A 68243-nucleotide genomic window follows, 5' to 3' on the forward strand; every position below is an offset into this window, starting at 1 on the left:
AATCAAATATTATCGGGTTCATCAAATATTATTGGGTTCATCAAATGTTATTGGGTTCTATATAAATCAAATATTAGTGGGTTTTATATAAATCAAATATTATCGGGTTCATCAAATATTATTGGGTTCTATATAAATCAGATATTATTGGGTTCCTCACATATTATTGGGTTCGTCAAATATTATTGGGTTCTATATAAATCAATTATCGGGTTCATCACCTCTCACTGGGTTCTGTGCCCCAGCTCATATACACAACCACAGCCCATTTCAGAAGGAGTCCAGATTTTCGGAAATCGCGTAAAATCGATTCCAGGGCCGGATCCCTTTATGCTCCGTGAAGCCAACCCCCGGGTTTCGCAGAGCCAGCCCATGTTATCCCCACCTAACAGACGCTCTTAGGACTGCCGAGACACCCCGTGCTGCCGGGGCGGCGTGCCAAGCCCCGCCGCTCTCCCCGTCCCGGTTCTTCCCCAGTCCCCCCGGTCCGTGCCGGTGCCCCGCAGCGCGTCCCCGCCCCGCCGCGCCCCCGTTCCGTTGCCGTTGGCGGAGATGGCGGCGGGGCTGCCGGTGCTCGTCCTGCTGCCGGCTCTCCTCGCCGGTACCGACATGGGGCGGCGGCGAGCTCTCGGTTGCGGGGACGTGGGAGCGGGGAGGGTCCCGCACGATGAACGGAGGCGGGGAAGGGGAAAGCCCGAGCTGGTACCGGGCACCGGCCAGGAGCCGTTGCTGGCGGGATGCCGCGGGTGGAACCGGGCGGTACCGGGCTGGGTGTGGGGAGCGGGACCGGGGGCAGACAGCGGCTGGTCCAGGGGCGTGGGGACCAGACCGGGTTGTCCGAGCCTCTGGGGGGAGGTTCCGGGACGAAGGGAATCTCGGCGGGACCCGGGCGCCGTTCACAGCGGCTTCTCTCTCCGCAGGGCTCCTGTCGCGTCCCGGCGCCGCTGCGAGTGTGCCGGTGGGTGCAGCCTGCGCCGCGCTGGGGACCGCGGGCAAGGACCCGGAGACCCCCCCGGTCCCTAACCCTAACCCCTAAACCCTAACCCCAACCCTAATCCTAACCCCTGAGAAGGGAGATCCCGCAGACCTCCGTGTGCCTCCCGGGGCACTGCAGCCACTACCCCCTAAATCCCAGGCACTGAGGGGGAAGCCTCAGCACCCTGCCAAGCCAGGCCACGCCTCCGGGACCCCCACCCAGGACCTCCTTGCAGAGGGGCTGTGCCTGTCAGGGGCTGTGACCCCAGGAGATGCTCTGCAGAGCACCCCAAGGCACATGCGCCAGCCAGTCTGCCTGTTACAGGGCTGCAGCATGCCTGCCATGGGGAGATCACTTCTTAATTCCCATCTCCTATCAGCTAGTTCTGTAGACATCCTTCCTGGGATGTCCACTGCCCACTTCTGACACGAGACATCGGAAGGAGCTGCATTTTTAGCATGCCACCGACTTGTCAATGTGCCCTGACACAGCCACACACTTGCAGATCAGTCTGTGCTAGGCAGCAGAAGCCAAGTGATAATTTCCCATACAAGCATGACAGATAACGTGGCACTTTATATTGCTGTCCCACCCCTTGCTGAGCTCTCATTTCTGTGCATGAATACGCCAGTATCCTTTGGAAGCTCTCAGAAATTATCCTGCTAAACTGGGGAGGACCAGAGAAACCCATTTCAGCTAGTGTATGACTTGCTGTGTCTCTGTATTCTCCAGCCTGCATGCGACATGTATGGTGTGCCTGGATGTCCAAGGGACTACAATCCGGTTTGTGGGACCGATGGAGAGACCTACTCAAATGAGTGTGTGCTCTGCCTTTCAAACAGGTAATTCTAACCTTTCTTTCACATTGGCTTCCTTTACAAGTAAAACATGCACCCTCACATCCCAATTAACTGAACAATTAGTGGCTTTGAGTCATTCACAGTCTGTTAATTGTAATTTTAGCATTTTCTCAAATGTCAATAACCATGAAATGCTTGGATTGCATCATCTGGGAGTACTGAATATTATTTTTTGCAATTCTTAAGGAGGGGCATCATGGGAGAGGGGGAGATGGGGAGGGGTGTTGCCTGTAGCATTCACCCAGTGCCACATTGCCATTAAATATCATGTTTATGTCGGTAACATTTTCTCTAGAGTACTTCACAAACTCCCAAGCAAATAACAAAATTGAAAGAAAATTGGCAAATCAATTGTTAAACCTACAGTTTGGGAATAGTTTGGAAACCCCAGCAAATCAAAGGGCAGACGTAGTGCTACCTGTGAAAAGGGGAGAAAAGAGGTGCTGTCATGTTACATTGTTAAGAACCTATTACTTTACTACCTAAAAATGATAACGGAGTAAGTTAATAAGTGATTGACATGTAGATAGTCAGAGGGAAGAAAAAGTATAAGCAAATCTGATACAGATTTGTCAGAAATAATCCAATTAAACCCATAAGATTTAGGGCTTTTGGCAAGATAACTGGCCTAGCAGAGTAAAGAAACCAGAAGTTCTACTCCTTGACATTCACAAGGCATTTTAGATAGCTCCACTTGACATTCACATAAGAAGACTAATAGTTTTTCAACCAAAATTAAAGGATGAAGAGAGAGCAGTTTGAAATGCTGGAGTTTAATAGCAGTAATCAAACTGGAGAATGCTATTAAATGGGATTTCCTTTAGCTGCAGTACATAATTTAATATTTGTGTAATTAATTGGATACTGAAATAAAGACAATCAAAAATTGCAAAATTACATGTGATACAATGATCTATGCAGGGCAGTATCAGAATTCCCAGGGGTCAGGAGGAAAGCATCAGAAATGCTAAAAGTTCAAGACATAAGGAAGAGCTGCATGCCGTGGACAAATGAAAACAGAGCCTCCAAGGCTGGCAAAGAGACCGATAGCAGCTGACCACTGTGTGGTGGTCACCACGTGCTGGGATGGGTTGTTACTGATTTAATTTGCAAAACAGCTAAGTAGGTGGAAAGGAAGTCTAGACATAAGGAAAAGTTAAGTTGTCGAGCATATTTATTAATAAACTTTGCAGTCCTTTGCAGAATATTTTTAAGAGCATGTCAGAAAAGCAGCTCTCTGAGCTGATAAAGGATATTCAATCATTTTTCGGAATAGAATGATGGGTTTTGAGATCTAGTCTTTTTTTATCCATTTGTAGGATACTGTTTTTTTAGGCATGATCCCTCAGCTCCAGGGGGGTGCATGCTGAATTCCTGAATACAGCACTGTGCACAGGGATCTCTTGGCAAATTAGCTACTTGTTTCCACTCCATTCCTTAAGCAGTAGTTGATGGGGCTTATGTCTTATAATAAATGCACGTTTTGTGTGAAATATGCAACATAGGATTTCAAACACTTACACAACCTGGGTTTTGTGTTAGCCATCTCTTTTGCTGGCTTATACATGATCAGAAAAGTATTTTCATCTAAAGGGACACAAGGTGGTCAGATACTATCTTGATTTTTTTTTTTCTTTAATAATTCAGTAGTTGGCCTCCTCATTGTCTTTCTAGTGCAGCCTGGAGAGCTCTGTTTTGAAGTGTTTTACTTGGCATGAGCACAAGGAGAGAACACTTTGTCTTACTGGAATTATTTCAGCTTTGAAAAATGGTTCTTGGTCGTAAGCAATGGTCATTTCACTTCAAGAAGTGTAGAGTACAGTCCGTAACTCAAGAGGGAAGAACAAAGAGGTCTTTCTGCTCTTCTTAGCAAGCGGCATGACCAGTAGCTGCCAAGATAAATAGAATAATCTGGTGATGTAGAAATAGATACATGGGCATATCCCATAGTGAATTACAAACCAGTCAGCTCTAAATTAACTTAGGCGATTCTTAGCAGTCACCTGGCAGGTCATTTCCAGCCCCTGTTTAAGTCCATTGAAGGACTTACTTCCCTGATGACCAAGGCAGTACCGCCCATGGGCTTTTTTAGCAAGTCTGTGGGAGCACCTGGAGAGCCCCAGGTACTGAAAAACATTATGGTACTGCAGGAGAGGTTTTGCATCTCCTGGGCTTGATTTTTTTTTAATATATATATATATTCCCAAGTTGCTCCTCTACCTTCTGGTTAAAAGATCCCTAATTAGTACAGATTTTCCTGATCTTTGGGTAATCATAAACCACTTGAATTTCATGAGGAGTAAAATAGCTTGATTCTATTAGGACAGAGAGACAAACTGAAGATCTAGGGCAGTCTGCATTATATCACTTTTTTCTTGCATCCACACTTACTTGGTAAACTGAGATTTGCAATTGGAGTACTGCAAACTACCATTTATTGGACTTGTTAAAAAAAAAAAAAAGAAAAACGAAAAAAAAAAAAAATGTTCCCAAACTAACAGAGACTTTGCTAAAATTTCCTTTAAGAAGATTCCATCATTCCAAGAACCAGACATGCAAAATTTAGTGAGTCTGGGCTGCAGAAATGTACCAGGATATGCAGCGAACTCCGAAATGAAAGGGAGACATTCTGTCAGTATTAGACCTGGTTCCCACTTCGAACACTGTGAATTTGACTTGCATTACTGCTTTTTAATGGACACTTCAGACCTCGTGGCAAGCTTTGTCGGGTGGTTTGATACATCTCAGACTTGCAGTTGGATTTACTGTGTTCTTATAGGCCTTCCTATTAGCCTGAAGTGAGGCTGTCTCTGGTAAGTTATTTGTTCTGTGTCTGATTCATAATTTTTTTCATCAGTTACTCTGCAGTAAGGTTTGCTATAAGTGATTCAATTAAATCCATCACTACATTTAACTGGGCACATAGGAGAGTCCATTTCATAAAATGTCTCTGTTACGGTGCTTCTCCTCTAAAATAATTTTGTTTTGCTTGCAGTGAAAATAAAAAGAATGTCCAAATTTATAAGAGGGGAACATGCTGATATGTCAGATGGCACCTTATGAAGAAAATGGGAGGAACAAAGCCAGTTCAAATAGAAACAATACTTTGAATTGTACCTTTTATGTAGTCTGTCTTAATAAATAACTTTGCCTGTTTAAACAAGGTACTGTTAGTGTATTTAAACCTCATAGCCAGAGTATGTTTATAACCTGAGCTGGAGTCGCTTCCTGCAGTAGAAGTGACAGCGAATATTAGAGGGGAACATGAAGACTGGTGCAAAAGCGTGCAGCATGAAGCGGGTCTGGCAGGCCTCCCACTGCCTGCAGGACCAACGCTGGGGTTCAGTTCTGCCACAGACCCCTCCCTTGTCATGCAAACGAGCACATGGAGCTCCCTGCCTCTCTGCTAAGCACCTCTGAAGCTGAACGGATGGCATTTGGGTTGTTTGGCAGTCCCTCTACCTCTGGTCAAGGCCTGCTCTCGTCCTGCCTCCAGCCAAGGCCTTTGTCAGGCCTCGCTGGGCTGAGGTGCACGGCATGCCTCGTGCCTGGTGAGGGGCCACAGCCTGGTGACTTGTGCTTTGAAAACAGCAATGCTATTGTCCTGCATTCCTTTCAAAGGGCCAGACTCAGCCTTACATTACAGCACATGCCTGTCTCCATTCTGTCAGAGTGATCTCTGACGGAATGAGCCGCTGACAGAGTGATCTCACTCATGGCATGACGGTTATTTGATAAATAACTGTGCTTGCAAAGGAACTTTAACAACTCCAATCTTCTTAGCTGTAGAAATGTCCCTTCAGTATTTGAAGAAAGTGTGTATAGCATTGCCTTTTTTGTTTTGCAAAACTCAGACAAAAACAAACACCACTAAACAAAACAAATCCAAACAAAAAATAGCATGTTAGGCTGACAGTTATAATTACATTAGAGCACTGCTTCCAGCATAGGAATGCTTAAAGATAAAACCTTAGGGGTATTTTTAAATCTTCCTATTTCTCTGCATTAAAAGAGATAATTCAGCATTGCAAGAGTATGTGAACTCACCAAATCTGCCCCTGACACCTGTTTTTCATATTCTGCATGTTAAAATAAAATATTTCAATCAAATATTTCAGTTTCTTGATTTTCTTCCTTAGATCAGAGATCTGATTCAAAGCCTGGTGGAAGTAGACCATGAAGAAACATGCCTGACTCCAGAGAAATGTCAGATAGATATGAATGGTATTGTTCCTCAGTGATCTAAAACAAGGCCTTTCTTTACCAATTAAATTCCTGAGTCTTCCTCCTGTGGAAATACCCTTGACCCCTCTCCAACTCCCTCCCCCCTTAAAAAAAAAAATGTTCAGGAAATCTGTAACCAAAATGTTCACTAGGCTTCATGCACTGTTACCCAGCACAAAATGTGGGTGTATTTTCACTAAGAGCTAGATTGCAGCTCCCAACTTAGTTGTGGTGGGTTTGGAAACATTCAGACACTTTTCTTCAGGCACTAGTTTGTGGTTTGCAGGTTTTCTCAGCCAGAAGCAGTACAACACTGATTTGAACAAGATGGAAAGCATCTCTCCTTGAATTCCTAGCAGATTCTTTCAGGACTGATGTCCTGAAGTTTGCTTGGGTGTGATAAAAATGCATCAGACCAACGATGCTTTCAATGAAACATTTAAGGTTCAAAAAAATACTGCTAGCAGTTGAAAATTTGTCTACTGGAAAACACCTATCCAAATGTGCTGGCCATTAGCGGTCACCCAACAAGGACTTATCTTTTCCCTTTCATTACCAGTATTTTGTTAGCCTGTACTGCTAAATAGTCATTGTGTTTGTCCTGGGTTGCACTGGACGATGAGCCAGAGCTGAAGGGAGAGAACCACAGTCTGAATGCCGTGGGAGACTAGTCAGAACTAAAGACATGAGCTTGTGGGTTTTAATATTGCTCACTAGGTGGCAGCATTTTTTTTCTTTCAAATCGTTTTATTTTACGTTCTTGGTAGAGGTGTATGTAGCAGAAGTCTATTAGTAACTTTCGTTTGTACACATAAATATTCTGTTAGGAGCTGTTTATTTTCATCTGTATTATTAGTGTCATTACAGTCCTGGTATGTAGTCAAACACATTTTACTTGGCAGAATAGAATAAACTTTTTTTTTTTTTTTTTTTTTTTTTTTTTTTTTTTTTCAAAAGATGTTTGCTGAAAAAGACTACAGTGTAGTATTTTGTAATAACTCTTTTTGGTGGGCAGATACCTGTGGAACTCACTGACATGGTTATGATTGCATTGAGTTCTGTCTTAGCTTCATGACTTTTGTTGCTGTTCACAGCAATTTTTGAAAGTTGCATTTTCAAAACATTTATGGAAGCAGCAGAGGTTTCTGGTTAAAGCATTTTTAATTAGATAACCTTAGAAAAAGTCATTTTCCTCTGTAACTGAATCTCACTTTTACATTAAGAAAAAATTACTCTTTTTGACGTGCTTCTTTTTCTATTGGTGAGAAATTTTGTAAGATTCTGGTACACTTGTTTTAACATTTACACAGATGTGTTGGTTTTTTTCCTTGACATTATATACAGAAGCGTTTAAAGCTGACCTAAAACTGTACCTACTTACTTTAGTCTGTTCCTGTTTACCAGTAAGAGAGGCAAAGGTACTGAAAAATTCTACTGTGATGCTTTCTAGAGCAGACTGAGATGTTAAACTTGTCTTGTAATTGTCTGGTGTCCTTATGGGTCCTGTAGAATATTTCAGCGAGCCTCAAACTGTGCCCTGGAAGGATCTGGCTTTCCTGGAAATCCTTTGTCTTATCTTCCATTCCCAGCTTCAGATATTTTTGATACTCGGGAAGCTGCAGATGTCCTTAAAGGGGAAGCTGAACTGAACCTTCACCCTTCATCTGTGATTGAAAGTCATCTCTCGAAGTGAGGAGTGGATCCTTTATGAACCTTTGGGGCTGCTCTGTGATAGCTATCTGCATGCACAGTCTTACCTTCCAGTAATCTTTTGGAAGTTCCAATTTTATTTTATTTTTTTTTTCTTTGTGTGAATAAAGGAAAATCAGAAAATCAGCTTTGTGCTTACATGGGAGTCAGAGCTCTCCTGGGGATTTTTTAAATGCAGAAGTTGGTGTTCTGTAAATTTATCAATATGCTTGCCCTGCAGTGTGCCCACCTTCCCTAAGCTTAAGCTAGGAGACATAAACACAGCTAGAAAATACAAAGTGGTAATGATGTGACTGCGAATGGGAAGTCAGTTCAGTGATTAAGTTTATCTAAGAGCTCTCGGGACAATATGGCAATTTCTGTGTTTGGAAGTTAGGTAGCTTTTCAACTGCAATCAAAGTTTAAAACAACTGTATGTATTGTCATCAGTTGAGAGCTAGATAATACTCCTGTCAGAGTCAAATAGGAGAAGACAGCAAAGCAACTCATCTGTCTGGATCAGCCAAGGTAAAGATTTCCTAAGTTTGTACTATAACTAAGTTTGTCCGTAAACTCTTAGTAGCACCTTTTCTTTTATAAGCTGGTTGAGCCCAAAGGGGGGAAAAGCTGGATAATGTTGGGAATTCCTCCATTTTTACACAGAGGAAGAAGGATGCCCTTAAGGTGCCCTTAAAAAAAGAAAAATAAAATTTAAAAAAAGTGTTTTTTTTTTAAACTCTGAAATTATAACCAGGTGTTTGGGCTCATGAGGAGGGAAACAAATATTTGCCTACTCTTCACAGTTAATTATATTAAGTTACATCACCTCTTGACACTGCTTTTAGACTCTGCAATGCACCAGTGAGCCAGAAGACACATTTATGGAATAATGCGCTAGAACAGGGTTCCTGTATACAATTTCAGTCATCATGAAAATAATTGATTTTTACCTTACAAGGAGATGAGATGTTCCTGTATCAAGTAGCCAGGGGAATGTTCCCAGAGTTGCTTTTCTGGTAATTTGCTGGCAGTTAGTCTTTGGGCTGTGAGAAAGAAGGGATTTCCTTCCTCCTTTTCACCATGTGCTAGTTCCCTGATCTTAAAGAAGTCTCTCTCACTGAAGATTTACTGTCAGGTAGTACAAATGAACAGTTGGAAGAAAAGTGGTCCAAAACTGAAAATATACTTAAAAAAAAAAAAAAAAAAAGTAGGAAATCCATACATATGTGCATATTTCATTCTCTTGTCCTGTTAAGGTTTAAAGGATCAAAATAGAAAACCAAAGAGATACTCAGTGATGCAGAAGAAAAACACGGAGAGGGGATGATCTCAGTCTTTCAGGAACACTGTTGGTTTTTTTTGGTCCACTCAACAATCCAGTGAATGCGCATTCTCACAGCTCTGGGCTCTTCTCCATTCTGCTACTCTGTTTGATCTCAGGGCACTGAAAGAAGGAATGAAAAATAGTCTTTAGCACATTCCTGAGATTTTTTCCCACCGCCACTGCTCTGCTGAAGCAGTGTACAGTTGTTAGCAGAGAATCTGCCAATTCTGACATACAGACACTTGATTTTATATATTTTTTGTGGGTCCTGAGGTTGTAACAGTGGAGGTAGAGAACAAACCAAAGGCCATAATGAAAGGGTGGGTACTTGTACTTTGGCACCGCCAGGATTTTTGCCTACATGCCAAATGAAGAGTTCAGCATTATTTCATTTTGTTGTCCTCTTTGCTCTGCAGTGAAGTGGTTCACTTTATGCAGAAGAAGCACACAGGATCACTCATGCTTTAGCTAGCAAGGCTGTGACAGAAGCTTTAAAAATACCCAGGTAGAAAACAGAAGTCCCAAGCCAACCGAATCACATTTAGCCCTAAAGCATTTAGCCCAACCTCCACGTGCTAGTGCCAGCATCTGTCAGCTGTCTAGTGAGCCAGCTGGGTGAATGGGTATTTCCCTGGGACAGAGCAGCTAAGAGAAAAGATCTGGGTCTTTTTTAAGAGTAATCAATTCCCTCATTCAGTTGTCTGCCTGGTCACACGAGGCCTTTTGTTGGCCAAGTAGGGTAAGAAACAAGACAAGACACAGGGAGGAGGACATGCTTTCTTGAGGAATGCTGGCTAGCCACACACACTGCACAGCAGCCAAAGGTTGCGTTATTCGCGTAACGTCAGTGGTGTATTTACTGCTTCGTAGTGATGACAATGAAATGCAGCAACGCTGTGGAGAAGAGGCAATGAGGGAAGGATAATATAGGTTGCAATACTGCAATACTCCACTTTAACTGCTTGCTGGTTTGAAGCATGGCCACAGGCTTCCCCAGGACATACCTGATCAATTGCTGACAGAATTACTTGGGATCAGGGAAAGGGACAAGCCATAATATCCTAGAGCAAGATATGTGTGCTGCTCAGGCATATGTCCAACTTCTGCAGCAAGGTGTGTTTGAGTCACCTGTAAATTACAGATATTTTTTTTTTCTGTTCATAATTTCTCCTAATTTCCTACCAGAACCTCTCCTGGTGCAATTTGAGTCCATTTCCTCTTGTCCTATCACTGCCTCACAGCTTTAGGAAAGACATGGAAATTCATATTTTTATTTGTTTATATATTGATCCTTGTTTGCTACCCTCTCAACTAGGGACAGTAAGTGTCCAACAGCATGTCCCTTATGCACATACTGGCTGGCAATCCTCCTTAGGAGTCCAAGTCTTGGGAGGAGGTACATGGAAAGACCAGTGCTCTCTGTGAGGAGACCTAACAGGAGGAGGCCATTTGGGGCACACAGGACTAAGGGACCATCTCTGCTGTCAGTGCCCTGCCTTATGTCACCCTATCAGTCTGTGTGACCTGAGGGTGGGCACACACAGGTGGCCATGTACCTTGCCTGGAGAAACCTTGTGTGAGTCACGGACTGCTCACAGCATCCTGGGTTCTGTCAGCTCAGTTTCAAGCCTGTGGTTTCTGATCTGGAGGTTTTCCTGTGCCTCTGAGACTGAAGACAGTCATTTCAGATGGCTAGTTATGGGATCATAGAACCATTTATGTTGGAAAAGACCCTTAAGATCATCAAGTCCAACCAACAACATAACACTACTAAGTCTACCACTAAACCATGTCCCTAAATGCCATGTCCACATGTCTTTTAAATACTTTCAGGGATGGCGAATCCACCTGAATTCAGCCTGATCCAACACTTAACCAACATGAAGAAATTATTTCTAATACCCAACCTAAACTTCCCCTTTGCGCAGCTTGAGGCCATTTCCTTGCATCCTATCACTTGTCACCTGAGAAAAGAGTACAACACCCACCTTGCTACAACCTTCTTTCAGATGGCTGTGGAGAGCAATGATGTGTCCCCTCAGCCACCTCTTCTCCAGACTAAACAATCCCAGTTCCTTCAGACCCTCTTCTCTATACATGCTCAAGCAACTCAATATAATTCTCATAGTGAGGAGCTCAAAACTGAACACAACATTTGAGATATGGTGTCACCAGTGCTGTGTACAAGGGGATGACCCCTAGTCCTGGACAATCCCTAGTCCAAGGACTTCCCTAGTCCTACTGACCACGCTATTGCAGACCAGGATACCATTGGCCTTCTTGGCCACCTGAGCATGCTGCCTGCTCAACCGAATGGTTGAGGTTGGAAGGGACCTCTGAATATCATCTAGTGCAACCCCCTTTTACCTGTTCTGCAAGGAAAGCGTTAACTGTTCTGCCTAATGCTAGCAACTGATTGTTTTGTCTCTGCCCACAGCTGTAGACACTGGCCTTTCAGGGAATGTACTAGGAGAAACAAACAGATTATGTGGGGGGGAAAAAAAAAAAATGAGAAAATTTCCACTTGTGAAAAAATCAAGGTCTTCATGAGACACAAACAAAGGACTGGAGCCAACCTAAGGCTGCACCTGTCCGTGCTGGAAGCTCTGCTTTGCATGGAAATGAAGAAAGGTTATTTGTGGAGTCAGGACTGGTGTAATGATATGATTGGATAGGTTTGCATTGCATTTTGTTGCAAATTGTACTTAAACTACTGCAAATCTTAATCTTCTTATTTCCCTAATGGAGGAGGGGTCTCATGACCCTGACTACACATTATTAAAAACTTAAATCCATCTTTGGGTTCAGTTTCTTCCTCTCTTGTGGAACATCCTGAGTCACTTTTGTGACATTTTTTCCTTGCATTTAACAGAAATTTCATGTTCCAACTTGTTACCTCTCATCCTCTCACCACTGCCCTTCAAGACAAATCTGGTTCCATCTTTTCCCCATTAGGTAGCTTTTCTGCTTTCCTGCAGAAAATTGGGAGAAACTGCAATAAGCCCCAACATGTTCTCATCTGGGGTCCAAGCATGTTGCTATTGACCTACTATATTTGGACTGGCATATATCCTCATGCTAATGGACATTTTGCTTTATTGTAGCTAATGAAAGACCCAGCGCTAAAGAAAAGGAAGTCCCTTAAGCCTGTCTTTGGTCACTTGATGGAGAAATTGTGGGACATACACAGTGCTGTACAGCAGATGGCAGTGAGAGCCCTGGGCAGCCTGGTCAGTGGAGCACCTGTGAAGGTGAAACTGACTTTGCAGCCCCCAGCTGAAAAGATACTGGTGAAAAGTTGCTCAGGACTTAAAAGACACTGAACAGTTTCAGGAAAAAAAAAAAAAAAAAAAAAAAAAAAAATGCTTTTTGGTAGGACCACATCCCGGTCTCTGAAATCAGCACAGATACAAAGGAAAAATGGACAAAATGAGGATCTTTGGCCTGAGATTTACTCTGTAATTGTATTAAAAAAGCATTAACCCTTGGAAGTAATGATTAAAAATGGAGGTTAGAGGCATGAATATTGAGAAGCTCTTGAATGTCTTACACTTTGTAGCTGAGGAAGCATAAGGAAGCTGCTGCTGACAAGGGACATGAAGAATGTTGCTTTTTCATAGATTACCAGTGACAGCACATTGGCACTAGCTGAAGAGGGTTTAGGAGGTGGGATCCACCTTCAGAGACATTGTTGAAGTCAAGGCAGGGCAGTGGCCAAGACCAGGAGAGCTGTGCCTGACCATTGCAGTGGGGAGCGGAGCCTTGAGCCATGGCTCCCAAGAACTGCCCTCTAGAAATGTGTTTGTCAGAGAGAAAGCTGCGTGGAGGTAATACCTGCACACACAGCCTAGAGGTGCAGAGCAGGGAGAGGCAGCAAGTAGCTCGCAGCAGCTGCCCACACGTGTCTGAGGTGGCCCTCCAGAACAGGGAAAGAAAAGCAGCTCAGTGTCCCCAGGAGGGTCATACCCTCTTTTTCATCAAAGTTCTTGGTTCTCTGCAGCTCCACGGAGCTGGTGTTGGGGTTGGACACAACATCGTTTTGGCTCCACAGAGTCTCCAGCCCACAAGTGAGCAAATGGAGCAGTCTCTCCCTGAGGCCTGGCTGGGCAGTGCCTGAGCTGACACCATGCAAGGGCCCTGGCAGAGGGGAAGGGGGCAGTGGGACTGTGGGACCCTGAGAGCAGGGCCATCCTTGTGCTCTCTGCTCCTCTGGTGTGGAGCTGGCCGTGAGTCTGGGGCACCAGTGAGAGTCTAGAAGACACCCATGCCGGGGACTCAACTTGAACCTTTGTGGAGGTGTTAGGTGGGCAGCCGAGCTCCACCACAGCCGCTCTCTCACTCCCCCTCTTCAAAGGGAAAGGGGGAGGAAATACGGTGAAAAGGGCTTAAGGGTTGAGATAAGTACAGGGAGATCACTCAACAATTGTCATACATGCTCTGCCAGTAGTCAGGGATCTTAGACTTAGGGTATGAGGCTGTGCCTCAGATCCTGTGTCTCAGCCTCCCCTGTAGCCACCAGAAGAAACAGTATGGGTTTGCTGACCACCCTAGCACAGACTGCACTGGCCCAGGAGCCCACAGAGTCCCTGCATCCCCATGTCAGGAGAGGCTGCTAGCTGGGGGCAGGGGCAGGGGCCATGCTAGGCTGGTCAGGCAAGGAGGGTACAGCCACAGGGGTGCTGCAGAGATGATAGCTGCAGCCTCCTTGCCAGCTAGGGAGTCTTTGGTCATCTCTAAGTGCCACATGGGCCCCAAGGGTGCCCCCAGCCACCATGGATGTGTCACATGGAGACATCACGGTCACCCACCCCAGCGTTCATGTCTGTAATGACACCACAGCAGCTGGTGGTCATCTCTCTCCAGGTGGTGGCCCCAGGCTACCTGCAAGGTGATAGCCTGTGGTGGCTCAAGGCTACCTGCTCAGACTGGTCTGACAGAAACCAGGCTGCTGCTGGCTGCACATCACTGCCATCACAAGGAGAACAAGGAGGTCAGGCAGCTGCCACAGCTCTGAAGCAAACACCCACAGTGAGGGGCACTCATCCAGCCCTTCACGACCCTGCTCCAGTGAGAAATAAAGTCCTTTGATCGTCCTGTATTTAAGTGAGTTGGGACTTTGGAAACCTGACAGCTTTGGCCTAGAGGTTCTGACTAGGACAGGTTTCAGCAGGCTTCCCAGTTCCCTGACTTCTTTCCTAAAAAATGTACAGCCATCTGAACCCCTGGAAGGGCACTCGCTACTCTTCACATTCCTCTGGCACTCCAGGAGTAAAGAGCAGATCTGCTTGTCTCCTCCTGCCTCTTCGCTGCTTTTATAATCACCAGTACTGTAGCCAGTGTTTTCCTGGGCTGGGTACAAGAGGCAGCTCACACATGTGGTGCCCAGCTGGCTCTCTGCATGCTAGGGCATGCTCTGCCTACAAGCAATGGCAGGGCTGTTGAAAAGCCTCCTGGCAAGGAATTGCAAGTATCAGAGCCTATTTTAGTCACTTCAAAACAATCTGGTTAGTAAGAGGGAGGAAAGGATGGAGAAAGACTGTACCGCAGGCAGAGACTGCACATGGAAATGCCAATGAGATGACACTGTTCTCTGAGAATTATTGGCACAACTGGAGGAACAATAAAACATCCCAGTTTCCATCTGCGTGGCTGTAGCCAGTGGACAAAGAAAAGGCACTGATTCCACTGGAAGTCTGATTCGTATCTGTCTGGCCTGAATCAGTTCTGATGCTGAGGAGAGATGGGCTGAACCTTGCCTACTAAAACAAAAAGGAAAATGCACTAAAGAGGCAATCCAGCTCAGCTTTGAGCATTTTACATCTGAGCCAAAAGCTCCTGGGAAGCCCCTTTTGGTCGGGGTGGAATTGTATGGGAGCTGACCGGTGTCCTTCAGAGCTATAGCAAGGAGACAGCCTGGAAGGCATGGCCCTAGGGACACAGCATTGCCTTATAAACATCCTTTCTCTGGGCAAAGACTTTTTCAGTACGGCCATTCTGTGCATCTCTTGCTGCTGTTTTGCCAGCTTTTTGATCAAAAAATCAATGATTCAGTGAAGTTCTTGTGTTTTGAGCAAAGGCTCCCTACAGAGCAGCTCACCAACTGCAAGAGTTATCCTTTGAGTCAGTACTTACTGGTTAGGAAATTCTGCGATAACTGAATGGAAGCAAACAAATTCTGTAAAGCTGTGTAGCCAGAAAACCCCAACACATTAAAAAAAAAAAAAAAAAAAAAAAAAAAAGAAAAGAGGAAAAGAAAGATGAAGATGTCTTTTGCAGATTCCCTGGGTATTGGTATGTTACAGGGAAAAGGGAAGGTTTTGGTCTTTTTCTTATGGTTGGTTTTCAGGGGTTGGAGGGAGTTTCTGGAAAGCACACATTTTTTAACTTGCATACTTAGGAAAAAAAAAAAAAATCTCTGCTCGATGCCCAGAAAAGAGATGCTGGTACTAACCCTCATTTACAAGAAAGAAAACGTGACAAAAATCAGGAAAGATATGTGCTTGCCAAAGAGGCGAGTCAGACATTCAAGAAACTCGAATTATACCCCTTTCTTCTCCCGACAGATTGACAGGTCACTTCTCCTCTCTCCTCTTAATCTTCTTTCCATCCTGCCTCCTCACTGCTTCAGAGGGGCATCTGAGCAGGACAGCCATGAGCTATGTGTATAGTTGCCCCAACAAAGTGTCTCCAGCCAACATGCTGCCGTAGTGCAAGTGCCTGGATGATACCCAAGCCTCTGTGAGCTGAGTCCAGATGAGTGGGATGCCAGACATACACTGCAAATGCCAAATCCTCCCTGCAATGCCACAGTGTCATGCAAAATTGTCAAGTGTGCATCACACTAGCTGCCTTTTTCCCCTGAAGGAAGGGAGACTCCACAATGGGCCTAGAGGCACCCTGCATATTGTTCCCTTTACTCTCCTGCCAAAGGGACTTCCTCTGGGGCCAAGATATCTTCTTAACAGGTCAGGCACAAACCCCAGCAGAACTCCGATCTCCTGCCAGGAAGAGAAATCCTTAAAGATCTCAGGATCAGAAAAGCATTAGCATTTGCCATCCAGACACAGACAGATTCGGGATGTGACTTTCACGCTGTCACTGCAGGACTCCCAGCATTACAGCGGCTTGTCTCAGCCTGAAACACTTTGCTGCCAGTACTCCTAGTGCAAGTCTGGGCTGGATTCAGAGGCTAAGTAAAATGGTGTGGGTTTTTTTGTTTGTTTGTTTTTTGTTGGTGGTGTGGGTTCTTTTTCCACATTAGAGATTTTCTCTCTGTTGACAGTAATGAACGAGGGAAGAGAGGAGTCCTTCCTGTTCCTGAGGACCAGGTACTCATATTTGGCAATGCTTGAGGCACATGCATGGAAGAAAATAACAGACAGCATAAAAACATAAGCAAACCTCTCTGGGCTGGGCTATCTTCCCAGCTGTCCTGTTGCCAAAAGTGACCAAGAGCAGGTGGCAGGGCCGAGCAGAGGCAGGTAGCGATACCCACCACACCTACTGCAAGCATGTGGCCATCACACATTGCGAGGTCTCTGCCTGCACCTCGCACACTGGGGTCAAATCTTGGGCTGTATCTTGCAGCAGGGGCCTGCAACCTGACCACATCCCCATTCCTCTAGCCACCGAGGTGTCACACCAGACATTTCTTCCAACCTGCTTGCCTCCACCCATCGCAACCCGTGCTGCTGTTGCTTAGCACCACAGATACACACCACATATCCCCTGGCTGGGTGCCTGCCTGAGGCATGCAGGATCAAGTCTTCTCCCCAAAACCTCCTCTAGCAGCAACTGAACAGCATCGCTTGGTTTATCAGACAGCGTAACAGCAGCAAAAGCACTTTTGCTTGGTCAGCATCATCCCACTAGGAAAACTGGTGCTGGTCTTTCTGCCCTTTGGCACAGATCTCTTTGCAATACTTATGCCTTGGCCCACGTGTCCCCTCACACTACAAAACCACTCAAAGTTCAGGACAGTTTGGGCTCATTGCTAAACATATGGCAGTTGCTTTGTTGTTGTTGTTTTTGCCTGGGTTTGTCCAGAGAGCACTGCCCCTCTGCCCCAAGCTCCAGCCAGCTAGACAGCTTTCTGCATGCAGTGCCAGTTTTCCTTTGCTCTGTCAGATAAGCTCAGCCACTGAAACACATATTTGTGTTTCGCTGTGATTCTTGTCTGTCCTTTCTCCCTCCTCTCTGATTTTCCAGCATCCACTTCCAGCTGTCTGTGAGCTGAGAGAAAACCAACTCCTCCCCAAGCACCAAGATTTTTCTTTTTCCCCTGATCTTCCATCAGGAAGAGGAAAGTTCCCTGGGAAAAGGGGGTGTCCTGCCCCTTCCCATCCCCAGCTAGACCCCTGCCCCTGGGGGCACCTGGGCTGCGGCAGCAGCTTAGATCCAGGACCTGATCCAGGACCTGACCCAAGACCTGATCCAGGACCTGATCCAGCCCCTCCCCAGCCTGGCAGAATCACAGCATGTACTAAAGCCAGGAACATCAAGCCTGGACAAACCATTTGTGGGGAACTAAAGTAAGATGAGAATAAAACCCTGCACAACAGTGACTCTGCTGTCACGCTCCATCAGCAAAGCCAGAAGCGGGGCTGCCCACAGCAAGGAGCCGAGCACAGCCTGGCCAAGGGTGCAGTCGTGCAGGACCCATGGAGGCAAGCAGGAGCAGTTGAAGCACATGAATTTCTGAGCACCGTTTCCGCTGCTGCAGCGTTTGTTCACTCTTTCTGTAACCCCACAGGAAGCAGCCCCTGGGCACGAGGTCCAAGCAGCCGCTGCAGGGCACAGTCCCCCAGCACAGAGGTGACCAGCCTGGACGTCTTCCTGTGCCACCCATCCCCAGAGCCCCGGAGCACGTATAACCATGCGTTGAGCTCTGCCAAGGAGAGCAGATGCCAAACCTGAATTACCAGCCCAGAGAGTAGCTGCAGATCCTAGGAGCTCCTGCGATTTGCGGCAGGTTTTTCAGGCCCCCGCCTGTCACACGCACACGCAGCTACTTAAGCAGTCACCCGAGGACTTGCGGGTTTTTTCTTCTTTTACGCGCTTTTGGTGCCTGCCAGCTCCAGGTAAGTGTGAGCTTTGAGCTGGGGGTGCTGGGGCAACTCGCAGCTGGGGATGGGCTGGGGGACAGGGTGAGCTGGGGAGGTTGGAGCAGTACCCAGCAGGGCTGTAACGGGAAAGCCCTGTGGCTGGGGCACAAGAGGGGTGAGCCCAGGCTAGGTGTACCACGGGGACCTATGTCAGCTACAGCAGCTGCTGCACTGTTCGTGCCGTTCCTATCCGATATTGTCTTCCAAAAGGCTGAATCGGAGGCTTACAGGATGCATGACAGGTGTTTTTTCCTTATGGTGGGGTCTGGTTTATTTTTAAAGCTTCAGCCCCACCTCATCCTGTGTGCCGTGCTGGCTGATGTTATCCATGACCATGCCCTGGCTCAGCAGGAGGCAGAGCAAAGCTCGGGACAGGACACAGCTTTGCAGAGCGAGAGAGGACAGGACAGCCTGTTTGCATTGAGAAGGGCTTGCTGTTTTGATCCCTGCAGTGGCAGGAAATAGTTGCAAGCTACAAACAGATGCTTCCAGTCCCCTCTCAGCCCTAACGGTGGGGAGAGCACTGGGGAAGGGGCCACAGGGTCCCATCAGCTGTGGAGGAGCTTCAGACCAGAGAGTTTTCCATGGGCTTTAGGTGCAGTAAATGGTTGGAAAGCTGTGCAGCCAGACAGCTATTGTGCATGGCTTTCAAAAAAAGCAAAGCTGAGCAAACAGATCATCTCTTTTCTAGAAAAGTGGCTGCTTTCTGCCAGGACAGTAGGTGCTGACAAGCACCAGCAGTGTTGAGCTGCCCCACTGGGAGGCAGAACATTGATGCCCTCCCCTGTCTCAGGCCAGAGCTGGGTTCCCAGCCAGTACCCCCAGGGTGTAATATCATTTTCCCCTGCTGCAGCCTGTGGCCATTGCTTGTCATCAGTTCCCTACAAGGTGGATGTAGAGGTACATTTAAATAACCCACCAGCCATGCTAAGACAACCAGGTGCTCCCCACACGGTCTCCATGCACACAGCAGCGCTGGTTATAGCCATCTGCAACCACAGATCCCTTGTGAGCTTCAGCTGGTGGCTGCTGTCACATTGCCTTTCCTAAAACCAAGATGGTCAGAATGAAGTGTGACTTCCCCAGGGCTCTGTAGCTGCAGACACTTTTTGTTTTGGTGCTGTGGTTTCACTGTGTTGCTGGAACCACCATTTCTGCCTGGGTGTGTCACCCTCTGCCACCAAACCCAAGCTTGTGCTGCCGAGGGAAGACAACGTTAGGCATGGGACTGTTCACAGATCTCAACAAGCACTGCAGTACCCCAGCTTTTCTGAGAGCTGCATAGGTAGCTTGCATCCTTTATGCTAGAAAAGGCCGTTTTTTTCCAAAGCCTGCAAAAATTAGGCAGAAAAAAAAAAGCTAGCAGAGGTGCTTTCCAGCAGATAAGCAAAACAGTCACAGTTCTCCATATTTCTGCCAGGTTTTAAGAAATGTAAGCAAGAAAAACATCATTCCTGGACAAGGGAATGGTCCTGTACAGCCTGAAGGCCAGGCTCCAAGCCAGGGCCTGGGCTTCAATGGGTCTAGGGGTCCAGGTGAGGCCAACAAGGATATTTAGGAACTCTTGGTGTACTCCAGTCCTGTCACATACTGCCTGTTTTTAGCAAAAAGGTGTTGTGCAGGGTGCCACACGTGGCCTCTGAAAACCTCTGGGCCCCAGGGGAGCAGGGTGAGAAGACCCGCAGAGCCCTCCAGGACCTGCAGGATGTTGACCTTTTACGGATGCCATCTCACAGTCTCGAGAAGCAGCAAAGCTTCTCCCTCCAGAGCAAGGGTAGACAGGGGATAAGACAAAAAAAACAACAACAAAAAAAAACAGGTATCCTATTCCATGTGCCAGGGCACCCTGAGCTGCCAGCAGGTAGAAGATCTGTGCCCTATGGGAAAACGCCTCAGGAACCTGGGGATTATCAGAAACAGAAGCAGCCACAAAGATGAAAAGGGAGAGTTACGAGGCGCGTGTTTCCTATGCAAATCCATGCACGCGCATTAATGCATGTTAATGGAGCAGGCTGCAGACGGTGATTTATGAACCACTGGGCCCTGCTGCTGCTGGGAACCCAGGCTAGATGCGTGATGCCTGACCTCACCCCGTACGGACACCTCTGAACCGAGTCCGTGGCAGGAGAGCCCGTCCAGCTGCTGCAACAGGCCGGTGGCTGCAGCAGTCTGCGGAGGAGGAGAGCTCAGCCTGCGGTGCCTGGGTGCTAGGGGTGATCTCGTCCTGGGCTCTTCCTGATGGTGAGCGATGCCGTTTTCCAGCGCGCTCCATCGCACTGAAAGGAGCTCCGACCTTATGCAACCACCGTGTTACAATCAGTATTTACCAAGTGACTTAAGAAGAGTGGGCTGTTTCATAAGCAACTCTGGTCTTTTTAACCCTATGTGAGTGCCAGGAGATCCTGTTATTAGTCAAAGCATCTTCTTGCAGATAAGGCTCAGTGGAGCATTTAGTTTGCGGGGATCTCCCAGCCCCTTGTGACTAGGACAGCTGGCTCCCTGCAAGCTGCAAAGCAGTTTTGGACCTTAGCCCTATCCCAGCAGTGCTGCCAGAAAGTGAGAGCCCTGAGGCATTCGGTACACCCCAGGCTACAGGGTGGGTTATGGCAATCCTTCAGCTGGGACAACAGTCATGTGTAATGGTGCGCAACAGGGGTGCAGTACGATGGAGGCATTTAGGCCACATCCCCAGAGAGAAAGAGAAAGAGCAGCTGGGTTGTGACATAGAGGCAGGTGGTCCAGAGGAGACCCACAGCAGGCCAAGGGCTCCTGGCAGCACTGGGGAGCCAGCAACACCAGCCAGCCCACCCGACAGACACAGGCTGGGTGACTCAGAAAGCAGAACAGATCAAGAAAAGCCACATTTCTGAATCCAGCTCCTCCCCTGCCACCACCCACAGTTTAGTTTCGGAAACACCGAGGCAGTTCACTGTCAAGAGTCTTATGTGTCCTTTTGTTTTAGTTGACCGAATTGGCAGGCTTGACCCTCTGCCACCTGGGAGCAAACCTGGAGCCCTGCAGAAGAGGGGTGTGGGACTTACCCGAGATGTGACTCATTTTGCTTGTGCTTTTGTGCCAAGCCTGCCAGAAATTTGTGCAACGCTTGGCAAATTTTGTGACTGCTTGGGCACAGACACGTGTGGTATGGTCCTCCAAAGACTGACCCCTTACTTGAACACTGAAAAACAGTCCAGTGATACTCAGGAACAACGTGACTGACTGTATAGCCCCATGCACGACAGCATTAAATATTAGTAAAAACAAAGCAGCTCACCTGCTCTTCTCCAGTTCTGTCTTGCCATGCTGCTGGGAAGAGGACCAGGAGGGAAAACAGAGTGATTGCTGTGCCCAAGCCCATGCTCCGAACAGATCCTGCATCCTTTAATTCGTGATTCCCCTGCGCAATTTTGCCTGGTGGCTGGGGAGAAAAGAAAAAACAAAATCACTAGGCTGGATGCCAGACACCATCCCCTGTCCCAAAAGATAAAAAGATAAGTAATGGTGTGGTTTTTTTTTTAACTATTAACTTGAAAGTGACACACACACACACCCCCAACGTGCTCGTTGCTGTGACATCACTCCCGAGTGACGCCCAAGCCTAAATACGGCCGTAAACAGGAATCATCTCTGCGGGAGTCACGCCGGCTATAAATACAGCAACCAACAGAGGTTGCTCGGCAGAGAAGAGGCTGCAGTTCCTGCCAGCTAGGGATGGTGAGGCAGCTCGGCTGGGAGCATTGCTGCCACGGACAGGAAACTGAGGCAGGTGCTGCTGGCAGGGGACAGGGCTCCCAGCTGAGACCTTTGGGATGGGAGTTGTGCCCTGCCACAGCCAGAGGCTGCTGGGGAAGAGGGAGCTGGTGGTGATTGGGATGCCTGAGGTGGAGCTCAGCAAGTATGGGCCTCTTGTCCACTCGGTCTTGGCACTAACCCTGGCCTCTCTCTGCAGTGCCTGGCCCCATAGCCCAGAAGGAAATGGACGCAGAAAAGCCAGTGACTCCCACTGAGGAGCAGCTGGAGATCCTGGAGTACAACTTCTGCAAGGTGAACAAGCATCCAGACCCCACCACGCTGTGCCTCATCGCAGCGGAAACTGGGCTTTCCGAGGAGCAGACCCTGGTGAGTGTGCACCCCTCGCCCCCACCTTAACACCAGCTCTGCTTCCCTTGCATGCCTCTGTGCCCTACAAGCTCTCCACAAGCCTCCTGCCTACCCTGCCCCTGCATCTCCAAAGCCCCTTCCCCTGTAATTACAGCCCCTTTGGCCCACAACCACAGCTTTCCACGTAGTAGCCTGGTGCTCCGCTGGGTTCCTTGTGGTCCCTTTGCCCCCAAGCCCCAGCCCCAGCCCGGACCGGGAGGCCAAGCTAGTGCTCCCTGTAGCCAGAGCAAGGGCATCTGCTGTGTGTCACTGGCTCTAGGGCCATTAATTTACACCCGTGCATGCTGTCCTTTCTATCCAACCCGTTTCTGACAGTCCCAAGTGCCCACATGACTGCTGGCTTTGTAGCTGGAAGAAAATACAATCATTTTAAAACAGGTGCAGGATAGATGCAACGCCTGCAGGATGTGCTGTGGGACACACTCGGGCTGTGCACGCTTCCCATCACTGCAATGCAAAATTAGTTCAGCATCCCTGAGAGCACACATTGGGCAGGCCTGTCAGCCTCTGCAGCAGACACAGAGGCCTCCAAATGTTCATCTGCACAGACAGGCTGCCACCGTCGGGGACTCGCAGCCAGCTACCTGCAAGCTGAGCTGGGAGTCAAAGGAAAACAGCCCCTTCCAGCCTGCAGATTGCAGCGCAGCTCTGGTTTGATATTTTTGTCTAGCGCCAGGTGTACAGATGTTTTGAGGCAGCAGCCCTGAAACACCTTAGAAATGTCATTGCATTTTATTCCCCTTAGAGCAAGTTGTAAACTCAGGCCACATATGCCCAGAATCTGCCTGAAGATGTCTTAAAATCAGCCTTTCTTCTTCCACAAATCCAGAGTGCCCCTGGATATCTGGAGATAAAGGTCACGTCAGGGACGGGATGAAGATTGGGGTGGTGAGCAGCAAAGTGCCTGTATTGCGTATGACACAGAATCAGCCCTCCTGGCACCTGGAGTGCTTTACCAGCCAGATATAGCAACCGCTTTAATACCAGTAAAAACGAAATGCAAAGAGGTACTGAGTCAACAGGACATGGTGGTTTAGGACAGGAAGTGAAATTCTTGGGAGGAGATCAGATGGGCAATCTTCTGGCTGGATGTGGTCCAAGGCAGCACTAGTGCAAGAGAAACACTTCTACTGCGCCCCACACTTGTATCATTAGTGACTGTAATAGCTTCAGAAATAGCCATGAACAAATATAGCAACAAAACGAGCAGCAACAAAGCAAGTTGTAGAAGTCATAGGCACATTCCCAACAACAAGCCCGAGCTGTGCTTCCAGCACACACGAGTTATGCTTCTCTTCTTATGGAGCTAGCGTGGCTTTCTTTATCTACCCCCATTTTATCCAGCATTTCAAATTGCAGCTGCATTGAAGTAGCATCAGCAGATCTTGGAACTGGTTTAGGGATGCCAAGTCACTATAGAATAACATAGCCATTCATATTACTTGAAGACTAAGATAACTTTTAACCCATTTAAAAAATCCATTTGTCCTTAAGTCTGCAGAGAGCCACTATGTTTCCCTCTCATCCTTTCTGAAGCAGGTTAACTTTTGGTTCTGTTATTTTTGGACCTGTGGTGATTGCTTCAGTGCTCCATCCACTTAAACAGATGTCATCCAGTAGCTGCTTAGCCAGTCTCTTACTCTGCTTGCAAGAAAAATGTGGATTCATAGCAATAAAATGAGAACTCATCCAGGTTGTCAAGGTCTGGAATGAGCAAAGCTTGAAAGAAATGCACACATAGGTGATAAGACTGTTTGGTCAGCAGAGAATCATAGAATCATAAAGGTTGGAAAAAAAATCAAAGATCATCAGGTCCAACTGTCTCCTTACCACCAATGTCACCCACTAAGCCATGTCCCCAAGCAGCATGTCCAACCTTTCCCTGAACACCCCCAGGGACAGTGACTCCACCACTTCCCTGGGCAACCCGTCCCAATGCCTGACTGCTCTTTCTGAGAAGAAATGTCTCCTCATTTCCAACCTAAACCTCCCCTGGGGCAACTTGAGGCCATTTCCTCTGGTCCTATCGCTAGTTACCTGTGAGAAGAGGCCAACCCCCAGCTCCCCACACCTTCCCTTCAGGTAGCTGCAGAGAGCAATGAAGTCTCCCCTGAGCCTCCTCTTCTCCAGACCAAACACCTCCAGCTCCCTCAGCCGCTCCTCACAGGACTTGTGCTCCAGGCCCTTCACCAGCTTCATAGCCCTGCTCTGGACACGCTCCAGGGCCTCGATGTCCTTCTGGTAGTGAGGGGCCCAAAGCTGAACACAGTGCTCGAGGTGCGGCCTCACCAGAGCTGAACACAGGGCTGTCCTGCTGCCTCTGACCCACCCAGGAACACTCAGCCCAGTGCACTCAGTTGTGTTTTGTTTCGTTTTTTCCCTCCAGAAATGGTTCAAGCAGCGCCTGGCACAGTGGAGGAAGTCTGAAGGGCTGCCCTCAGAAAGCGGCTCTGTCAGGGACTAGAGGACACTGCTCCGGTCTCCATGCCTGCTGTAAATGATGGTGAAGATGTTCAGAGTGGGTTTCCTGTTGCAAAAAGTTTTGAGATACAAAATAATACCCTGCTATTTAACATAATTTTTATTTATAGAAAAAATGCTATATATATATATAATATGTATGTATATGTGTATACAGCTTCTGATGGTTGCATAACCAGTTTAATGATTCTTATGCATTAATAGAGCTGCACAGGCCAGGCCACCTCATGCCCTGGTCCTGGGCTGATGGAAAAGCTGCTATGAAAGGTTCAAGCACAGGAGTCAGGAAGAAAGATTTATTTTCTTTATGATTTAGTATACAGAACATCCTGAGAGGAGGGCAATTGGAAAACGTGATGTGTTGTTTGTGTGGTCTTGGATGAAGATGTTAGGATATTGACATCCAAGATGTTTGGATATTGACAAACCAAGTATCCACATCATAATCAGATCAAGACAAGATGAATGTATTTTTGTTACAGGTCACCAAAGGAAGAGAACCGGTCTTTTCTTTGTCCAATGTGTAAATAAAAACCAAAGACTTTTGGTGAGAGGAGCTGTGTTATGTCCGTGCCTGTGCTCCCTGCCCCAGTGGTAGAAAACAAACCCGTCTGGGATGACAACACTTCTCTAGGGCAGCCTCAAGCAGCCACCCTGGGATTTCCCTGCTGCCACAGGGACAGCCTGAAGAGGTGGGCAACCTCCCCTTCTAGGGCACCCACAGCCCATCCACAGCAGCCCACACTGCCCCCCACACACCCCAGGCCCTGGGGTGGCAGAGGCTGGTGGTAGTAAGTAGTGAAGGACAGACAGTACATGGGCTAAAAAAATAACTATGTGGGCTAAAAAATAACTCACACCATTACCCAGTGACCCTATTTCTGTCACAAGCACATAACTTTGAGTGCCACTAAGATCTCTAAACTTTAGCAAACATTTTGAAACCCAAGGTCAGGAGCTGCGTTGCATCATCCTGCACGCCGTCAGCTTTGATTTGCTACCCTTATGTGAAGGAACAGTTCCTATGCTGGCTTCCCCAACAGTTATTTCATTACTTCTCTGACTTTTAGGGCAAAACAAGAGTGATAAACCCCAGACACAATCCTCCCTAGGGAAAGAGGCTTCCCACATTAGGTCAGATTCTGCTCTTTTCCCCGGTAACCATTTTGTTCTTAAGGAACGACTATTTTACTTAACTCCCCAGATAACCCCAGTAAGAGGGAGCTGCTTGTAAGAAAGCACTCTTGCTGGGTGCTGCCTCTGCACTGCGTGTCCGTGAGGTTTTCCAGCTGCAGGAAAACCCGAAGTAGGTGATCTTCCAAGGGGTGATGGGGGCAGCCAGCAAGAGCAGCAGTGTGTTTCTGAGGAAGCTTAGCGCTTAATCGGACGAGCCAGATCTTGGATCCGAGCGGAACAAGTTGCCTTCTTAGCACTCTCCTTCACGGTGAAGGCATCTGGGTTGAACTGAGCCACGTCCATAGGAGGCCTGAGGAAGTGAGGACAAAGCAGGTCACACCAGGCTCTCAAAGCTTCCTTCTCCACCCAATGCCTCCACTGCTGTCATCAGGACACTAGCGAGAGGAGGAACCCTGTTTCCCACTGAAGCTATCACAGCTGCCAAGCGTGCCCTCACCCTCTGTGAAACATCCCACCCAGGATTCCCTACAGCCTGGGCTGAGGCCAGCTACACCATGCTGGGCAAAAGGAATGTGCTGCACTTTACCATGTGTCAGCTGGTTGATTTTTTTTTAATTGCAATTAATAACCAAGATGTTACAACCAGTAATTCCTACTAGTATTAAGTTCTTATTCCTTCTTTTTTAGTTCTCCTTCAACCTCAAAGATGCTTTTGAGACTAGAATTCCTGTAGCACTGACACATCCAACCATGTAAAATCCATGCCTTTTGGAAGCTGACAAACAGGGCTTAATTATGTGTGTCAAACCCAACTCAACAAGGTGCCACAGCCTGCACTAAAGGTGCTGACAACTGAGCGTCCCCCATGGCAGGGGAGTAGTGCCTACCTTTTACAAGGCTGGGCCAGTTCCACAAGCCTTGGTGTGGCCACTGCCTGTTTCGTGGCCTCTGTCACTGGCCACTGAGCATCCCGTGGGGGCACATAGTCAGGGTTCAGTCTTTTTGCCTGAGCCAGCTCTAGGGTCCGAGGGCTTGCAATGGCTTGCAGAGCAAACCTGGAAACCTGTGGGAGAATGGGGAGGAAGGTCCTCACAGCTGCTTCTAGCATCCAAGAATGACCAACCTGCAGCTCAGTGTACCTAGGTTCACTGATCATGAACAGATGGGACATGGTCCCATCCACCATGTATCTGACACCAGACAAGCTGCAGAAGAAGAACCTACTGCCTAAGCAGTCCCCCAACCTGTCCTCCCGTCCCCTGGACAGAGGACAAATCCCACTCTGCAGCCCAGGAAGTGACTACATCAGCCTCACAGACAGCAAAACATCCAGGGCTGCCATGAAGAGAGCTGGTGGCTCATGCCCCTGGCCTGGCTACCAGCAGCTGGGCACCCAGTGCTCTCCCCCAGCCTGCGGGCTGTGCCGTGCACAGTCCTTGGCAATGCTGCCTTACCGGCCGGATGACACTCTCAGGGAAGCTGCGCTCGTAACAGCAAGTCGTCTTCCTGACCCGGGGCTCTGCAAGGTGCCGTAACCTTGAGGATGCTCTGTACAAGGCCACAGCATTCGTAACCCGTGCCGGCACCTACAGAGGTTCAGATTGGGAAGAGGGATGTGCGGAGACAGAGCTCATTCACAGCAGCCCCCAGAGACACACACCCCCTCCCCGTAAGGGCTGAACCTCACCACTTCAGGCAGCAGGAAGTCTGGCTGTAGCACCTTTGGCCGGGCAAGCTCCAGGATCCGCGGGGAAGCTCTGTAGCTCAGTGCAGCTGGTGACACATGCCTCTCAGGGGACTGGTAAGGTCTGGAAGCAGAGAGCCATGGCACAGCCACTCACAGCTATTCCCCCACAATGGTTAAACAGGGCTGCAGCTGAGGTGTTTAAGTCCTGTGCTTGCACAAGGGAAGTCAGCTGCAGGAGAAAGCAGCGTTGTCTCATGGCCACTTCCAGCGTACAACCCACTCATCCTATAGGTCCTAACCCCAGCAGGCTCCCTGCTCTGCATTTTGCCCTCTGTTACACCCATCCCCTGTTCCTTTGTATATTAATTTGAAGCTGCACTGATGCTGCAAGACCCAAGGGCCTACCTACACCCCGTAGGCTTCCTGGCCTCTCACCTTTGCTCCAAGTAAGCTGCATGGAGTTTTTTAGGTTCAGCCAGCTTCAACAGACGATCAGAAGGGAAGCCAAAATCCACTAGTGGGGGACGCTTCCAGACCACTGATTCCTGTCCACTGCTGTACAAGGAGAGGGATCTTGAGGAATAGCTCAGAGCTTGTAAAACATAACTGACAGCAAACACGATCCTGGCAGATGGTATCCAAAGTCTGGTTAAATATCCTTGCCTGCTGGATGTACAAAAGTTGGCACTGGTACACACAGAAAAGCCATGAACAAATAGGCATTTACATTTGGGATTGCCTGACTTCAAAGGTAAAAGCTGTTTGCATACGCAGACATTTTTTAAGCACCCCCAGTGAGTTGCTTTCAAAGGCTAGGCCTTTCCTTGGACGTTTCAAGAAGACACTTCACAGCACAAAATCAGCAGCATCTCTGTTGTTCGACTCCCACAGAGTTGTTTTTTTTGGGGGGTTACAGCAGAGGAAAACACCCCCGCATGCTGGGGAACTGAGCTCATGGCTCACTACAGGTACAGCCCATCCAAACCCCCAGCTCTGGTTGAACTGGCAACCACCCCATGCTGCAGAAGCCCTTTCCTCAACCAGGAAGAGGAAATAAAAGGGCACCAACTTAGCACTCTTCAATTCCTCTTCATTTTGGAAGTCAGGCACTCAGGGTGACTATGTTCCCATAGCACTTTCTTCCCTGCTGCAGACAGCCCCTGCTCCAATCACCAGCGTGGTGGGTCTTAGTAGCATGGAACTGCCCATGGTACAGCCCAGGCAGGCAAGGAGATGGCACCTTCCCTTTCCCTAGGAACATTCCCTTGTTGAGAGAGAACCATCTGAGCTGCAGCCTTCCCCAGAATGTACTCCTGCATCACTGACCTGCAATGGTGCTTGCCGAAGTCTTGCTTGGGTTTGGCTAGTGCCACTGTTCTTGGGGATGGCTGAGCTGTTGCAGCTTCCCTTGAGAGGGTCCAGATTGTCTCTTGGTTTCCCCACACAAGCCTAGCAAGAATGCCAAGGGTGTGAAATGTGCCTTTAGAAATATGTACAAATGTGAAACGTCCTTAGTGGGATCTAAGGGATCTATGGATCCCTTCCCTGCCTAGGATGGGACACACTAACAGTCCCTGTGGCTCCCCACAGTTGTAAAGTGCTGCTGCCTTTCCCTGAGCACTCACCTTCTTCAGCACTGAATTTCCTAATGCTGTGCAGGTGGGTTGCTGTCAATTCAAAAGAGAAAAGAGGCTTCAAGTAACGCATCTGTTTTCACAGCTCCCAGTGGATGTGCAAAAAGGGTCATTTCGTTCCATCTCTGAAACCCTTGCAGGAGTTTCGTGATTGCATTTTTCTTGCCTCACCATTACCACCTGGCCACACCACAGGTATGACGGTAGAAACAATAATAACGTTACGGTCAGGGTGTGCCATGGAAAGTGGGTGAGGTTTTGCAGTACGTTAGTGGTTAGTCTCCCATGCCCAGGGCAAATTTGGAGTTGCTCATCCCCCATGGAGAACGGACAGTATGAACTCTTCCATGGTGGGAGAGGGCACCAGAGCAGTCACAACAGGGGACAGCAGTGTAACGGGCTTGTGGAGACTTTCTGGAGCAGTGACACCCCTGCAGACAGTGGCAAAGACATGTTATCAAGAGCCTGGTGGTTCAGTTTGTTGAGCCATAGCTTGGCCCCGTAATACAGACAACATCTCTGTTCCTAAAGCTGTGCTGTGTCCCCCAGGATACACCAGCCTGTGGCTCTAAGCGGGTCGAGTCCCCTTGCACCACACAACCATCCTGCCTTACAACATCTGAGCACCGCACCTCGGATGGGGCAGCAAAAGTTAAGCCCAGTTTTTTTGATTGAAAACGAGAAGAGCAAACTGAGTCATTTGGTGTTCTTGGAGTCACGAGTGCTTTTGAGAGGGAAGCGCCAGCATGACAAAGCCAGTGAGTCCCCAGTGGCTGAGGCCCTGTCAGTCCCCGGTCCTCAAGCCAGACCCTCTGGGTGCATTCTTACCTGGGACTGTTTGCACAAGGCGCTTTCTTGGGTTCTGCAAGTTCTTGTATCCTGTCAAAAGTGCAGAAATGGACAGATGTGTCCTTAAAACATCCAGTTAAACCAACACAGCATAAAACTACTGTGGGTTTTTGTGCTCGCTCTCAGCCTGCAGAGACACAAGTGCGCGCGTCTGCCTTCACTGCAGGCGATACAAACCTTCTGGGACACGACGAGGAAAGGGGGAAAGTACTTCTCTGGCTCATGGCTTGCCATGCAACCCCAGCATGCAGGAGATGGACAATCTGCCAGCCCAGACACAGACACAGCCGGTATCAACGGTTCCACTGTTTACTGAAAGGTACCACGGAGACAGCACCGTTCCACCTGTCTGCTGACAGACAATGGCTAGTGCTCTGGGGACACCCCTGTGGTTTCTCTGATGGTATTGAAACCTCTGGTGGGACACAGCACTGGCAAATACTTACCAGAGAGCACCACGAAGACCTTGTGCTGGCAGGCTGCTGCCAGGGCATCCTCACCTCACACTCCCTTGCAAGATGCCTGCTGATTTATCTCCCTGTCACACCTAACCACTGCTCGCCAACACAGCTCCCTGGGATCTCAGTGGGAACTGCCTGTGGGATGTTGGCCCCCTGCCTCCAGTTCAAGACGGGACATGCTCAGGAAGGCAGCAGTCATCTCAGGAGCTCAAAACCAGTTTCAGCAGCTTCAGCCAAGTGGCTCTCCAGAGGCTCATCAGTTTTCCTCCACAGACAGCACTGATCCACTACACAGTCACATCCAAACTCAGCACCAGTAGACAAATATCCCCACATGTGCATCTTCAGCAGTTCTGCAACCTGAGGGAATGAAGAAATCTCTCTGACAAAGAGTCCCAGGGCAGCCTTTGCCATTTGGTCCTGCTTTTGCTTTTTAGCAGGGGAAACGAGGCCTTGCTGCAGCCAGACACAGAAATACCTTCCTTCTGCTGCCTGAGGTCAGTCAGTCTCATTGCTTAAAAGGTCCCAGCTGCCTAGGAAATCAATCCCTTGTAAAGCAGATCAGAATTAAAATAGTTCCACTGAAAAGAACCTAAAATAATTGAGTCCCAACTGCCTCACCAATAAACTAAAATTAAAGCATATTATTGAGAGCATTATCCGAATGCCTCTTGAACACTGACAGGCTTGGAGCATCAACCAGCACACTAGGAAGCCTGTTCCAGTGTTTCACAACCCACACAGTAGAAAAAGATTTCCTAATGTCCAGTCTGAACCTCCCAGCACTAGTCCCTTTCTGCTGAGCTGCTCTCTGGTCACTCGCCTCCCAGGCTGTACTAATGCTTGGCCTTACTTCACCCCAGGTGCAGAACACCGCATCTTCCTTTGTTGAACTTGATGCTGTTGATGATTTTCCAATCTAGATCCCTCTGCAAGGACTCTCTCATCCCTCCAGGGAGTCAACATCACCTCCCAGTTTAGTATCACCAGCAAACTGGCTAAGGATGTGTTCAATCCCTGCATCCAGATCATTGATTAAGATGTTGAACAGATCCGAACCTAGAATTGAGCCCTGGGGAGCACCACTAATGACCATCCACCACCAAGATGTAGCTCCATTCACTACGACGCTTTGAGCTCTGCCATTCATTCAGTTCATCACCCAGCACGGTGTGAACCTGTTCATCTCACAGCTGGACAATTTGTCCGGAAGGATGTGCCATGAGGGACGGTATCAAAGGCCTTATAAAAATATAAATTTATAAAATTATAAAAAATATAAAATTATTTTTAAAGCCTTATAAAATCCAGAAAGATTATATCCACTGCCTTCCCTTCGCATCCATCAAGAGGATGGCCTTACCATAGTAGGAGATCTAATTACTAAGGCAGAACTTTCTATTGACGAAAGTTTGTTGACCATGCATGATAATAGCTTTGTTCTTTACATACCTTTCAATATCCTCCAGGATAATCCTATCCATACCTTTTCTACATACTGAGGTTAGACTAATGGGTCTGTAGTTTCCTGGGTTTTCTTTCATGCCCTTCTTGTCGATAGGTGTAACTTTCACTAGCTTCCAGTCAGCAGGGACCTCTCCACCTCTCCAGACTCCCAAGACCTTTGACAAATTGTTGAGAGGTCCAGTTTCAATATCCGCTGACTCCTTCAGTGCTCAGGAGTGAATCCCATCAGGCCCCATGGATTTATGAACATTCAACTAATACAACCAGTCCCTTACTATTTCAGTTTCACAGCTTCTGTTTTGAAGGGGTAAGACAGTCAGACATTGTCTGTACTGAGGAGCAGGGGGAAAGACAAAACCAGGCATCCTTTTGTCTGTGTATTTATCACAGCAGCATCCAATATATTGACTTGCTGGCCCAGCATAAATCCCCAACTGAGCCATCCCCTGGAGGCCTGGGGCATGGCTTGGGCACTAGGGATTAGGAAGCTAGGGCTGGGAGGGCTTCTTACCTGTTGTGTGAACATGCAGACAAGTGGCAAGAAGCTTTAATGTCAAGAAGTGAATTTAAACACTTGGTAACATCTGCAGCTCAGGCTGCCTGCTCTTCAGCGTGAAGTAACAACGAGGCAGCTAAGTTTGTGCATCTCCTCAAGATAATTGGGCAGTTATTTGTGTTGTTGACGGTATCCTTGGTACCTTCTCAGTGCAGCTGCATAGCAATGCGCTTGCACATGAAGCACTCCATGCCTCTGGTAACTGCTCCTCACTGCAGGGCTCTAGCAGCTCTCAGGACCGCAGGACCGAGCACTGCCAGCACCAGTTATTACTCCCTTTGGCTGTAATTTCAAGGGGAAGTTACGAAAGCCTCGGGGGAGGCTCAGCAGCGGTACTAAACCGTCACATTTTAAGACAGAGAACAGGAGAAAAAAAAAAAAAAAAAGATGTGGCAATGTGCAGGAAGTGTGGAGAAACCAAGGAAGATTATGGGCAGCCCTTAGCCCAGATTGCAGCAAGAGCCACAGGCGGCCCTGAGGAGCTGTGAGGCGCCTTCCCACCCCACGGGCTGAGGGGATGGACACGGGGATGGCCACCGGTGGAGCAGCCTCAAAGGGAGGCAGATAGCTCATCCCCGCCTGTCTCCCACGCCGTTTGACAGCATAGCGGGGCTGCCCGCCAAGCTGCCCTTCATCTAGAGCCTGTGAGGGTGCCTCTGTGGCCCCTCTGCCCGCAGCAGCCTTCCCTTCGCTCCTGTCCTGCCTCCACGCCACCGGGAGGCCTCGGAGGTGTGAGGCCATCTGCTTCGTCGTGCTGCCTTGCTGCGGGCTCTTCGGCCCAGCTTTCGCTGGCTTCCCTCTGCCTTGAGCCCAGTGAAAATCCCACTGCCTGCAGAAGCTCGAGCCCTGCTGGCAGGGGACTGTTTGCACAGAGACAGGCCAGCCGAGCACCCATCCCTTACAGAACTGCAAAAAGAACGATTTTAAAGGTAGCTGTCCAAGAAAAGCCATGAAGGTCTGCTGCGTCATTCCTTGTTGAAGTAAATGAAACCCAGACCAGTCGTTAAGAGTAAAATTTTCTGATTTATGCACCTGTTACAAAGGACAAAACTAGAAAAAACTTGTATAATACATTTGGTTATAAAACGTGTCTTTTGCAGTACTGCCTGGAACCTGAATCACATGTTTGGAGTGTAATTACAAAGACACTGACACTGAGAAAGTCACACTCCTTTCCAACTCATCTTCCTCATCTGCTGTCCTAACAGAAGTCACTTTCCAAAAGTGATAGATTTTTCACCCATAACACTGCTTGCTCAAGCACAATCTGGACTGAACCAAAATAAGCCACTCAAACTGATGGATTCCCCCAACCTCTGGTGCCAACCTAACTTAAATGCTTTCAGTCACTACCTTAAATTGCTCTGCTTTTTTTTTTTTTCCTGTAAGCAAAGAAAATTTTAATGTCATATTGCTTTAATTTTCTTGTCTTTCTTATCCACTAAAGAAGCTGTAAACAAGCCCAATTTCCAGAAATTACCAATCTGTCACTCCCCTAAAAGTCAGCTCCTACAGAGAACAACAGAAGTTATCACTGTCAAAAATGCAGTTCTGTCACAGGACTTAACTTTCTGACATTCTCAAGAGGTGGTCTCATTTTTAACAAAAAAAACTCTCCTAACAGAGTTCTGTAAAATCCATTACCTATGAAGTAAACATAATTCAATTTAAACCTGAGACATCAGGCCAGGTTAAATTCACTGGATACAACTTTGTTTCATTAAAGTCGATGGTTAATTCCAACCTGGCAAGAGGCCATCTCAGCCTAAGCTATATATACCCCTAATTCTGCTGTCTGAGAGTTTCACCTTCCCCTACAAATAGGCTACAAATATATTATTTTCCAAAGGTATTTTAAAAACACTACAAAATAGATTTTCTTACCAACTAGACATCATTTTCAGAGGAATTCCACACCCACAAGGAAAAGGTACTTCTACATTTCAGCTGCCATGCAGCAAACCGACCATATACTAACACCTCAACTTCCCCAGCTGCAAGTATTGTGTCGAAGGAAAAGAGCTGTCACTGCATTTCCAAAAACAGCTCTGCTATCAGCTCCTTGGCATCCTTCATGCTGGAGGAGATCTCTGAGCCATCCTCTGCCACGTGGGTACCAATCAAGAACATCTTCCTCTTGTCCCCGATATCAGACAGTGCCAGAGCATCGTGGATATCTGTGATGCAATATGCACCTTCGAGGTCCTGATACACAAAACCAAAACAAGCCCGTTAGTTGCAAGAGGTGACGGCACAAGTCCTGCTTTGAGCCTTTCCTCAGGGAGAGGAAGGGTCTCCGAATATCTGGGGGCACTGCTCTTCTGTGTACCCTTATGAGATCGTGTTCCCATGCCCTAAAATGCTTTGGAACCAAAATGTTTATCCTTAACCTAATTTCTTCCCAAAGAAATAAGGGTATAGCTCTGCTTCCAGTTATTTCAGTGTTTCCAATAATAACGTAAGACTAGCTGGACAAGCTAGAAAAAAAAGTACTGCTGGTCCAAGACCTCAAGCACCCCACACAGAGTTACAAGAACAGGGCAAATATACAACAGTCATTCCCTTGTTAGCTTCCCAGCCGCCAGGACTTCTGTCTCAGGGACCTAGAGAATCAGCAGTAGCATTTGTGTTTGATGAAGCCAAGGCTTACAAGACTAATACAAAGGACTGCTAGTAACTGCTAGTTACCAGAAATTTAGGTGGTGACAACGTAGAACAAAACAAGCACATGGCTCCAAAAAAGATTAATAATAATAATAAAAAATCTGTGCTTAAAGACTTTCGGCTGTTCTGTCATCTACCACAATTGACACTTTTGCAGAAATCAGAAGAAAACTCTGCCTTGTGAAGAAAGCTCCTCTTCTCTTGCACTTCAGCAAGCAACCATAGGAGCAACTACAGGGACAATGTGAAAGCAAACAATTGTGCTTTGCTACGTGGGGGCTGCTAGGTAAAGTGGTACCCAGGCACAGATACTCAGAACAGAAACCTAACTCCAGGTTCAACTGCGGTCTCCCTTGCTGCTCACAAGCCTTGCAACTCTACAGCAGTTTTCACCCTTATTTCCACCCACAGCTTGTTTTGCACCATCTCTGAGCACAGGACCTTCATCTTACAGATCCAAAGCTCAACGCCAGATTATTTCCCCTTGCTGTCAACCGGTGCCCCAGAAAACTCCCCAGCATGTGGCCGTCTTTGAAAAGCTTTATTTGCTGTTTCCAGAGCTGCTGCCAGCCCAAGCTCAAGTAAGGGCAGGGAACTCCTACCTGCTTGTTGGCCAGAACCACCACTGGCAGGGTGGAGTTGTTCTCGATCAGTTGATGAAGCAGCTGTTTCGCCACAGGCAGTCGAGCATGATCAGCTGAGTCCACGACATAGATCAGCAACAGCACTTGGGGCAGGTACATCTTCCAGTACGAACGCAGAGATTCACCGCCCCCAACTGGAAGAGAACACAGCAACACAAGATTCACCAAATAATCCAAGCAGCACAGCTCCCGGAGGTCCAGACAGCAGGCTCTGGGTTGAAAACCCAAGGAATTTGGGTTACTGTACATGAGAATGAAAATAGCTTTATTTTCCCCAGACAGGTCCCACTTTTGAGGCAGGCTTATGGGTGTGCTCAGAAAAAAATAAATAAAAATCTTTCCACTGCAAGCTCTTGAGTTGTGTTTTTACTGTTGCTTTCTGCCCCATGGATCTTGTTCTCGAGCCAGAAGGGACAGTGGAAAAAGGTTCAGTGTCCAGAAGGACAACGTGAGAATGTCCCCACTTCACAGGGATGCCCATCTCATCTTAAGACAAAGCAGGCCTACAATTTCCTAGAGAGAAATTTAATTCTGGCTTGGGGAGGGCTCTCATCAGATTTGTATTACACTAGGGACTAATTCAAAACTCCCACAGCTTTCGTACTGTCAAAGCACCAGAGGTGTTTAGGAAGAGATAAAAATCAAGTTCCAGCAGACTCTTTGAGCTATCCTTAGGTGATAGGATAAGTCTTTGCACAGGATGCAATTCTACCCAGACTCTTTTCTGTTGGGTACGGAAGAAAGCTATTCACCTTCAAAACCAGGGCTTGTAACAATTCTGTGGTGAAGCCATGTGCCTGAGATTGCTGTTCCCATCTGAGAACATCGGTGGTGCTGAGTTTAATAGAAGCAGGAATAGCTTATAGTATATTAAGCATTTCAGGGAGGCGACAGGATGAGAGGCAACAGGCACAAACTGAAGCATGGGAAATTCCATCTGAATATGAGAGGGCACGCCTTTAGTGAGGGTGACAGAGCACTGGGACAGGCTGCCCAGAGAGGCTGTGGAGTCTCCTTCTCTGGAGATACCCAAAACCCACCTGGATGCCATCCTGTGCAACGTGCTCTAGGTGATCCTGCCTGGCAGGGGGGTGGACCAGGTGATCTTCAGAGGTCCCTTCCAACCTCAACCATTCTGTGATTCTGTATATTTTCAGCTCTCCAGGTCTATCACTTCTAGGCAATCAGGGGCAGGGAGGGGGTGTGTGTGAAGGTACTTTGCAGAACACCAGGCTCAAGAGACAGTGGTGACTTGACTCCAACCGTATCAAGTTTCCAAAGCAATATATTTAGGTTTCCCTATAATAGTTTCTTGTCTTATTTAGGAACTCTTTTCAAAATTGACTTGCTAGCCAGCCTATCAAATCTACTGCCCTTAGTAAATTTGTTGTTTCAAAGCAATTTTGCCTTAAGTCAAAATTATTTAGCAGTTTCAAGAACACACAAAGCGAAGCAACATTTCCCTGCTAGGGTGTTTGTGCCTCATCTTCAAGAGCCCCAGTGCAGTTCTCCCTGCAGATGCAAGTCTGCCACTGTGGGAAGGAGCCAACAGACTCTGACTTTACACTTGAGGCAGATACCTCTGACTCTGTACTGTAGTGTTCTGTATGCTCAACACTATTCTTTTTGTTCAGCGCATTCATGCATAGCATAAACCAGGGGTCAGCAACCTCATAGTGAACATTTTTTCTTTCCCAAACCAGAAGCAACTCAGCAGAAGCCAGGAGCTCCTATCCCTCGAAGAGTCAAGATTCTCTATCCCTTGAACAGGCAAGATTCCACCTACTTATTTACGTGACAGTACAAAGAAAAAGGATTTTTCTATCTGCCCAGGCTAGCAAAATAAAAACCCTACTGTCTGAAGATCATAATAAGCCACATGTTCGTAGTGCAGGCTGCTAACCCCTGGTCTAGGCAATGGTACAGGCTGGGTAAATAACAGATTAGAGCGCCATGCGCGGATTTACCTGGCTGAAACTGGCTTGAGACATTTCATCTCCCACGGGTCAGATCGCAGCCAACACATCTCAGTCACTACCAACCTGGACCAGAGAGGGAAGGATGACTCAGAAACAACAATTCTGCACTGCACTGGGCCCAATGCTCCAGGCAGCAGCAGGAATACTGTGGGTTTCTCTAGCTTGGAGAGTATCTCATTCCCAGCAAAGTCAGTGGGAAATACAAGTGTCTACTACCAACAAGGAGTTGGTAAGCAGACTGTAAGCATCTCTGAAGAGGTGGTTTCCCTAGCACGGTGCAGAGACTTCCACAGTAGGATGGGGAATGACATTCTGCCTTGCAGACTTCATCCTCACATCCTAAATACCACCTGCCTAGTAAGAGCACAACTGCTTTATGCTTGCTGACAAAGGTACTGAGGCGTTCCTGGGCTAGCCGCCAACTCAGCCAGTCAAGAACTGGCACAGCACAACACAGAAACAGGAAGAACTAAAAGGCAGCCTCTGTCCCCGTAGAAAGCTAGCACCGGTGAGGTTAGGATGTCAGCCTCTCAATACCAGGGACTGACCTGACTCCAGGGCCCCTAGATACGTTTTTGAAGAAAAAGCACAAAGAAAAGCTCTGTGTGTTCTCCTCTTTCACCTTATTGCTCCTCTTCTACGCTTGCCCTTGTCAGGCACGAGCACCAAGAAGCTGTACGATGAACAACGAACAGAAGCTGCAGACCACAACACAGGCCTTACAGGGACACCTCTGCTTTGGGCTGGTTTCACACCATCAGGTTTGTTAGCCTTCTCTGGCATACAAGGTTCTTAAACGAGCAGGGTGGGAAAGCAGGATCTCCAAGGAGAAAACAATCACAGCTTTGTGATACTGGAGCAGGCATGAGGAAATACGAGGCTTTAAAATATAAGCCTGATCCCTAGCACGCAGGATAGGAGCTTCTTCTACTTTCTGTACTAAAATAAATTCACTCACTCTCCAGAAACTCCATCTGGGACTCTTCGGTGTTGACACAGATGGCGTTGAAGCCCTCGGTGGGAGCCACGCTGCGCTTCACGTGGTTAGTGGCCAGCGAGTGGAGAACGCTGGTCTTCCCCGCGCCATCCAGGCCCAGCACCAGTATCTGCTTGCTTTGCCGTTTGCCCTGTGAAACGAGAGGCGGCACGCTCGCTCGGGCACCTGGGGCAGGCACCAAGCTTAGTGGGGCCAGGGGAAGAAAAGAGGAGGCACAAGGAATCCATCCACGCCTGCACAGAGAGAACAGGGGCAGCCGCTTTATGCTGAAGGGAAGGATGCCTGCCGGGCCGCTGGGGTAGGGGTACGTCGCGTGGGGTGTGTGAGGAGCCTGCTGAGCGCCTCAGCGTGAGGCTGTGCGTTCACATGCACGAGGAACAGACTGCATTTAGCGATATGGCCTCCGACACACGAGCCGTGCTGTGTGGTGCCGGGACACGGCCTCCGACACACGAGCCATGCTGCGTGGTGCCGTGCCTCGGGGTCTGCTGGGCCCCCCGTGCCAGCCCGCCGCCCTGCGGTACGCGCACACGCGGCCAGACGGCGGACGAAGGGAAGGGAAAGGAAGGGGCCCCGCTTTCGGGGGCTCCCCCGGCGAGAAACCGCCCGCCGCCCCGCCCTGCCCCCGGTACCTGCTCAGCGGCGGGCGGCGCTGCCCGGCCCCGCAGGCAGGCCCATGCCCAGGCCGCCACGGCCGCGCCGCCCGCCATGGCCACAGCGGCCGCGCAGAGCGCCGCGGGCCGCAGGCGGCTGCCCATGGCCGGCCCGGCCCGCTCGGCGCCCGGCTGCGGCGGCGGAGCTCGGCCCGCTGGGGCCGGCAGGGGACACGGCTCCCCCTACAGACACACGCGTGACCTCGGCCCTCCCCCGCGCGCATGCTTGCGCCCACGGAGCGCTGGCGGCACGGGTTTTAAAGCCCTTCGAAGACAGAAGGCTTTACCTTTTCGGCTCGCGGCTGACAGCTCTCGCCCGAGTGCTGTTTGTATCCACTGGAAGTCCGTGCATGGAAAAAGGGTTTCGCAACCATCGGCTGCAACCATTTTGCAACCAGTGGCAGCTGGCTTGCAGAAAAGGGGACACCAGGTCGGTTGCCACATGCTTTGCCATGTTTTGTCTTAAATCTTGCTCTTCCCCCTCAGATAATCTGTATAATCTAGTCCATCTGTTGTTTTTCAAGACCATCTGTGCCTGTGCTGTTTGGTGGTCAATGACCAACTAGGATAAAACACTGAGGACAGTGCTTGCAGAGACACTGTCAGATAAATCTGCTAAACGCTTTGACTAGCACATGCAAGAGTAGCATAAATCTAATGTTTCAAGACATTGTTGGTTATGCCACAGCTCTGGAGGTTAAGTAACGTGGATAGGTTTATTTTTACAGGCTGCATTTAAGTTTTATGGTAACAGCCAATTCCCTCCATACTTACCATCTGAATCCACAGATGCCATAGCCAGGCCAGAGTTTCCTTCCCCATTTGACTGCTCTTTGCTTAGCTGTTGATAAAAAATGACGGCTCTTAACTGTTTAGTTCCTTCACGCAGAGTTGTCCAGGAGAACTGCCTGGCATACATACAGCACACAACCCACAGCACCAAGTTAAACATTTTCAAAATCATTTTCTTCTCTCCTTATGCTAACAACTCCAGGAAACTCTCTGCTATAGTATGAAGCCCTGTCCCATACCACCAGCACCATTTTACCCAGGCTGCAGGGCACAGTGTGGCAAGGATGGCTGGGGAGGGGTGCAACAGCAGAGGAAGTTCGATTTGCAGTCTTGAAAGGGGAAACATGAAAATCAACCTGCAGAGAGGGCTGTTAGAGCTTGATGAAGAAAAGACGACTTTCTGCTAACCCTCACTGGGGGATGTAGCTAAACATTAAGCCCAACAACCCAGCTTCTAACTCGCAGTTGGTGAACGTGTTGGAGAGAAGAGATGCAAGACATCACTGCTCCAGCTTTCAAGGGAGCTTGCTACTCTCAAAAACAGGCCTTTGTAAATCCAGTACGCTGTCCCAGCAAGTAATTTCTAACTACTAGAACAGGAGTTGGAGGAGGAGCTGGGAAGCATGCACCTCGGGGGCTGCACATATGGAACAGATCTCATTCCAGAAATACACTACAAGCTCTGTGTATATTTACAGTTAAGAATGCAGTTCCCCAGAGGCACAAGAGAACCAAATAAGATCATGGTCCCTTTCACCCACCCTTGTTCCCTTGTGACAGTACCACAGCTGCTCCTCCATGTAGCACCCCAGGCCTCCTGCTAGGAGCAGGAGGCATAGCAGCCCCCCAGACATACTCAGTGGGGCTCCTTATTCTGATTTATGCTCCACACTAACACAGTTTTGGAGGAAGTTGAGCCACAGTGGGAACTAATGTAAGGAAGAGAACTTGGTGAGCAGACATATCATGGTGCCTATACCAGCCCATCTCCTCCCAGAGCACAGAGAGATTTGAATGCCACAAGTCTTTCACCACCACTGGCTTTTGACCTTTATTATGCAACCAACATCACCTACTGAGGGAGGGAGGTTACACATCCTGCTTTTTACCATCCACTTTTACCCCCTTTCTTCTTCTTCTGCTGTTGTTTCTTCTTGGTGGCTGGGGCACCAGCAGGTTTTTGGTGCCTGGGAGGGATGACGTTACTTGCAGCCGATACAGCTGCAGCACTGCCGGGCCGAGGGGAGGTAGGTGGGCTGCTGGCAGTCCTGCTGGCATCCCTACAGGGAAGGCAAGAGAAAAATACACCACATGGGTTCACAAGCACCTGCAAGATATGGCACTGTAGCAACAGCTGAGCAGGAAGCTGAGAGCAAAAGATACAGTAGCTGTCACATAAAATAGCATTACAACACCACCATGGATATGAGAGCACTCAAGCAAGGAGATCTTGCTCATCTTAAATGAGCTTCAATGTACGCAAAAGGGTTGATGGACCATGGGAACTTGTCTCAAAGGACAGGCAATCACCTTCTAACTGATGCTCATCAGACAGCAGAAATCCCAACAACAAAAGCAAGGCTTTCAACTTCTGAATAGACAGTTGACACTCATGCAAATGCAAGAAAACCCTTTTAGGGCCCCCAGATATGCAGTTGCAGATCAACATCCTTTTTCTCCTTAATGACAATGGCACCTTTGTGCCAGCTCTCTTTGCACACACTGCTCAAACTAACAGTACCACAAAAGGCTTTTCATACTTCCATTCTGAGAGACAGCTGTATAAAGAAGAGCTGTATCATCCACGACTAGCAGTTCCCTATGTTGCTATTATTTTAAACACACTTCCTTCTCCCAGATGCTACTACCAGCTTGCTGTCAGGCCTCAAACAACGGAAAACCCTGATTCCAGCTCAAATCAAGGTCAAGTTAGAAGGATGTATAGTATTTTCCCAAATAATGGCTAACGGTTCTCCACTAACCAAAAGACTTAAAAAAAATATAGCTTGAGAGAAGGCATGAAAAATTCATCTGGTCTTCAAAGCTAAGAAAAGCTCATTAAAAGACTTCTGAAATTTTATTTGCACCTTTGTACCTTCAAGCACGCCTATCGTATCATTTTGGTTTTCAGTTAATTACAAGGATCTTCTGGAAGAGCACCTGGAAGAAGGTTCAAGTGACAAAGCGCAGCTTGAGTTGTGCTCCCCAGCGCTGGTGAAGTGATGGAGCCACAGGAAAGCACAAAGCCACACTTCCAAGCCACCCAGGAGTCATTCCCCACACCAAACCCAGCAATGGGTACTTACAGTTCAGAGGAACCAGCTGTGGTTGAACCCTGAGTTCCTTTGCCAACCTGATCCTTCTTCTTCCCCTTCTTCCGTCCACGATAGTAGGAACGTTCTCGCATTGGAAGCCACCGCTCAGGGTCAGGAGTTACCTTGGGGTCGTAGTTCTTGGGCAGCTTTCCTGCAGAATAGCCAGTGCCAGGAAATGAGATGGGGATCAACACGCTAAAGAGGCATCAACAAGGGATACACAGGGGTTGTCAGCAGAGAGGAAGTACACTGACCCCAGCAACCCACAGCACATTACATTGTAAATGTCCCATCAGGGAGCTGCTCTCACTTCTGTGGAGAAATGCTTCACACAGGATGAGCAATCAGTCACAAACACCTCAGTTCACTAGTCCCAGCAAAGGGCTCCCCCAGGGAGCTCAGGGTTAGCTACCAGAAGAAACAAGTGACCTCTCTGGGTCTGTGCCTTATCAACATTTAGGAAGTACAGCTTACCTTTCTTCTTCTTCTTCTTTTTCTTCACCTCCCCTTGCCTGAAAAGCAAGCAGGAAAACAGCCACTGTGACACAGCAGAGAAAACAACCAAAAGCTAGTTCTGGAAGAAGCCAAACCATTGCCATCTCTCTAAAAACTTGGTCTGCTGCTATCCAAAGCTCCTTGCAGTTACACAGACTCCCCTTCCACCAGCACGCCTGCTACCCAATACCCCTACCGCGTTAGGTGTGGCTCTCGTGCCATCCCAAAGGATGACTGTGCCAGAGCCAAAGCAGCACGCTACCCTTGCTCTTTCTGCTGGTTGTCTCCAGTGAGTTTCCCAGCTTTCTTCCGAACATAGGTCGCTCCATGGGAGTTCTCCAGGGCATCAACATCTACCTTCAGTGACATGGTGTCCGAGGAAGGCAAATGTTTGCTGAGACTGCAGAGGAAGAGTTCAGGGATGCAAACCAGAACAGCTAACATGCAACTGGCAAGCAGCAACCAAAGATAAACACCCATCTTTGTTCAGGTATCAAAAGAAAACGTCCGCTTGAACAAACTCAGCCTGATGGCAATACACCAGGCAGACCTACAGGGCCAGCCCCAGCTCCCTGCCCAAGCTGGAATGAGCTGCTTAATTGCCCTCTGCCTCGTTTTTCCCTTCTTTGAGGTGGGGGACAGAAGCAGCAACTTACTCTGAAAGCTGTTCTAGATGGCAAAAGCCATATGGGAACCTGACATTTTGGGCCAGGGAGAGTTTAGCCATGTTCTGTTGGGCACAGTCCTGCATTACTACCACAGGTCCAAGATTGCAACAAAAAAAGATGGAGAAGCTCCTATTTTTGGTTCCTTGTAGTCTTAAATAACCACATCTCAGAGAGGAGGCCAAAGATAAAAGGGTAATCACACCAGTTAGAAAATAAAACTTGGCCTGGATACCCAACTGGAGATGTTCCTTGCCTTTCTTCAGGTGAGAAAGGGTCCAAATCCCCCATACAACTGAAATCCAAGGAAGCAATGCCCAAATGCCTTAGCACCAAAAGGATACACTTTAGCTTTTTCGGGGTCCACAAGGGAGTAGGCTGAGATGAGCTGTGCCAGAGTGTGCACATCTTTCGGGTTTTGCCTTTGGAGAAGAAAAAACAGAAGGATCAAGTCATACACTCATTCCAAAGTCTGGTATCACCACCTGCTGCATGCTACCAGAGCACGACTGCTATCTGTGGGGACAGGCATGCCAGTCTGTGGTCTCCCACAGAGCACATCACCAAACATCACTGATGCAGAGAGAGCAGGTATCATCACACTATCACAAAGCAGGCAATGAAAGACAAAAACCTCTGAAGTCCCAGCTGCAGAGGCAAATTAACAGAACTCCCTCATATCCCACCAAGTGGGTAAAAAAATGAAAACTTAAACATCCATAGTTTATGCAGCACTAGAAAAAAAACACGTGTCCCAGTCACCAAAGTAACCTTCACTGCACGTAAGAGTCCTCCAGGACAAGTCAATCAGGTTTTCAAGTGAATGTCAGCTACAGACCAAATGAATGATCCCCTACCTTCACAAACATGGTTTTGCATTGGAACCTCTGCACAAAAGCTACTCTGTAAGAGGGTTGCTAGTAAACCAACGTTGTCAAAAACAACCTGGCACCAGTCAGCTTGCAGAGGTCTGTGGGCAGACCTCCCTGTTCAGCAACCACACAACTCACTTCCAGAGCTCCTCCAAGTCGCTGATTGCTTCCTTCTTCCTGCCATGCTTTAATTTGAAATTAGCAGCTTCCCTTATCAGTGACAAATGAACAGGAGACTCTGGCTGAAAGACACAAGAGCTGTAATTAGGTCTTTAATTTCACAACGTGAAGCCCAACTCTAGCTAGGTTTAATGCCCCAGAGCCCTGGCCAGGGAGAACTGAGCTAGCACCCTGTCATACAGAAAGCAGACGATCTTTGCACTCTAGGATGTGAGGCAAGACTGTAGGGGATGAGGCAGCTTGCTGATCCACAGTGCTTTCAGAGAGGAGGCCTGACTGCTACATTTGGGCACCAATAGCTCCCTCTCTCCTAATCTGACAGGAAAAGTAAGAATCTGCTCCTTCTTTACAACACATCTGAAATAATACAGCAGTGATAAAACAAATGCTTACAAAACAGGAGCTCATAGCTCTCCAAAACCCCAGCTGGATGAACTGTTGAGGCTGTGCATCAGTGGGAAAAGCTTGGACTACATAGAAAAGACTACATTACCTCCTTGGGACTGACTTGCCTGGAATTGCTGATACCACTGGATAGCCTGTGTGAAGACCTCGATGGCGCTGTCTATGTCCTCTTCGTGACTATACATTGTCACCAACGCAGACACCTGCAAATGTTCAAGAGCAGCTTTTAACAGATCCTCACATAAGCTTTCTGTAGACAGAGAGCCAGCATTTAATTCACAAGATTTCCTCAAGTCAATGTGAGCTTTTTGCTCTGTCCCTAAGAAGCAGCTATGGTGACAGGCAGGATACCCAGGAAAGACCTTCCTACCCAAGTCCCTCCCAAAGAAATCTCACCGACAATCCTTCTCGTACAGTATAAGCTTAGGACTGCATTCACAGAACGAAATTTCTTGTCTTTGCACTTTCTTTGCTTGCCACTGGACACTTTTTTCTCCCCCCATCTCTACCCTAATAGCCGTGAAAAAAAAATCCATGCTGAAGAAATGAGGTACAGACACCCTAAACACAACTAGAAGTGACCCAGAGCAAGGAGTTTTACTTACCATACCAGGCTTGTGCTGCAGCTCCTCTATGCTCCTCAGAATCATACAGGCTTTGGTGACACTGCCTGTAAGAGAGAGAAGGACATGCCCTTAGTGACATGCTGACACTTCATCCTGGCTGGTGGACAGGGCAAGGGACTAGCCTGTGAACTTCCACTAGTTCCAGCCAAAGGTAAACAATGGGGACAAAACAATCCCCTTCTTAAAAATATCTCCCTCATTTCCAGGAATGAAGGACACACCTTCACAGAGGGGACCCCCTTCCTGCCCTTGCCACATCCTACAGGGGTTCAGGAACAAACCCCACTCTGCTCCCAAGACACCCCTTGACCCAAAACAGATTCAGCCCTGTCATTCACAAAGATTGTGGGTAGCTCTGCGAGGGATCTGTGGAGCCTTAACACCCAGGCACTAAGCTATCAGGTCTATCCTGCCATAGCTCTCTATATAGAATACCTGTCTGAAAGCATCTCTGCTCTGCACCTACCACAAGAGTGACTGCAGCAGAAATTGCCCTAAAGTCCATTTCCCCCCAGGCCTTAAACCATTATTACGTAGTGACAGTTTCCCAACAAGGGAAGACACTGGATACCTTGAGCAATTTTTAGCTGGGCCATCGTCAGTTTGATCTCAGCTGCGTTGGCAGGGTGCTGCTCTGCAAAGTCCTGGGAATCAGAGGATAGAACAACTCAACATGTGCACGGGCACCAGGCTGCTGCTCTGGTGAACTGGACCTCACGCTCAGTCACAGGAAGCGGGCAAGAGCCAAGAAAAGCTTTCCAGTACATGCAAGCTTCAGCATGCAGCAGACGAGGACCCCAAACTGTGCCAGTGTCCTCTCAGATTTCAATCCCAGGGCACTCATTCCTTCCAAAAGGATGCTCTTGTAAACTGCTTGTGAGTAGAGCCACAGAGCCCATTGCTTACCCTAGAAGTTTTCTAACAAATATCAGAGGTGCAAGGGAACTATCTCCCTTTAAAAGCAGTATAGCTCATTTGGGTGTAAATGCTTTCCACAGGCATTAAACTAAACCATAATAAGCACAGTCAAATATCCCTGGATATTTAAACGAGACAAAACAAAGGGTAACAGCATGCAAGAGAACACACGGAACAAGTTTAAAGGGAGCAAGACCAAAGGAGTACTTCTCTTAACCTACCTGCAGAAGCCCTATGGCCTTTGCATGCTGCTTCTCACGACACAGCTGGGCTGCCTGGATGAGCACAGGGAGCAGATGCTCAGGGCTCTGTGACTGCAGGCTTGCTGACAGCTTGCGGCACTGATCTGCCTGAGGAGTGGGAAGAGAATATACGTTGCTCAACCTCTGCAAGTACCTAATTTAGAGCTAACCTACCAGCTATATCTTAGATCAGCTGCTAGCAATGGCTTCCCTGAAGCAGGTGCAGAGAGCCAAGAACAAAACCTCTTAGCAGCAGTTCAGATGCATCTAAGAACCCCACAAACCCATTCCGTCTCATCCTAGCCATCCCCACGTTGTACTCCCTACAGCAACACTCAGGTCACCACACAGCAGGCTCTTCTATTTTTTAGGGATTTTTCCCCACCTGTGTGCCTAAGTCAAGTGGTTGTATCTTCTACAGGCTGCACATCCATTTTTGCCCAGCCAAACTCCTATGGAGGGTGCTAAGTCTGTAGTCAGCTACTTCAGATCAGTTTCTCCTACCTGGTTAGTGTACATTGCCAGCAAAGCTTTGTTGAATTCAATCGCCTGGAGCTGTTTCTTGGAGAGTTTATGCTCAACACCTTCTGCATTGGTCAGCTTGACCTTTTTCTTTGAGTCAAAAACGTTTTGGTCCTGGGGGAAAAAAATAAAAAATAAAAAAATCACACAGCATGATTTCAATATATTCCTTCAACAAGGGAAGTTCTCTGAGTCTGTGATTTAACTACTGTTTAGGAAAAAGTCTTCCCTGATTATCCCCCTCTCTTCACAGGAACAGACAACTTGAGTAGCCACAAGGAAGGGCCACACTGAAAGGAGTGAGGTAATTCTATACCTTGTTAATTGTGATGATGTTATTTGCAATGACAGCAAGCAGTCCTACATCTGTTGGCCTGCAGATAAAATAAGGAGAAAACACGTTGTTATTAAACAGTGGTCTCTCTACAGATGGAAGAATGAATACTAGTTTTAGAAGAGCTCCTACTTCAACTTGATTATTTGATTGTAGAGCTGTAGAGCATCCTCTGTACGACCCTGCAGTTGCATGATATATGCCATCTGACCGTGAATAATGGCCAGTTCAGCCTCGGTGTCTTCCTCAGTCACGTCCTGAAGGAAAATTGAGGGGGAAAAAAAAGCTGCAATCTGAAGTCCCTTCCCCTTGTTTCAGCATTCTGCAGGCAAATGTTTATGAGCTCTCTCAAGTAGCGTTAGCAACAAAGAACCCCAGCCACTGCATGTGAAGCCACAGCACAAATACAAGCACATCTGGGTTAAGCCAAGAGAAAAGAAAGCCCCACCTGCTAAGTCTGAAGACGCCCTTAGTTTATGCACTGAATCTACCCCTCTGCTTGAGCCCATCGGAGAGTGCAAGTCACCTAAGTTTCCCATCACCCAGTCAGCATGTTCATCCATAGCATGGATTGGTCACGGGGAGGTTCGAGACAAGCTGTAACCATCCCGCCTGGACCAGCACGTGCAACCGTGCAAGAAGCACAGCAGCAACTTGGTGTTACACTTCTGCAACAACCACAATTGCTGCTCCAGCCTCACCAGTTGGTACCAGCAGCAGCAGCATGTCTTGCTGGGTAATACCACATTAGCAGCTTTAGGCTGTCGTCTGGCTATTTTATTTTTTACATTTTATGACCACATCCTCATTCATGCTGGTGAAAAGTAAACACTTCACAGAACAACATCAACAACTTACTGTGTCTTCTGAGAGCGACTGCCGACACAGCTCTAGAAGCAAAAACAAATTGAAGAACACAATTTAGAAGGCTTAGGGAAAAAAAAAAAAAACAACCTATAATCATGTGGAAGCATAGGGAGCATATAGTGTTTTAATGTATCCCTTGCAAATACTAATCCTGAAACTTCTGCATCATTAGAAAAGCTTTCAGTACAATTATCGGTCACTTCTTAACTTTCTTATGTATCTCACCAAAACAAAGAATCATAGAATAGCTTGGCTTGGAAGTGACCTTAAAGACTATCCCGTTCCAACCACCCCCCCTGCCATGGGCAGGAATGCTACCCATTAGATCAGGTTGCCCAGGGCCTCGTCCAACTTGGCCTTGAGCACCTCCAGGGATGGGGCATCCACAGCCTCTCTGGGCAGCCTGTTCCAGTGCCTCACCACCCTCTCAGTGAAGAATTTCCTCCAAACATCTAATCCAAATCTTCCCTCTTTTAGGTACTGAGAAACTGCAATGAGGTCTCCCTGGAGTCTTCTCTCTTTCAGGCTGAACAGCCCCAGCTCTCTCAGGCTCTCTTCCTAGGAGAGGTGCTGCAGCCCTCTAATCAACTGTGTGGCCCTCCTCTGGACCCCCTCTAACAGCCCCACATCCTTCTTGTGCTGGGGGCCCCAGATCTGGATGCAGCACTCCAGGTGGGGCCTCACAAGGGCAGAGCAAGGGGGACAATCCCCCTCCCTCCACCTGCAGGCCACCCCTCTGTTGATGCAGCCCAGGACACAGTTGGCCTTCTAGCCTACAAGCACGCACTGCTGGCTCATGTCGAACTTTTCATCCACCAGAGAGCAAGTAACTACTTCTGTCACACAGAGCTTCTCACACCTCACCGTGATTTTACCTTCTGCTTTCCGTAGTTTCTTCATTGCTTCGTTCAGCTTTCCTTGCCCAATCAACGCGCATGCGCTGTTATAACACAGCTCGTAAGTAGTTTCTCGAAGGCCCAAATCCTCCTAGCATGAAAAACAAACATCACAGCATAAAAAGTAACTACCTATACAGATTTGACAGGTGACAGACACAAGCTATAGTTTTCACGTACATTCCTTGCAACATACATTTTCTACAGAAACCTGTACTTTAGAGGCAATTTTAAAAGGGTATACAACTGGCAAATTTTAAGTCACAGTGCAAAGGATCTTCCTTCATACTGCACAATGAAGTCAGACACAACCAACGAGGCAGCAACTAAACTCCAGCCTGAACCTGGGGACTGCGCATGCTGCTGGAAGAGGATGAGCAGGAACCACTACCCTAGAGAACTAGGAAGAGGATCCGCAGCACTGAACAGAGAATTGAGCGTGCCATGCACATCTCCAAAACAGAGACTTCTGAAAAAAAAACTAGAACATCACTATCTGCACAGCTCATTAACAAAAACATTCCCAATCATGACAGGGTGGTCTAGGCAGTTAGCTTTACCCTGGACAAGAGCATAACGAGACAGAGGAAAATGCTAGTCACCACAGATGCTCTGCCTAACGCAGAGCCCACTCTCCTGTGTCATCTAGTAACAAGTTTCTTACAAATTAAAGATGAAGTATAACTTGTTAGCCCGATGAACAGTAACTGCATTTATTCCTCTAGAGGAGAAAACACTAGAGGATCTTAATATACACAGAAGTCATTAAGAGACAAGAAATGCATTTCCATCCTTTAGAGATCTAAGACTCCAGATCCTTTATTCCCTAGCTGCCATTCTAACACCCATATGAGCACACACTTACTGGCATCACTCTCTCCCACGTGCTTTGTGCTGCCACCACAGCCGAGAGGTTGGTTTTTCTCTCTTCCTCATACTCATCCTGGGAGTTGCGTATGAGATCCCGGTATGCAACTAGACAGTCATCGTAACGCTCCAACCTGTACAGCTGAGAACAGTAACGGGTTGGCCTACAGAACAGCATTTCCCTGCCTGTGCCAGTAACTGCAGCCTCCTTTCTCCCTCCTCGTGGATCAGCAGCAGCACAGCATCATCCGTTTTAGGCTGAACATTACTAACATTTGCATCTACCTGTATGGGCAAATTCTATTTGCTAGGACTCAAGCAATAAGAACAGATACACATAAAGGCTGCAGAGTTGTAACTCCTACAGGAACTTCTTCAGAAGCAGCATTTTATAAGCTTTTGTTCTCAGACAGCCTTTTTCCAGATTAATTAACCTCTCCACAAGAAAAGATAAATGAACAGCCTTTCGTGCAACTGAGAGAAGACAGCCAAAAACTGTCTTCACAGAACTGTTCTGATCAACCCGGGAGAAACAGCTTTTCTGCTTCGCCTCTAATGCCTGAGACGTTCAAAAAAGATCAGTCAACCTCCACCCTTCATCCTCTCAGCTTCTAAAACTGTATCAGGCCAGACCCAGGAAGGGAGAGGGAGTCACGAATGTAGCGCTTTGGCTCAGTGGCGGTCAGAAAATTAGCCTGTCTTCTGCAGACAACTGAGGCCTCACACAAACTGGAGCAGTTGGAAACTGTACCCCTCCATATCTTTATGACAGAAGAAAATTCTGTCCCCATATTTGCCCCCCATTAGAATAGAGGGCCAAGGCATCCAGAATATGAAACTGCCACCAGGAAGAAAAGCTTGTAATTACCACTTGTCCATAGAGCTCCTTCAGTTTGTCCGTCTGCTGACTGGCACTCTGAATGGTCTTGAGAGCATTTTCAATACGATTCAACCTGTATTCACAGTAGGCCTTCTCAAAGGCAATAACATCACTGCAATGACAAGACAAAGGCTGATAGCAGACACAGGAGTCTTCACTCAATGACATTCACCCACCTGAACACACTTGCAGCCCTAATTGGGCACAGACTACTATGTTCTCAAATAGCCAAGCACCAGAGGTGAGTGCATGATCCCGGATTACTGAATAATTCATCTGCCAAGTGCTGTAACTATCTTGAACCTACTCTGTCTCCACCAGAGAAGAAATACCAAAACTTCATCTTAAAGATGAGCCTTCTTTTTTTCTGGTGTCTCCAGACATGTCATTTCAAATCAGCTGTTCACAGAGTCAGTAGTTCCCCAGACCTCCTACTGGTGATGTGAATCAAGTTTAAAGGCAAAACAACAGCAAGCTTCATTATGCGACTCCTTCCCTAGGAGAAGGCATATCCCTACAGCAGAAGATTGTCACTGCAAACTGTCAGAGACACATAATCAACTCCCACAGGGAGCCAAGGAAGTGGTATAAAGCACAGCTCCTCCTAGCTGTTAGATATTAAGCTAACAGTAACCTATTTTGAAATATCAGCACAGTACAACTGCAGCAAAAGTGTTTGCTGATGTCAGCATAAAATCTGCTTCAAAGCCAAGCTCATACCAGTAGGGAAACATCAAGCAAGCAGAGCCTTGAGTGCTCTGCTCCAGCTATCCCCTGAGCTACCACTTAAGCCAAAAGAAAATTAATCAGCAATTCCCTCAGTTCATCACTAGTGCCACAAATGCAGCGACAGACACTTGTGACCAGCCATTTCTCTCCCTATTTAAAGTGATCTCAGCCCAGCTGAGTATTAGGGGAATCTGAAAAAAATAAAAAATAAAAAATATGAGTGGGACAATGAGTGAAAAAATGAGTGAAGGACAAGAGAACCTCAGGACAGAACAAGACCCACCACCTTCCCCGCTATGCAGGACGGAGAGACGCACAGAACTGCCAAGCTAAAGAGAAAACTTGAAGCCAGTTACATATAGAGAAATTTCTCCTGTCCCCTTCACATACTAAAAAACAAGCTACAAGCTTAAATTAAACCCCTTTCATCCCATGAAAGAAGGAGTTTGTGAATAAGGTAGTAATATTTATTATCGTATATAAACATGGAAGAGCTTCATCGCTCCGATACTAAAAGACACTTCTCTGGGAAGTTCCTTAACAAGAATAGCATCTGAAACACAAAAATGCTGCTGCCAGGCAGTTCTTGGGTAGCAATTTTTATCTTAGTCATTGCACTAAGAGCATCTTTATTTGGAAGAGAATTAAATCTACTTAGTGACTTAAAAGGAAATACAGAAGTTGGAGACAACTCGCATTTTAGAACAAGTCCAAGGTCCTGATTTTTGAGAAGATGCACAAAGCATTTGCACCAACTCAAAAGCTGAACACTGTCAGGCTGGCAAAGAAAAGGACCCTGCGGAGCAGTATGATGAGAAAGCCATACAAAGCTAACAGCTTGCTCCCACTGGCAAGGGCTTCTCCTGCCTCTCTTCACTCCCATTAAATATGTCTTCTGCCCTTGTCCCAGCTGTGGAGCTCACCCATGTCGACAAGGAAAATTTGTCTCTTTTCTAGTTTTCAGTTACCTCCACGACCACTCTCTTCAGCAGAAAAAGCAAGCCATTAGACTGTCTCAAACCGATCAAGACCATCTCTCACAACCATAGGAAATCTGTTTCTCACTGAAAACCCCAATTCCAATGGTTCTGAGCACCTCCTGCTCTTGATTTTGCTGTCAATCAGTCCTTCCAGCTGAAAAAGCTTCTCAGGGACTTAAAATTTCATGTTCTGTACGTTACAGCAAGGCACAACTCACCTGGACAATACTTTACTGTGGGTGTTGATTATGCTGAGGGCTTCCTTGAAACTCCCGTTCTGGATAAGACAGACCACTTTACAATGAAGTGCAGTCACATCGTCTTTGCTAATCTGGAGAACTGGAAAATAAAACGGTTTAACCATGATGATCTCACTCGTTATCAGACACATTAGTGCTTTATAAGACACATACGTTGTTAAAGTTGGAAAAGTAAGTTTTTTAAGCAAATAGACGCATTGTTTTCAATGGGTCCTGGCATGGCTTGCCTTGGTTCAGACCATGAAAGAACCCTGCTAATGTAAAATAATCCGGTAAAAACACTGAGCTTACTGGAAATGACTGCTCTGCCAAGACACCTGGAACAGAGCTGCACCGGAGGGGCTGCGTGCACCTGAACAAACCTTTCACCAGCACTTCACCTCCAGACAGAAAACACGGTGCCAAAACCTGTCTCAGTGCCACATAAAGCACACGCAGGAAGAAAAGCACCTGACGCAGAAGAACAGCACGACTCTAGACAAGCACACATCTTACATGCTACCCTTTCCCCCCGGAAAAAAAAAAAAAAAAAAAGGGCACAGAGAAAGAACGAGGAGAAATTTTGATCGTTTTCTTTACGTGACCCCACATCTCAGACCTACCAGGACAGGACACGGCCCCTTCAGCACCCCCCCCACACACACCCGGCTCCTCACCCAACAAAACCCCCTGAGGAGCCCCACCGGGTACCGGCCGCACGCCTGAGGGGCCCCGGGCGGGCCGAGCCCCGTCACGGCGGCGGCACTCACTTTTGTTAACGGACTTGAGGGCGCGGGCGAAGTCGCCGTTCTGCCCGCAGCGGTTCACCTCGCTCCACAGCGCTGCCGTCGCCGCCGCCGCCGCCGCCGCGCCCGCCCCGGCCGCCGCCGCCGCCGCCATCTTGCCAGCGGGAGCCCTCCGCCCTGCCCTCGGAAGAGGAAGGGCCGTCAGGCCGGCCTGCCACGTCCCGGGGGCGGCACTGGGGCCCCGCCGCGCTCCGCCCCGCAGCCGCGGGCAGCGCCGGGCCTCGGCCGCCTCGCGGGGGGTGGGCCCGGGGGGGGGGGGGGGGTTACGGCCCACGGTTCCCCTCCCTTCCTCCGTCTGCCGACAACTTCCAGGTGCCAGGAGCGCAGGGAAAGGCTCCAAATTTCAGAGAATGTGCTTGAACAAAAATATACCTAAATGCCGGCCCTCTCTTGGTACAATAGCCACCCACTCCAACCAGACCCTTAAAAAATGGTATTGGCCATAACCTGAGGTAAATGAAGCAAACACGCAGAAGGGCGGGCTTGAATAACCTCGTGACATCTCTCCCAACAGGAACAACAACCATATTAAATGAACAAAATAATACGTTGTTAAACAAAGTACTCTTTTATTTGAGTATTTTTGATTAAAGGTACAGAACTGGGATTGCTATTTAAAATTTTTATTGTTCAAAATTCTATAGGATGGCAATGTTGTCTCAGTGCCTATTACACAGAAAGTTCGTACCTCCCAAGTGTCTAGCTCAAGCCAGAGCCAGGCTGCCTGTGCTTGGTGTGCAAGGGAAAGAATGTAACACTGTAATGGAATTAACATACAAAATGTACAGCCGATGCATACACGCGCAATTCCATGTCCTGGTGTTTCAGAGTAGCATCAAATTGAGAAGTAGACTAGCAGCACAGGAATTCAGGAGCAAGGGATGGGGACCAACTACCACAGTTCCGGACCACAAAAACAAACAAAAAGAGCTGGTAACAGATTCAGATTTGTACAAGTCTTCATTGTTCTTCCTTCACAAGGGCAAAGACTGCAAATATAACCATTGGTTTAGAAAATCTGAAGAATCCATCATTTTGGGGCTAGGGGTGCAGACATCTCATTGAAACCATCATGAAATGAGCAGCTTTACAGCTCTTAGGCATCTTTTAATGATTGCAGAGAGTTTGGTGAAGCACTTATTTAGGACTGAAATGCTACCTGCTTGCTTCTGCACTATGGTCTTAACAACCATTTGTTCCTCTACCAGTGCGGATAACGTTGAGTTCTTATTTTATGCACAGGGGGACATTAATGAAGCAGCACTTGTAGGTAACTACACCTCCACCGCCCCAACCTGCTGGTATAAGTTCCATGAGCACATCACTTAAGTAGCTACTATTACTGTCCGACTTCAAATATTCAAGCTTTGTGTTTCATTTACATCTGCGCACAAACATGACAGCTAAGGCCTGATATTCTGTGCCTTTTCATACCACTCCACTGTTAAGTAAGATCTTAGCAATCACCACCTTTTAATTATGCACAGGACATTTCCCAGACTTTTAAAGAGGTGAATAAAAATGGAGTTTAGAGGTTTATCACTGTATGTGGTACAGCCAAGCCTGCTTAACTGGCCCCCATCAGCTCTCTCACAATGGAATGTCTAATGACAGATTTCTTTAAATGAAAAATACGGACAATTGAGAGGTATGCAGAAATGACTGAAATATTTGAAGCTACATGTGTAAACTTACAGAACTCAAGTCTATGGTTACAGACAAAACAATAAATCTTATTAACCCATAGTGCATAAGAACTTAAAAACAGTCAGTGAAATCAGTTCAGCCAGTGACTTCCAAAAAAGTCATGGCTCAACTGCATTGTGCAAAGGAAAAAAAAAAAAGGTGGAGGGAATCATTCTTAGGCAAGTTTAACATAGTTTTAATCTACATTTGAAAAGCTTTATTCTGTTTATGTATAAAATAAATTAAAAAGGGGAATGAGGAAAAAGTTTCATACATGCTTCAAATTAACTCAGACCAGTAGTTCCATAAATGAACATTTTACCCTCTTTGTGGTAAAAAGTTGACATAAAAGCTCAAAACCATACAATACTTATATAAATACAGTTCAAAAAATATTTCAAAAATGGAATTTAAACATCGTTTTTCCCTTCCCCTACAATGCAATTTGGTTTTGTCTGTCATAGCATCAACACGTTTACAGAGAATTTGAATGTCACATCCACACAAAAATTGATAAGGAAGCAGGTAAAAGTGCTTAAATTCAGGATTTTTCCCAAATAACTCTACCTGCTTCTCAGCCTTTTCCTTAACTGAAGGCTATCAACATTCATCACCCAGTTTTAGGTATGGGCAGAAAAAAAATCTGCTACTGGTACTCCCCCATCCTTGCCTCTGGTAAAATATAACTACAATCTTTGTATCTGGTGATTGACAATGGTGGCGTACAATTGCTTATGTCAGTTCAGCTTGTATATAATCACCATTTAAAAAAAGTTCTTTTGAAGCACTGTATTAATGCTAAACAACAAAAAAGACTTGAAATTTTCTTTGAAACCTTGTTTTTAACATCCTTGTTCCAGCTTTAAAGCTTTACGTACACACTGAGCAGAACAAGAATGAAAATTTTAAACAAACAGAGCACCTAAAAATATACCAAAGGTAAAAATGAAATCAACCATCTCTTCACTTCATAAAAACCTAGAAACCCATCAGAAAAACAGTAGTACACTCAGAATGAACAAGGAGAAAAAAAGGAGTATCTAGAATACTCGAGAGGCTTGCTACGCTACTTCTCTTATTGCCCATTCTCTCGTTTGTATGCATGGCCACTGAACGACAGGGTGTCTGTGATAGTTCTTTATCTTCCTTTCACCACTGCTGCCAGCTGAAGTCGTCATTGCTGCCAAAGACCAAGAAAAATCCTAGGATCGTAGCAAAGATGACTGTATTCCCCGTAAGAACAAGTGCACACGCGCCCCAGTAAATCTGCGAACAAGGGGAATTTAGTTAGATACATCCTGAGCTGAACAAGAACAAAAAGTCATCTCTCGATGTCATGTTATAGACAAAGTTCAGCAACAGATACACGATAAAAGAAGACAGTATCTCATTATTTGTTATGCCGAGAAGGCTGGTTAGGCTTACCCAAAAAGGCTTTGCCTAATAATAGTCAGCCAAGCAGTACTGAAGTTTTTCTAGTCCTGTTCCAAGTGCTGGCTAGCAGTCACGGATGTCTTACTTAACATCCAGCAACAGTACGGTAAGGCTAGGCAACAGCATCAAACGTGTGCAGTCCAGCTATACTTGCCAGCCATAGGAGTTTTTAATCAAGACAGCCAAGGATGGAGGCCTTTAAAATGTCAGCAGATAACCAAGTTACGACAACAACAAAAAACAGAGGCAAATGTTTTCCAAGGAGACCAAGTGCATTAGTCAAAGGCTGCGAGGCATTCAAACTGACCATCTCACATGTTCTTGACTAAAGAGATGTTATGAAAGTACACCTTTTTTTTTTGATATGGTATTCTTTGAAATTGAAATTCATGCAAACAAGGTCATCTTTTACAGGATGTTAGTGGGAAGTCATACACCAGGAAGGATATAATGATAACTCAGAAGACTTTAAAAAAACAAGATCACATGCCCTTCACAGCGAGTGCAAAAATTCACTATTTATTCATACTTCTTTAACCCAATTATTCTACAAATTACCTTCAAGGTATGCTGTAAGCTTGTACATTTGATTACTTGCCTGTTTTCATGCTATATTCTATCTCATTTTTTCTGTATCACACATAGGATCATAGGATGTTAGGGTTTATTCCATGACCATGTAAAGCAATTGGCAAACATGACTTTTTGCCATGCTTCCATATTTTTTTTTCTTCCCTGAAAGAATTCCTGTTCTGCTTCCACTGCAAGCATTTTAAGTATGTATTCATAAAAGCCACTTAGTGCATGAGAGCTCTACCTTCAGTTTAAACAACAACAAGTTCTCTAGCAAAGAGTATTTTCAGAGATTGAAATAGTACTAACCAGTTCTGCTCTGGCAAACACTATCGGTAGCCCAAATGCTGAGACAACAATGCCTGTTGTAAGAAATATGGCTAGCTCCTTGCAGGCATTACTTGTAGCATCTGTGTCATCTACTAATCTTCTTGCTATGCAGTACGGTATAGGAGAAAGGATGTAAAAAAACAGAACAAACAGTGGCCAGTACTGGCTGAAAAAGAAAGGAGAAGAAAAGTTAATTTACTTCCTGCTCTTCCTGAAAATCAATATAAGGTATTTTCTGCATCCAATATCCACATTTGGAAAAGACAAGGCAAGAGCCCAGGCAAAGCAAACCCTTTACTTTGGAACAAGATGACATTAATCCAACACACCGAGTTTGTGAACTGCTTCAGCAGAGACCTCGTTAAGAGGATGTTCGCAAAGCAAGGCTTCACTAAGCAAGCCTAAATCCAGCAGAAGCTGATCTTAACTCTTAAATTTAACCTGTCAGCTTCACCTAAGAATTGCAGAGCTATCTTTGTGCAGTCCTCACCTCCTTTTGCCTGTGAACTTTCCGTGCATACAGCAGCAAAGCACTGCTCTCAGCTGATATCCGGGAGCAACGGAGCACCAAAGCCTTGGATACGTTTTTGGCTTAATGTCAATGCAATCAACGTGACGGAAATTACACCGCCGCATTTGGCCATGCTTGCTTAGGTTGCTCGTGGCTTAATTAGACAAGATCCCTCAGACACATTAAGGGAAAAAATATGACTTTATCTGAAGGGTGACTTTGCCAAGAGCCTCCCCGGTGGATACGACCCAACCTGCGGAGGTCTCGGCACGGAAACCCGGACGCTGAACACAAAGGAAGCGTTACGTTACTTGTACTGGGGGAGGGCGCATCCCAGCATCAGGAACATCAGTCCGACCGCTCCCCCAAAGGACAGGCTGATCAGAGCTAGAAACAAACGAACCGAGAACAGATAAGCGCCTGGATAAACGACACAACACACCGCCCATAAGCTTCAAACGGCCACAACCGGACCCCTTACCGCCTCGGGAGCCCGTCAGGGCCCGGCCTCCAGCACCTCCCCCCCCCCCGCCCCGCTCCGCACGCGGGGGTCCCGGGCGGGGGTGGCCGGGGGAAGGCCGCCCCCCCCCCCCGCGCACCTTTGATGCCGGCCATGGCCCGCGGAGCGCACCGGCGGAGCCCGAGCAGCCGCTTCCGGGAAGGCAGCGCGCATGCGCAGAGCACGCCCCGCCCTTTTCCGGAAGTGAAGGCACTACGCGTTGCTAGGGCGAGGCTTCGCGGAAAGCGCGCAGTGCGCATGCGCCTCGTCCCGTCCCCGCTCCTTCCGGCCGGGCGGCCAATCAGCAGCGCTGCGCGGACCCGGAAGAGCTCAGTTAGCGGGGAGCCACTATGGCGGCTGGTGCTGCTGGGACCGCGCTCGTCCTGTTCATCCTCAGCGCTGCCGCCGGCCCCGCCCGGGGCTGGGCCCAGCCGGGTGAGGCCTGCGTGAGCCGCTGCTGCGCCCGGGGAGACCCTTCTGGGGAAGGGGGCGGGTTCCCGGTTGCCCCGTGGCTATGGTGAGCCTGCGATCCGTGCTGACTGCTGTGCTTCTCGTTCCAGGCAGGGTTCTGCTGAGGGAGGTGCAGGCGCTCACTCTGCACCGGGGTCAGTACACCACGTCCCGGCGCACGGCAGCCGTCCCGCAGTTGCAATGCACCGGAGGCAGCGCTGGGTGCTCCCGCGTCCCTGAGGTTGTGCAGTGTTACAACAAAGGCTGGGATGGGTACGACGTGCAAGTAAGCGTTTAAAGTTTGGGTTAAGCTTTAATGAAATAGTTCCCCTGCTGACTGGGTAGTGTCTGAAAGAGGAAAGAGTAATTCTTCACTCAGAGGGTGGTGAGGCACTGGAAAAGGTTGCCTCGAGAAGCTGTGGATGCCCCATTCCAGGAGGTGTTCAAGACCAGGCTGGATGGGGCTGTTGGTAACCTGATCTAGTGGGTGGCATCCCTGTCCATGGTAGAGGGTTTGGAACTGGATGATCGTTAAGGTGCCTTCCAACCTGACCCATTCTGTGATTCATCATACTTGGAATAGAAATGGCGACAGATAGTTCAGCACTTCAGCTCTAACTTTTAAAACTTCTAGTTCAGATTTCTAGAATTTCCTATTGCATGTTTGTATTTTTGTCAGGTATTACAAGACAGCTTTTTTTTTTTTTTTTGATTGTTACCTATGCTTCTGGCAATAGAATGAACAGGAATCAAAGCTGAAGCTTATTGTTAAAATTGATACGGTACTGTGAAAGTACAGTCAGATTTAAATTGGCAGGGGGCACTGCTATCCTGAACCATTAATTTGGAAATTACTTCTTTCAAAGTATGTCAGTTACACTTAGAGTTGACACCTAAGTTCAGATACTTCAAAGAATTGTGAGACTGACAAATCTGTATATATTCACCTACAGAATCATAATCTGATTATTAAGTATCACATGGATTCCTTATGATATCTGTCCCAATTTATTTTCATATCTGTCTGAGCACAAATATAATCATGTGTATTGCTTTTCAGACTTCCATGGTCTATGTTTGTGTCTGCTCTCCAGTCTCCATTGGACAGGTGTTTATTAATGGTGCACTGTTATGCAGAACGCAGATGATTTTCAGAACGTTATACCTAAATAAGGCATACTTGAAAAACCTGTTCAGAAAAACTCACAGAGTTGTAACTCTTCTTTGCTCTGAATGATGAGATTCTGTTAACTTTTAAGTTGTTTTTTTTTTAATCATTCTAAGTTAATTTCAAACTTCTAGTCCTTAGAATAGAAGAACTTAGAAATTCCATACCCTCTAGCCTTTTAAATAACTTCTTGGCAATGATAGTTGCATTTTTGAGCATGTTTGGGGAAACAGGCAAGGATTCTGATCTCTGGAGAAGTAGCTGCTATTTTATATTGTGTTTATTTTTCCAGTGGCAGTGCAAAGCAGACTTGGAGAACTCCTATCGTTTTGGACAAATTGAAGTGAGCTGTGAAGGCTATGATTATCCAGATGATCCTTACATCTTAAGAGGATCCTGTAGTTTGCTGTTCAGGTTAGAGCTGACTGAGGAAGCTGAAAGGAAAGTGAAGAACTCTGAAAGCTTCGGTTCTGGCTTTTATCAGTCAAGGAAGGATTCTTCTGATTCTGGTGCTGGAGCAATTGTTATAATTGTTATTCTGGTTCTTGCTTTTGGAATATACAAGCTTTTCCTCAGTAACCAGCAGCCTCAGCAGACATTTGGTGACGGTGATGGATTCGCTCGTCCGTCCTGGCAGAATCATCAGGCACCTCCTCCTCCTGGTTTTAAGCCCAGCTTCACAGGTAGGACTCCAAGCTATTATAATGCTAAAGCAAGCAGGATTGTACTGTGTTATATGCAATAGGTGCACATGGGACAGGCTTGAAACCAATACATTGTTAGTGTGTTATGTTTAACTGGCTGCAAACCTCCAGCCAACACTCAGCTGCTATTTGTTCAAAAACAAAAATAAGAGCTTGGCAAGGCAGACTGAGGCAAACTGCTCTTCGAATCTGGAAAAATTCAACTTGCGGTGCTCTCCAAACATTCTTTTCATACCCTGTGGGATAGGATTGTAGCAGGGGAAGAGTAATTTTCATCTCATCTGGAAGAGAAAATGCTATCGTAAAGGCAGAAACAAAGTAATGCCAAAGAAGCCCTCTGAAAATCTATGGAAGGGTCTTTTGGGCAGTGTATGCTTGTAAAGCCCAGAAAGCCAACCGTATCCTGGGCAACATCAAAAGAAGCGTGGAAAACGGATGACTTTTCTGTCACATCATGGACTGAAATACATACTATGACTATCTAAGGCAAGGGAATGTTCCTGATCTGGTGTCTGACCCACTCATTTAACCCTCTCTCTGGTGAGACACAGAAGGGGTTCAATCAAATATTAAATAGCAAGGATTAAGTGTACTTGGTCAAAAGTTAATGCTTTAGTAATGTTAAAACAAACATTGATGGATTCTTCCAGGCTTGCTCAAACCACTTGGCCAACAGGGGGTGCCAATATAGCTCTTTCAGATACCCTTGTGCAGGACATTTGCAGCAGAAATGCTTCATATGTACCTGCTGCAGAAGATTAGAAGGGTTGTGCTTCAGCATCACTAGTTAGTTGCTATGCACATCGATTTTGGTGTGGTTATTTCAGACTTCGTGCAGTTTTTTCATGCTGTGTGCGCACTAGTGACCTTGTATGTGCATGCCAATTACCTCTGGTATTACTGTGGCAGTTTCAGGGTTCTGTCCTACTGGGCACAGTCAAAACAGAATAAAAGACTGCTTTATTTCTGTCCTGTTCCTTGTCATTTACTTGCACAAATGTGCTTTTACTGGACAGGAATCTGAAATCTAGCAGGAGTAGGACTTTGAAAACTTCTTGATTGATTCTGAAAACTGAAAAATTTAAAAAGCACGTAGGGATTAATTAGTATCTGCCTTCAGTTTTGACAGCACAGAAAAGTGTGTCTCTGAGTGCATATGGATTTGCATATTAAGAATGTATTTGTCATTGAAAATCTGGATGGTAATGAAAAGCAGTGTAGTTTACTTATTGCTGTTAATATTTAATTTTCCTCATTTCAAATTCCCCTAGCATGCAGAATGTGTCCTGTGAAACTCGTTTAGCTGGACTATCTTAATTTAATTAGTCTTTTCCACTGTTAGTGATTTGACATGATCTTGAATGCTTACTTGGATTTTTCAACGAAGATTGCTTTCTGAGTTGGCGTTCAGCCATGGTGCTTTTGGACAAATGAGTTTGTTCCTCTCCCTGATTAATGTAGTTCTTTACAGTAAATTAAATATCATTTTGGATCCCATACCAGCGTAGTTTATCAGGTATATCATCTCAATGAGAGCTTCTTTCTCCCAAATCATTGAAAATGAAATTCAACATCAAATTACATATACAAGTCTGACTTAAACTGATTATCCAAGTTGAGATTTTTCTCCCATGCCGTATTTCAGAGAGACTAACATTGCTTTCAGTTGTAGCCTCTTTATGCTTCCTTATGCGTTAAACCTGTGCTTGAGCTTATTTTCGCATCCCCGATTTTCTCTAGACCAGGATGTTATTCTACTTTGGTTTTGCACCTTCTCTTAATTATAAATGAAAGACATCTGGTTCAGAGACAGAACCTCATGTTATTTAGTTCAAATATAAAATCTGTTACCCCAGTGCACTTTATTTGCTTTCATTTTTATCGAGGTATTTGTCAGTCTTGGTGACTCATGCATAGTAACTGCAATCACACTACAAAGTTTTTATCATGTCTTTCGATACCACACACAAGACCAGAATTACCAGAAACAATATGGAGTAATGTTAGCTGCTAAACTGAGCCACTCTTACTCAAAATGAGCAGATGTTTTCAATGAGGTTAGATGCAGTGTGTGTTAGTGGTTGGGTCACTGTTAGGTTTTATAATACTTTATGCCTTAGTCTGCCTGCTGTGTGACCTTGAGGAGATCAAGTTTTCTTCAGTTCCTCTGCTATTTTTAATCTAAACTGCCTGTTTATAAAATCTGCAGGCAGGGACTCTGCACTGTTTTGGAAACATCAAGACTATAAGATGGGGTGGAAGCTAATTGCTAATGTAAAATTCTTTACTGTTCTCACTATTTGTTACTGTATTTCTTCCTGCTTTTCAAACTGTGAGGCCTTTCAATATAAACTTGATCAAGAATCTACTGAAACCAAGAGGAACAGTGTCTTTTTTTTTTACGGGAGAATTCTGTTGCAACAGCTGTCCTGAGGATTAGGTGCCATTAACTGATGTGTTTTCCTTTTTCCGTTTGGTTTAAGGAGGTGACAGATCTGGGACTTGGTCCAGTCATGAAAACAATTCAGGACCAGGATTTTGGACTGGATTAGGAGCAGGAGGCTTGCTAGGCTACTTGGCTGGCAGTCACAGGTAAGATATGCATACTGTCCGATTTTAAGTATTCAAGATTTCAGGGAGTATACCATATACTACGCTTATATTATTTTTAAATTTTCAGACTTGTATCATTCAAGCTCTAAAACCCTTCTTCTAGAACAACTTTGAAGTGCAATCTATAACTCCAGCAGCAAAGATATTCTGAATGTCTTTTTTAGGGAGAAGAACTGGGAAGGCTGAGGTTTTTCATTCTGCTCTAGGTACATACTCGGACCTGGCTTGGTGGCCTGCAAACTTAAAATGAGCATTTGAAGAATCTCTGTACAGACTGCCTTAAAATACAGATTAAAATAATAGCTATTTATGGATGGTTTTATGCTTGTCTTGTGTTAGAGTCATCTCTCTTAAATGTAGTATGGATGGCAGTTGCTCTTGTGTGATACTCGATGCAGTCAAACTAAACAGCCTTTAATCTGCAGTCTCCTACTGTCCCTTGTATAGAAATCCAGGAGTTGTGATTTTTTTCAAAGGAATTATAGCTGCATTTTTGGAAAAACGTAATGCAAATAAAGCCATTTCAGTGCTGGAGTAAATATCTACTGGTCATCTGATCATTGCCAAACACTTCTAAACTTTAAAAATGCATCACTTTTAAGCTATTTAAGGGTGGAAATTGTTGCTGTCTTAGTCTTCACTAGAGAAAATATCACCCCTGCAGGGACTTCTCAGAGACCAAGCAGTTTCCTGTATTTGTCAAATAGCTGCACTTAAATATAGAGATCATCCTTGCTGATAATTCTTTTAAACAGAGAAGCTTCTATGTTTGAAAAAAATGCCTGCTTACATTTCTCCCTCAAATGCATTCCCCTTGTTCTTTGGAGATACCATAATTATTCATAAGGTTACTAATGAAGTCTTGAATGATTCATAAGGCTACTAATGAAGTCTTCCTTCTCTGTTTCTCTCAGCAGAGCACAGTCACGATCACATTGCAGTATGTGGACAGATCCCTCAGCTGCACCTCCCATGTATGGGCAGTCAAGCAATTCTACACAAGGTAGCAGTACAGGAACAAGAACTGCTTCTGGTAAGGCAGGAGTCCTTTTAACTCAAGAAACTCAAGAAACTTTGACCTGTCCAAAATGCATGGAATATTAGTTGAGGAACAGCAAGTACTCCTGCCTTTATTTTGGCCAGGAATTGGGTACAGATGAGCATGTAACCATATCTCTTTCTTATGGAAACAGAGCACCATTGTTGGGCTTGAAACCCTTTCACAGGCCTACATGGAGCATGGTACCAGCGAGTAGTGGGTTTGTCTGTATTGGCAAGGTTCATTAATTTAAGACTTTCCCCTTCATTGTGTGTTACACGTGCCCTTCTCTAGAAAATGTGCAAGTGTGATTTCTTTGTGTAAAAAAAAAAAAAAAAACTATAAAGAACATTCTTCAAGCCAGTCAGTCCACAGCTGTTGCTTGATGTTATACTTTATATTCAACTCATTTCCCAAGTTTTAGACTTTTTAGAACTGGAGAGGGCCCAGTGGAAAGTATGTAATGAAGCTGAGCCTTTTGTCTTCTTCTTTGCAGGCTTTGGGAGTACAAAACGAAGATGAAATCCTTGACATTGCTACATCTAAGTTATTGAACTAAATTGTCTTCCTCTGTACTAGCCCCTTTTTAATAGCAGTAGGCTTCAGTTTGGAGAGAGGTCTAAAGAACTAGACAACGAATCCATCTTTCCCATGTGGAAATGTGGACCTTCACTCTGGTTTAGGGTATTGCAGGTGCTGGAACATCCACTGTTTCACCACAATGGCTTTTTCTCATAAGATACAAATTAAACTCATCCATGTTGAGAAGAACGATGTTACAGTTGCATATACTTGATGGATTAATGCAATAGTAGCCCTAGCAGACTTTCAAAGCAAGTGATTCACTGTTCTGGGGTCAATTTCATTTAATCCAGATTTTTTGTGGTTCTGGGTTTGGTTGGTTTTTGTTGTTTTGATTTGTTTTAGTGGTCCATCATCTGAAATGCCTGGTGTATAATGTACCTGATACCTAAGGGTTGCTGTTCTTTGAAACTACTGTTTGTCTGTGTGGAATTCACGTGAATATTACTGTAAGTGCTGTCAGGCAGTCAAATGGGGTTTTCTGTAGTGAAAAAGCAAAATTAAATATATAGAGAGAATAACATTAATCTACCGTTTGTCTCTGTCTTGTCTGACTGTTGGAGACAAGACTTACAGTTATGAGGTCCCACTATGCTTTAGAGTTTATCCAAGTGGCCATGGAAATCTGGATTTTTTTTATAAATTATGAAAAAAATGTATAAGTAACTTGAAGTGAAACAAGATCATGTCTAATTTGGGGCTTTTTCTGGGGGACTAAGGTAATTTAAATATGTTTGCGGACACTTTGCCTACATTGTCCTTTTCTTTTTACTGTGGGTGTTAGTAATGCTGTGAAAATGTCTGATATGGACTAGTTTAAAACACAGCTTTTGTCTTCTCTGCTTGATGACCTGTCCAGGACTCAATATACCAGAAGTGATTGTTGTAAATGGAAAGGGAGCATTCTTAATCTAAAGCAGATGGTATCTCTTGAGACTAATCAGAGAAAGGAAATTCACTGTCTGATAGGACAAACTTTATAGAACGTGCTTTCTTTGACAGTGCTTTTTTTAAAAATGGGAAGCAGGGATGCTTTGCTTTGGTCTGTAATAATATTTTTGGGGCTCTGAGAAGAGTGTCATGTAGTTCTTAGGTGATTGATAGTACCATGGGAAAAATTGTTAGGAAAAATTCTCGGGATTTGGGCCGAAATGAACAACGGGCAGCTTGAACACTAAACTTTCTCCGGAGGCTGTACCTTTATCATAATACAGCTTAGAAGCATGTGTGTACACAGCTCTTCTATGCTGGGAACAGCCTGAGAAGCATAGCTTTCACCTTTGAGATAATACAGTGTGTGGGAATTACTGTAAAACATTCCAGTGAAAGCACAACCCTGCTTTATTGATACAAGCTGCATCTCCCCGAGGAGGCTCAGCAGGTATGTTTAGTCTAGGTGAGTGACTTCAGTGTTACTCATCGAGAAAGCAACTGTGTCCATTCATGTATGCAAAAATAACAGGCTGAAATGTGAATGCCTGAGTTTAATGTCTGGCTTAAGCAACAATATAAATACAGATGGGAATCTTTAAGAAGCCAACAGAACTTAGAAAAGTGTGGTGCTCCCAATGAAAACACAAAATCATGATAAAATTAGAACTGATAGTGTTTTGCTGCTAAGAGCTGTTGGAGGATTAAGGGGAAACATCCTAATAAACAGCCTGTTCTAATAACCTAGAAACCAGGCTATTAGAAAGTTTTTGGTTTTGTGAGGGGTAGTATATGATAAATCTTTATAGCCAAGGATAGCAATAAATTTCAGTGGTGGAGTTTTTACTTATTTGTAGGTATACACAGGTTGAAACATTACAGTCAATATTCTACTCACCAACTAATTACATAACAATGAAACTGGACTTCTACAGATTGGGTAGTTTGAAGTGGTCTAAATAATGATGTGCTATAAATTTTTAGACAGTGTTTTCATTTGTATTTATATCCTGCATGAAATCTGTTTTGATGCATAAACTTGATGAATTACAGTAATCTGCTGAACCTGTTTTTGGATATTTTTGCCCTTCTGTTTGTCAAAGTAATAAAAACAAGTGAGTAGAGGGTATTCCTTCCTTTAAAACACCTTCCTGAGGCCTGCAGGGCTGTCACTGTCTGTTTTTCAGTTGCTTTTGTGTGGTAATTGCGGTTCTGCTTTGCACTTAGGAACATTTCTGCTCATACTCTTAAAATGCCTTATACCCTCACACAAAACTAAAGCTCATTACAGGCATGAAACTCCCAGTTTTACAGCTGACTTGTTCTGAAGCATGTGATGAAAGAAAAAAGACATGGAGATAAGCTTTCTCTATGCCACTTTGTCTTGTGACTCAACTCCTAGGTCACATCTCAGCTAGTTCAGCAGGCTCATGCTCTACTGCCTTCTCCTTCCTTTTGGTGCAAAGTATGTGTTAAACAAAAGACCTCTATGTTTTTTTAATGTTCCATGATCATCACTTCATATCACAGGGTTGCAAAACAGAAAT

General features: G+C 46.5%; 6 protein-coding genes and 1 long non-coding RNA gene across 12 annotated transcripts; 3 read left to right on the forward strand and 4 right to left on the reverse strand.

Moving 5' to 3' along the window:
- The first annotated feature begins 486 nt into the window (after positions 1–486).
- Positions 487–4999, forward strand: SPINK2 (serine peptidase inhibitor Kazal type 2). The gene is made up of 4 exons (XM_035325804.1): positions 487–601; positions 921–958; positions 1709–1818; positions 4832–4999. Exons 1-4 carry the CDS (start codon positions 553–555, stop codon positions 4875–4877), a joined length of 243 nt encoding a protein of 80 aa, XP_035181695.1. The 5' UTR covers positions 487–552; the 3' UTR covers positions 4878–4999.
- A 12602-nt stretch (positions 5000–17601) lies between these two features.
- HOPX (HOP homeobox) lies at positions 17602–25373 on the forward strand. Of its 5 annotated transcripts, none has more exons than XM_035325801.1 (3): positions 17602–18153; positions 22127–22296; positions 24725–25373. In XM_035325801.1, the coding sequence occupies exons 2-3, from the start codon at positions 22153–22155 to the stop codon at positions 24800–24802; spliced, it is 222 nt and encodes a 73-aa protein (XP_035181692.1). In that variant the 5' UTR covers positions 17602–18153; positions 22127–22152; the 3' UTR covers positions 24803–25373. The 5 variants fall into 5 exon arrangements, with proteins under 5 accessions (XP_035181692.1, XP_035181694.1, XP_035181689.1 ...); XM_035325803.1 differs by lacking the exon at positions 17602–18153 and adding an exon at positions 21764–21891 and having other exon boundaries at positions 24725–25372; XM_035325798.1 differs by lacking the exon at positions 17602–18153 and adding an exon at positions 21805–21943.
- A 286-nt stretch (positions 25374–25659) lies between these two features.
- Positions 25660–29705, reverse strand: LOC118166689. Its single transcript, XR_004750668.1, has 3 exons — positions 28970–29705; positions 26844–27019; positions 25660–26305 (listed from the first exon to the last, which is right to left on the reverse strand). It is a non-coding gene; the product is annotated as an uncharacterized LOC118166689 (long non-coding RNA).
- Positions 29706–33613: 3908 nt separating this feature from the next.
- Positions 33614–39652, reverse strand: ARL9 (ADP ribosylation factor like GTPase 9). The gene is made up of 4 exons (XM_035324321.1): positions 39527–39652; positions 38856–39024; positions 35877–36052; positions 33614–34815 (listed from the first exon to the last, which is right to left on the reverse strand). Exons 1-4 carry the CDS (start codon positions 39650–39652, stop codon positions 34636–34638), a joined length of 651 nt encoding a protein of 216 aa, XP_035180212.1. The 3' UTR covers positions 33614–34635.
- Positions 39653–41363: 1711 nt separating this feature from the next.
- SRP72 (signal recognition particle 72) lies at positions 41364–54306 on the reverse strand. Its single transcript, XM_035326416.1, has 19 exons — positions 54142–54306; positions 53351–53471; positions 51412–51535; positions 50542–50685; positions 49656–49767; positions 48772–48803; positions 48046–48170; positions 47896–47953; positions 47562–47693; positions 47037–47165; positions 46469–46541; positions 45877–45941; positions 45379–45474; positions 44825–44928; positions 44159–44236; positions 43412–43549; positions 43129–43166; positions 42646–42805; positions 41364–41619 (listed from the first exon to the last, which is right to left on the reverse strand). The coding sequence occupies exons 1-19, from the start codon at positions 54269–54271 to the stop codon at positions 41445–41447; spliced, it is 2034 nt and encodes a 677-aa protein (XP_035182307.1). The 5' UTR covers positions 54272–54306; the 3' UTR covers positions 41364–41444.
- Positions 54307–54724: 418 nt separating this feature from the next.
- Positions 54725–59406, reverse strand: LEPROTL1 (leptin receptor overlapping transcript like 1). Its single transcript, XM_035326419.1, has 4 exons — positions 59311–59406; positions 59023–59098; positions 58180–58366; positions 54725–57129 (listed from the first exon to the last, which is right to left on the reverse strand). The coding sequence occupies exons 1-4, from the start codon at positions 59324–59326 to the stop codon at positions 57013–57015; spliced, it is 396 nt and encodes a 131-aa protein (XP_035182310.1). The 5' UTR covers positions 59327–59406; the 3' UTR covers positions 54725–57012.
- A 98-nt stretch (positions 59407–59504) lies between these two features.
- On the forward strand, positions 59505–65955 carry SARAF (store-operated calcium entry associated regulatory factor). Of its 2 annotated transcripts, none has more exons than XM_035326417.1 (6): positions 59505–59645; positions 59771–59946; positions 61121–61511; positions 64016–64124; positions 65060–65178; positions 65681–65955. In XM_035326417.1, exons 1-6 carry the CDS (start codon positions 59561–59563, stop codon positions 65704–65706), a joined length of 906 nt encoding a protein of 301 aa, XP_035182308.1. In that variant the 5' UTR covers positions 59505–59560; the 3' UTR covers positions 65707–65955. The 2 variants fall into 2 exon arrangements, with proteins under 2 accessions (XP_035182308.1, XP_035182309.1); XM_035326418.1 differs by having other exon boundaries at positions 65063–65178.
- Positions 65956–68243: the final 2288 nt, after the last annotated feature.

The sequence above is a fragment of the Oxyura jamaicensis genome, chromosome 4 (genome assembly GCF_011077185.1).
Source record: "Oxyura jamaicensis isolate SHBP4307 breed ruddy duck chromosome 4, BPBGC_Ojam_1.0, whole genome shotgun sequence".
Lineage (NCBI taxonomy): Eukaryota > Metazoa > Chordata > Aves > Anseriformes > Anatidae > Oxyura > Oxyura jamaicensis.

Coding starts and splice junctions, on each gene's coding strand:
- LEPROTL1 (XM_035326419.1), bottom strand. Junction 58,367..59,022: donor TGCGCCCTCCCCCAGTACAA/GTAACGTAACGC, acceptor TTTCTTTTTCAG/CCAGTACTGGCCACTGTTTG. Junction 57,130..58,179: donor TGTTTGCCAGAGCAGAACTG/GTTAGTACTATT, acceptor CCTTGTTCGCAG/ATTTACTGGGGCGCGTGTGC.
- SRP72 (XM_035326416.1), bottom strand. CDS start 54,271: ATGGCGGCGGCGGCGGCGGCCGGGGCGGGCGCGGCGGCGGCGGCGGCG. Junction 48,804..49,655: donor GAAACTACGGAAAGCAGAAG/GTAAAATCACGG, acceptor TTTTGCTTCTAG/AGCTGTGTCGGCAGTCGCTC. Junction 45,942..46,468: donor CCAGCTAAAAATTGCTCAAG/GTATCCAGTGTC, acceptor TCTCTCTTACAG/GCAGTGTCACCAAAGCCTGT.
- SARAF (XM_035326417.1), top strand. CDS start 59,561: ATGGCGGCTGGTGCTGCTGGGACCGCGCTCGTCCTGTTCATCCTCAGC. Junction 64,125..65,059: donor TACTTGGCTGGCAGTCACAG/GTAAGATATGCA, acceptor TGTTTCTCTCAG/CAGAGCACAGTCACGATCAC. Junction 65,179..65,680: donor AGGAACAAGAACTGCTTCTG/GTAAGGCAGGAG, acceptor TCTTCTTTGCAG/GCTTTGGGAGTACAAAACGA.
- HOPX (XM_035325798.1), top strand. CDS start 21,889: ATGGTGAGGCAGCTCGGCTGGGAGCATTGCTGCCACGGACAGGAAACT. Junction 21,944..22,126: donor CGGACAGGAAACTGAGGCAG/GTGCTGCTGGCA, acceptor CTCTCTCTGCAG/TGCCTGGCCCCATAGCCCAG. Junction 22,297..24,724: donor TTTCCGAGGAGCAGACCCTG/GTGAGTGTGCAC, acceptor TTTTCCCTCCAG/AAATGGTTCAAGCAGCGCCT.
- SPINK2 (XM_035325804.1), top strand. CDS start 553: ATGGCGGCGGGGCTGCCGGTGCTCGTCCTGCTGCCGGCTCTCCTCGCC. Junction 602..920: donor GCTGCCGGCTCTCCTCGCCG/GTACCGACATGG, acceptor CTCTCTCCGCAG/GGCTCCTGTCGCGTCCCGGC. Junction 959..1,708: donor GCGCCGCTGCGAGTGTGCCG/GTGGGTGCAGCC, acceptor TGTATTCTCCAG/CCTGCATGCGACATGTATGG.
- ARL9 (XM_035324321.1), bottom strand. CDS start 39,652: ATGGGCAGCCGCCTGCGGCCCGCGGCGCTCTGCGCGGCCGCTGTGGCC. Junction 36,053..38,855: donor CCAGATGGAGTTTCTGGAGA/GTGAGTGAATTT, acceptor GTTCTCTTCCAG/TTGGGGGCGGTGAATCTCTG. Junction 34,816..35,876: donor TGGTTCTGGCCAACAAGCAG/GTAGGAGTTCCC, acceptor TTTGTGTATCAG/GACCTCGAAGGTGCATATTG.